This window comes from Ictalurus punctatus, chromosome 2, assembly GCF_001660625.3.
Source record: "Ictalurus punctatus breed USDA103 chromosome 2, Coco_2.0, whole genome shotgun sequence".
Classification (NCBI taxonomy): domain Eukaryota; kingdom Metazoa; phylum Chordata; class Actinopteri; order Siluriformes; family Ictaluridae; genus Ictalurus; species Ictalurus punctatus.
This window is the reverse complement of record NC_030417.2, coordinates 31,243,421-31,315,509: the sequence shown is the minus strand read 5'-3', so window position 1 is coordinate 31,315,509 and position 72,089 is coordinate 31,243,421. Positions and strand designations below refer to the sequence as shown.

At 38.2% G+C, this 72,089-nt stretch overlaps 1 protein-coding gene across 1 annotated transcript; it reads left to right on the top strand.

Moving 5' to 3' along the window:
• Positions 1 to 36,726: 36,726 nt before the first annotated feature.
• LOC108274517 (neurexophilin-1) lies at positions 36,727 to 68,640 on the top strand. Its single transcript, XM_017484728.3, has 2 exons — positions 36,727 to 37,201; positions 65,429 to 68,640. Exons 1-2 carry the CDS (start codon positions 37,148 to 37,150, stop codon positions 66,221 to 66,223), a joined length of 849 nt encoding a protein of 282 aa, XP_017340217.1. The 5' UTR covers positions 36,727 to 37,147; the 3' UTR covers positions 66,224 to 68,640.
• Positions 68,641 to 72,089: the final 3,449 nt, after the last annotated feature.

Here is a 72,089-nt window from a genome sequence, read left to right as displayed (position 1 = left end):
AGGTTCCCCGTGAGCCTGAAAAGGAGTAAGTGGTAGAAGATGGATGGATGGATGGATGGATCTTGTCATGTTAGTTTATAGTAGTAATCTAACTAGTAATCTAACAGTGATTTTAAGATGGATTTATGTTGTTATATTTAGACTAAGATGACACTATTGTAGCATTGCTGTGCCGTCACATAGCAGACGCTCATTTGCATACTTGTGAGAGCATGCAGCTAGTATTTAATATCTTTACATGTGTCCCAAATCACACACTTATGCATTATTCTACACCATTTTGCAGTATAAATAGTGTGATTAGTGAGTTCCCCAAAAAACAAAGTGCACTTTAAGTTCTGGGATGATGCATTCATTCAACCAAAAAACCAAGTGTGGAATGATGGACACTTCATGAACTCAACGGTCACAGCTTTCCTTATATAGTGAATGGGGAGGGGCTATATCAGGCTCAGATGCTGAACTAAAAAAAGCCATATCCACAACAACACAACAACTTACTATGTTGATTTTAAACTGTGCAAGCAAAATTTGTCCGTGGAGACAATTACACCTCCGTCTGACGGTAACTGAGGTCTTGTTGGGCATAAAAGGACATTAACATAAACAGTAAAACGTACCAATTCATTTTTGCTATCTATTTGGCTATTTCACTAATGCTAGCACCATTGCATTACGTGTGTTTGACGTAATTTGCCCTTGACTGGGAAACATATTAGCATGTACTTTGTTTAGTAGAATACCAAAAGTGTGCCATCTGAGACGATACTACCCTTCTAAAATTCAGGGTGATACTAACTTCAAGGTTGGCCTACAAAAATATCTCATCCCTGCAGCAGTCGAGTGATAAATGGTTCGAAAATACGGAAGATTACATTGGAATTGTAAAATCTTGGCATGTATCATTGCATCTGTGTGATTTTCAAATAACCTGACTCATGATGTATGCAGGGGCTCACAACAACAAGACTGTCAGAACTCACACTGTGTAAGCTCGCCTTTTGTCTACCAGCATACCATGAACACACACACCTACACTAATGCTGATTACTTCAGAGACAACAAACTTTTCCAGACCTGAATGAAACCACTGCTCTTCCAGTATTTTCAAAGGGAAACTCACGCAATGTTGCGTGAGTTTCATGCTGTGGGTAGCGAAGTCTGTGTAAAATCATGCCTATTTATAGGCCTACCGTGGTCAGGTGATGTGGCATTTTGCTGAGGCACAGTTCTGCTTCTGGCTCTCTTGCTTCTCAGCCGAAGCGAGATGGGTTTCTCTGGGCCGGCCGCTGTTGAGGCAGCCAGCCAGCTCAGATCCTGGGGGTCCTGTATGGATCTTTAGATGGAATTGGAGACGAGCGCTGCCCTATTTCTCGCTCTTTCCTCATGATCCGACACTCTGCTGTCGGGTTTTGGAGCTCACGTCAACCTGCCCTCTCTGACTCTGAGGAGCCAGAGGGGGGAACCAGTGCATCATTTTTATGGGGAGCCAGTGAGAAGGACAGCGCTCCCTCACACTGCAGAAAACTCCCCTTTTTTCCCAGAAATTCACCATGAAGTGTCATGCTTCTGGGGAAAGCCATGCTTATAGTCCCGTGACATGGGATTATTCGGCCATGAGAGAGGATAAACAGTACATCTATTTTTGCTATTTCAGCTAAAATCCAAGTTGGCAGCATGGTAGCATGCAGGGTTAAATTTTTAAACAGATGTACATCTGAAGCACTGGTATACATGTCTACCATCGCCAAATTTTGCTGAACAATGGAGAACAAATCTCAAGAAAAATAAACAATGGTCTGCGAGATGAGCTACGAGACCTCGGGCTACTATCAACGAACGAACCAGGCCCCGGGACCGTGGTATTGCCTGATGCCACTGGCCGGAAGAGAGGGTGCCAGAAACGGTGTGCAAGGTGGCAGAGGCACGGAAAGTGAGCCAGCATCCGTGCTAGGCTAAAGGCTAACCCAAACTCTACCATCCATTCTCCTTTCCAATGTTCACTCTCTTGACAATAAATTGGACCTAGTCAAATTACATGCCAAACTGGTTCTGAAACAGGCAGACTCTGCCTTCATGTCTGATGACAAGGCAGCCCTACACACAGCAAGGGCCAATATGTCCCAGGCTATCAGAGAGACAAAGCACAACTACACAACAAGAATCCACAGGGCCATGGTGGGACTCAAACCCCCAACCCTGGAGGCATGAGGCAAACATGCTAACCCTAAGCCACCGTGCACCCAGCAAAAAAACTGAAATAAGTAGTCAATAAGTTACTATTTCCTAAAGATGCAGCATTCCTGCAGATCACTGTTTAATACCTGATAATGTATAATGTAGGATGAATTGCATGCCTTAATACACGTCACACATAAAGCTGTGGTTCCATGATACAGTATATAGATAAGGGATCCATGAATTTTGATGACATAATGCCAATGATAATCATTATCTGTTACTAAGGTCGTTTTAGTTGTTTTAATTAGTATATAGTCATTATAGTCTTTAGTCTAATTGACTAAACCCAATCTAAATCCTAATAAGTAAAAAAAAAATAATATAAAGTTAATTAAAAAATTAATATAAAGTCGCTTTGGATAAAAGCATCTGCTAAATGTATAAATGTAAATGTAAAGTTCAACTTAAATGAGGAAAAGTGTGGCAAATGATGTTTCCATTCCACAATTCACCACGAAAGGGTTCCCCTTAGCGTTCTTAGCCTGAAAATGGGTTCTACTTGGAACAGTCTCTAAACATTCTGTTGTAGGGCAACAGATGGTTCTGTTTAAGGGAAGTAACTGGTGTGTGTGTGTGTGTGTGTGTGTGTGTGTGTGTGTGTGTGTGTGTGTGTGTGTGTGTGTGTGTGTGTGTGTGTGCACATCCATATAAAGAAGAGTTTTTTTCTGGACCACTAGTTACTCTAGAGATACGCCAGGATGCTCTTTAACAAAACAGAACTTTCCCATATGCCCAGATGCCTGATGATGAAGGCACAAGGCATTCTAAGTCTGGAGAACCTCCTCAACTTCAAGCAGATTTCTAACGAGACTTAAGGGCCATTCAGACAGGAGTAGTTTTATATGAGGATGTGGGGTAATGTAATAATTACCAGAGCTTCTCTGTGATTTTAATCCTGTGTGAACTGGTCATGTCAGTTATTTTTCTGGACTTTTTCCGGGCTGCGCCTACCCATGCCGGTAAAGATTATAGCGTCTTTAACCTTCTATAAAATGGCCTGTAAAAATAAGCTCAGGTTAAACTAATCTTGTGTGAAGTAACCTCTAGATAAATATTATGTCAACTCCTGTGGGAAATGCATTTTCCTGGTATTTTTGCAAGTATGGAGGCACTCAAGGATGTGGTTTTATTTAGTTTTAAACCAAATCTATGGTGTGGTGCCTTATTTTTTTTTATAGGTTTTTTCACGACATTTAGTTCAGTAACCAAACACCACTTTTATCACACACTTCCCAAAAAATCTCCTCCCAAATGAATGATTATGTACTATTTGTTCAAATAGTATTTGATAATGTCATTCTGCACACTGAGGTGCAGCACCATGTTATGTATGATGCATGTGGCTGCTGTGTGATGGGTCGTCAACACGTAAACGACAAAGACACGCCCATCTCAGCAACCTCTACAGAAATCGCTTATCCTGTGCACATTGACGATAAATATCACAGACGTCCATAGTAACAATTACTTTACAGCCATATGTCCTGGAAACGAATCCCGTCTGAATAGGGCTTTAGACTGTGACCATGTGGGTGACCACAAAATCCTGAATATCATATACTATAATAATTATATCAATACTTTTAATGCCATGCTTTATAAGCGAAAAAAAAGATGTACAGGTACTGCATGCCCCATGAAAGTTTGTGGACGCATGACCATCACAATGATATGTGTTTGTTAAGCATCCCATTCCAGATTTAGTCCCCCTGTGCTGTTATTATAACCTTCACACGTCTAGGAAGGCTTCCACTAGATTTTGGAGTGTGGCTGTGAGGATTTGCTCATTCAGCCACACGAGCATTAGTGAGATCAGGTACAGATGTCGGAGGCCTGGAGTGCAGTCAGCATTTTTGTTTATCCAACACAAAGGTGTTCAGTGTGGTTGAGGTCAGGGATTTGTGCAGGCCACTTAAGTTCTTCCACTCCATCCCTGGCAAACCATGTCTTCATGGACGTTGCTTTGTGCATAGGGGCATTGCCATGCTGGAACAGATTTGGATCCCTTAGCTCCAGTGAAGGGAAATTGTATTGCTATCGCATACAAAGACATTCTATACAATTATGTGTAGCCAACTTTGTGGCAACAGTTTAGGGAAGGCTCACATATTGGTGTGATGATCAAGTGGACACCTGTCAAGGATGGTTAGGTGTCCACAATTGTTTGGCCATATAGTGAACCTAAAGGTTCAGTTTAGTTGAGTGTTACACTACTTAAAAAAGAACAGTGAACAGTGCACAAAGACGAAACCACATTCACAATCAGTGTGGGATAGAAAAGACATTCTGGTGATGTTGCTCAAATTCCACCTACTTCCAAATAAATAAATTCCAGATATTTTATTCTCAACAAAGGGATGTTTGGAAAAGAGAATAGTGTGTGGGAAGCCACACAGCCAGTCACAGTTTAACTGGAAAGGCACAGTTAAGAATGATATACAAAGAGATAAGGAATTTTAGCTGTGGATCTAGAGACTATCCCAAGAAACACTGTGTGCAAAAGCGAGAATAAAACTAAATGGGCTGTCAGTTCAGCATCTTAAACACAGACAAACATTTCACAGACAGGAGCATTTAAGTGTTCCTGACACACCTATCGGCATGTTTCTGGGAGGTGAGAGGACAGCAGAGAACCCAGAGGAAATATACAAGGAGTACATGTGAAACTCCACACGACAGTAACATGAGCTTAGTTTCAAAGCTCAGGACCAAAGCTCAGTGTGTGGGTGCTTCAACTTCAACCACAGTAGCACTACATATGTCACAATACCTCATGATTTTTGTAGGTGTGAGTGAGTGTGCATTTCAGTGATGCATTAGGGTGCAAATGCATATACCATATGGTTAGAGGGTGCAGGAAGGGTAAGGAGGTGTATGGTTTTATATCTTGGTTGACATCAGATGTACCCACAAGGATAGGAATATCTGATAGCTTTGAAGCTGTAAGGTGATTTGGCTGGTCCCCATGAGGAAAGATACTTTTTTTTTTTTTTTTTTTTTTTAACAAGAACTGTAGCTTTTATTAAAAAAAAAAAAGTGGGGAAAAAACCCCTAAAAGACCTTTTTTTTGGTTGCTGAGGTTAAAGTTAGGGTTAGATATTTAGGTGCAGCATAGCATTAATTTGCTTCATTAATAAAAATGTCAATGGATGGTTCTCACTATGATGATAGCAGGACAAATATGTGTCTTATTGTGTGTTGCTGTTAGTGTTGAGTTGTTCAGAATACAGCAAACTGTAAAGGCCAACAAAAGGTCAAACAACACATATGAGACAAATTTGTTTGATTTGCTGTTGGCTGGAGGAGAGAGAAAGCAACAGAAACAGATTTCAATGAACTTAAAAAGAGCACCTTTGTTAAACCAAGTTCCAGATGAACTCCCGAGCCGTTGGCTTTTTTCAGCCGGTTCAGCAGGGCCTAAACACTATACACTGAAAAACACACAAATATATCCTTTAAAAATCTAAGCTTACTGAACTACCAACATAGAGCCACTTGACAGGCCAGTTTAAAAACAAAACTAAACATAAATACATGTTAAATACACTGACATCTCAGGCTGACGTTTACACTCAAATAGGTTTTAAAGAGTGGTCTATATTAGTGGTCTCTATGTATATATATATATATATATATATATATATATATATATATATATATATATATATATATATATATATATATATATATATATATATATTCAGGACCACACATATCTTCAGCTACCTAAAGCTTAAAGAAGTCAAACATTGGGACATTTCTTCTTCTCGAGCAGGGCCAGTGGGCAGATAAGTGCTGAAGGGTGTGTTCGTATCAACAAGCAGTCTCATTTCTGTCACCAGATATATACAAAGTGTTCCTCATAGCAAAGCAAACACGGCGAGCAGGTACAAATGAGAACAGTCACATCGTGTGAAAGCGATCTGCAAGAATGAGGGAGAATGGAAAAAAAGAGTGATGGCACTGAGAGTTAGAGAGATAGAGTGAGAGGGGATAAGTCGTGATGAAAGTTTGGATGATTCAATGGAAACAGAGTAAATAGAACATAATTGAAGGTGAAAAGGGGACTGAAAAGATTGTGAAAGAGAGAGAGAGAGAGAGAGAGAGAGAGAGAAATGTAGGTCAGACAAATTGCCAGGTAATTAGGGACCATCATGATTATCAAAATATATATTTTTTGTGCCTTGTATGACAATGATCTTCACCAGGGTGTAGGTGAAAGGGGTCCATTTTTCAACCCTCATGAAGAAAATGGGAGCCTGAAACAGAGAGAGAAAAGGAGAATAACTGGCGAAGCAATATCCACCTGGAATACAGAGACTATGTTTACATGGACAGCAGTAATCTAATTACTGACCTTATTCTGAGTAAGACAATATTGTGATTAAGGTGTTTACATGAGTCACTTTTAGAATAGTCCTCTCATGTACCCATTTTAAATGTTATAGAACAGAGTGATTAAAGGCACACGTCATTACGTCACCGCACCACACCGTCCGACGTCCCTCCAGAATTTCACATATCAACGTACAGTTTGTCTTCGTTATGGTACCGTATACAGTTTTGGGTGTTTTTATTTCACATTTTTACGAATGCTTCAAGTGCAGTTAATTATTTGTCATGCTGTACGTGCAAATAGACGACTGCGTGAAGCCGTGGGCTGCGTCCCAAACCGTGTACTTACCGTCTATATAGTAGCCGAGATACATGTATTTCGCCTACTACAGGCCTATAGTAGGTAAGTACATGGTTTCGGATGCAGCCGTGCTCTCTTGTTTGCTGTGTGTGATCGTGTCCTGTCGCAAAAACTCCAAAACAACGTTAATAGTGTGATTAAGGTGTTTACATGTCTGTAATACACGTCAATAATGCGACTAAAACAGGAATACTCCACATGTCTTAATTTGATTTGTGTTTACTTCGAGTATGAGTTTAATCGGATTAAGGTCATTAAAAATAGCTGTTTACATGATAGTTTCTTAATCAGATTATTGTCTTAATCGGGTTAATATCGGATTATTGTTGTCCATGTAAACGTACTGAGAGTCAGGTGCAAGTTGGAGGACCAAAAAGAGATATACGGTGCGCTCTGTAAGTAAGTTAAATAGACTTTTTGAGGTTACAGTTTGGAATGTTATCTTTAAAAGTAATAAAAGCTTTACTGTAATGTATATGTCACAAATAAAAACATATTCTTCTAAAATAATTAATTACTTAATGTGGCAGTTCCACACAAAAAAGGCACACAAACATGGCTACAAATTTACCCTCAAGAAATTAATTATATGAATATGCAAATTGGAATCCAAACACACCCGTTTACTCTCATAACCCAAACCTGATACCATGCAAAATTCAAAAGGATTTGAACAAGCAAAAGTGATTTAGTTGGCGTCCATACCCTGACTTTAATCCTAACCTTAATCTTTACACATTTTTCATGACTTTAATTTCATGCTATTTCTGCCTATATTAGGTTAGACATACTGTAATCAAAGTTTAATTTATACTTCACAGGACTGCAAATGTGACTGTCTCATTAAGATCATGTTCAGTTTTTTCCCAATCACTTCTGCTCCCCTGAGGTATCTGTATAAAAATTGCAGTGATTCTATCTCCTGCGCGTTCTGCACTTTAGCCTCGTAGTCACATTGTTACATTTCAGATCCAGTGCTGAAGCAGAAACAAAACAATGTGTTAAATGTCCAATTACTTACAGAGTGCACTGTAAATCTGATACTGAGAGCTGATGAGTGCCATTAGACAGAGAGAAATAGAGTAAGAGCACACTTTCATACGGGATGGGGCTGAGGAGTAGATTTAGTAAATGAAGAAGAGAGTATGAGAGAGTGATAATGAGGGAGTGTTGTAGAAAGAAAAGGAGAAAGCACACAGGGGAATGTTGGATTAATTAACACCTAGGCCTAGTCATGGGCTAAATAGCAACCTTTTTGGCCTTCTTAGGATGTATAAGAAGGTCTAAATGTTCGTTTTACATATATAAAGTCATTCAGGTTGTATTTAATTTCTGTATCATGCTAATAATATTAGTCCTCAGTGCTATGTATTGTATTACATAAAATGTTTGTCACATTCTAGCTAAAACAATCATTTTTACTTTCATTCCATGGATATTGCATTATTTTTTTTTATTAATTACCATAGGAGTGTATTACAAGCAGCACCACAGCTTTCCTGCAACCGTCCAATTACCACATTCAGGATTTAAAAAAAAAAAGTGCTTTAAGCAGGTTTCCTGCTGAATGTCTGCTGACTGTGGTCCATTGATTGACTGACATTTTCTAATAGTCACCTTACATTGTTTTCATTAACATCTCTTTGTGGAGTGTTGAAAATGCGTGACATCTTTTTATTTAAGGCAGATGTGCATTAAGGCTCATTAGACCACAGCGCTGTTGAATGCTCAATTCAGGAGGTGTGGATACATTTTCAGTAACAGCATCTCTGACTGTCGTTCCAGCTGTAACATAAATGATAAGATTTTAACATGCTAGCGGTTGGTTCTATAGTAAAAACTCATTCACAGGGAATTGTATGGCTGAAATGCCACATAATCTAATCCTAATAGTAAATGGATTAATAAAATGTGCTGTAAATTTAATAAATAAAAATATATGATCATTGATTTGGTGAAGATTTCTGTTTTTAACATTTAGCATTTACGCAAGGAGGTTGATGAGGGAATGACCGTTTATAGCTGCTATAACATAAGTGATAAGTTCCATAAGGTAAAATGTAAGTATAAACAGTTTTGTGTTTGTTATTAATAAATTAGAATAAATAGAATAAATTTCAAATTGCTGTTGTATAAAAAAAGATATAAAAAAGCTGTAGGTATAAAAAAAAAAAAAAAAAAAAAAAAGACACCCATAGACCATACTGTTATAGAAAAATAATTCCCTGCTTCGCATCAGGACATATCACACCACCCCTGTTTGACTATTTTCTTAGCATGGTCCCGTCGTGTTTTATTCCTTACTTAATGTAGGGTGTCCTCACAGATTTAAAACAGCTTCCTTAGTGCCATGGTATATACTGAAGGTCTACTTGTAAAATGCACCGTTATGCACATATATATTTCGGCTCTGCTACTGTACAATGTTCACATATACCACACACACCTCAGAGAGATATCCAGATAAGTGCATCTGTACTACATTATCAAACACGATGTCACACACATCTTTTAACAAAGTCCTATGTTTAGAAAATGCTTAAACATTGTGGGTATGATTGCCTTGAGTTTAATTTATTAAAGCTTGTTAACCTGAATACAGATTTAATGTCTTCACATAAATACAAGGCAATACATTAGATTAGATTAGATGAACAGTTCTGGCATCTGGAAGCATGTGATGATGTAATCTGATAGCACAGCTGAACAGCATTTGCAAGTGTCAAGGTTGGCTTGAAATCAAATCTCCTGGAGTTGTTGCACAAACCTAAACTCAAGCATGCCTCTCCAATTAGTCAAGTTAACATTTCCAACACTAACTTTGTACAGGTAAAAGCACTTGTATTACATTAATAGCATTTGGCATTTGATAGAAAGAGGTCAAATCAACAAACCAGAAGGCTAATCTTACTGCATCCATCATTAATAGAATAAGGTGAAGACCTGAAAACTAAAACATAATTATAGATTTATAAAGATTTTTTTATTTTATTACAGAAAATACTACAAATCATTGCAAAAGGATGGAGTGTATGTATAACTCAGAACAGCTGGGAATGTGTTACATAACTCAGTTGGTAGTACATATGAGATATATAAGAGACTAAGGTTGCAATCGGTAAATCATTTCCTTGACAGGAGATGGAAAAGAGGGAAAAGAAGGAAAACAGTGGGAGATATGCCATGACCATATTTAAATAATTTCCATTTAATCAGTAAGTCACGTGGTAAATAATTCCAGTGTTTCTTCAGTGTTTTGCTCAGAGAAACCCAACACTTAGTTATCATCTGTTGCCCTCTGCACCACCCACATGCAGGTCAGGCCGATTTCAACCACCTCATTATTCAAGTCAAATGGTGAAGACGACCCAAGAGCTCACTCTGGACTTGACCCAGGACCGATTTTCTGGCACAGCCTTTGTTGGAGTCAAGCCCAGGAGTCTGAGAACATGGAGCAATCAAGAAAATGAACATAAAATCATTATAATAATAATATGAAATTACATAATAGTTTTAATTCTGATATTTGTATAGACTATACTATATAGAATCATATTATTAAGAATATATTATAATGTTATCTTATTGCCATTAAAACCAAGTTAGGATTTTAATAGCGGTGCAAAAACCATTTATTGAAGGTTTAGAAGCACAAGTAAATGTTTTATAAAAGTAACAAAGTATTTTGTCTTGTTCCTTATAATGGCACTTTTGAGTTATTTAGAATGGCGATGAAATCAAGATATTTGGGCCATGCGACGCGTTAAGGCATGAAATTAGAGTTAGCTAGGTGATTTGTTATGGTGAATAATGTGAAAAGGCTGCCAAGCTGCACTCCTGATTGCAACTGGCCATGATAATAAAAGCTACTTCTTGTTAAAATAGGTTCCATCTAGTATCCTAAAGATTCCTTCAGAATATCCTTCAAGAGGATACCCTTAAAAGTTCCATGTAGACCTTTCAGATGGTTTACCTTTCAAAAATGGTTCTAAGCAGAATCTTTTTAGTAAGCTAGAACTACTAACCAGCCAAACAATGATTGTCTGGTATGTTCCACTGATAAATCATCATCCTTCACAGACCTTTTTTTTCCACATGTCAAGAAATAATGCAAAATTATCTTATGTACTGACTGAGTTTCAAACTAAATTTTTTAATAACTTTCAAAGAAGGGACATTTCAGTCCGATGACGATATCTATAGGCTATCTCAAAATGAAAATGTGAAACATCAGTCAGATTGCTGCCTTAAAGGTTTTGAAGCTTGTGGTTAGAAAAGTGTACAAAACATATTAGACACTCAAGATGAGAGTGAAGATGAGACTCAATTTAATGTAATGCAAGTGAAGTAACTACATTTTATCAAGTTGTTTTAAATCCAAAATTGAAAACTCACCAGTTCTGAGCAGTTGTGGCAATGCTTGCAACACACTCTGGTATTCATTTAATGCTTATTAAGCTGGATTCACATGGCAAGATGTGTAGCATGTAATATACATGTAACTATAGCTGGACACTTGGGGAGAACAAAGGTCATCCATTAGAGGAAAATACACCTGGAAGTGTATATCTAGCCCTCTTGACAGAAAAAAAAACCCTAATTCATATTCACTGTAATCCATTATCCAAAACTAATCCTCCTTTCTCTCAAACATTCTAAACCATGCATTATACACCTGAGATAAATGAAAACCTAGCGAACCAAACTGACCTCATAATCTTGACTGTGAACATGAGCCTGAGTAAACCAGTAGATATAATACAAATATGTTATCACCTTATACTCTTAACACATGAGGGTATGACCTCAGGCTCTTCATAGAGGGTGACCAAGTTCAGGGCTATTCTGTATGTTCTTGATTAGGCATGTCTAGCTGGACTGCGGTTGGACGGAGGTTGTGACTGGCAAGCTATGATCCTGGAGACACTAACCAGAACCGGGCTGAAACTGAAACAGAGCGTCGTAATAACATTTCCCCACACCGGGATGAGATTAACTCATCTAAGCCTGGCTCCTCCATGGAGAATCTCCTCCCCTCCTACTCCTAATCAGATGGTGATATATGATCGTGTGCTGACAAGCTGATTTTTAACACTTCGCTAGAATGAAATGAGTTGGCTGGCTTGGATTAGTCTTTGTGTGTGTGTGTGTGTGTGTGTGTGTGTGTGTGTGTGTGTGTGTGTGTGTGTGTTTTTATATATATATATATATATATATATATATATATATATATATATATATATATATATATATATATGTGGTGTGTGAGAGTTAACTCATCTGAGTGTCAATTTGCTGTAACATTTGTTATCACTTGGTCTTAATTTAGCATCAGTATGTTAGGTTGTTTTCCGTTCCTGGGTTTTTGTAAACAGGTTATAAGATGATATATAGATGTGGTTTTCTCTGGCTACAGATTACAGAAGATCAGAGGTAGTGAGAGCATACAGCACCACAAGATTCGAGATAATGGAATTAACTTGCCAAATTAGCAACTAGAACTTTAAGAACAAAACAAACCTCTCGCGCTCTCAAACAAACTCCTACCACTTGCTGTCTTCTTCCTCTAAAGTCTCACAGGCCACCCAACGTTAATAACACCATATCCATCTTCCTCAGTTATGTTTCTCTAACACTCCCCCCCCCCTTTTTTTATTTGGTGTGAGCTGTTTGGTGTGGCACCAATTTCAAGTCAAAGTCTTGTATTCACTCAATTTCAAGTGCTAAAGAAATAAACATGCTTCAAGATGGTTGCCGTTGTAAAACGGCAGGGAAATAAACAAATCTGTAAGAGTTAGCTGCTGGCTCAAACAGTGGGTGGTTTAGTTTCCGTTTTAGAAAAGAGCTGCATAATTTTAGCTTTGACAAGAAGATTTTGAGTCTTTGATGAGCATGACCAAAGGATACACATTTACAGAAATTTGTTTATATGGAAAGTGATCGAATCCATATTATATCAGTTTGCAGTCCTGTAGTCCCAAGCCACATATCAAATAAGTTTATTACACATACTGTAGATCCTCTAAGCCCCTAATGTTCAGTTACTTACAACAGAGATGGCAACAAGAAAGTTCTGCTGACTGAAATCTGCAAAGTCTTTATTTACACAAGCATTCAGCAGCAAGTGCATAAAACATACCTATTCAGCTAGTTACGTTAATGCAAATTCAGTATTAGTGATGGTAATCAAGTAGGCCTCTTATTTCTTTAGTTATATTATTACAGAAAGTCTGTGGCCTGTGACTGCATTTTCCCCCCTCCATCTGGCAACCAACAAGAAATGTTTGGACACTCTTAATATACTGCATTATTAAATGTTCAATGTAATTCAGGGGACTTTGGGAAGAAAATAAACCCAAACCCTTCCATCCATCAGTGTCAGGATAGAGGCTGAAAAAGCTGGTCAGAATGGCTGGACCTTATCAACCACGAAGACAGCATTTGAGTTCGCAGTCCAGGTGGATGAACATAAAGTCTTGAAGACGAGAATCATTCAGTAAGATGGATTGTCCAGCGCTTTATCCGGGAACATGAGAAGTGGTGCCCTGATTGTGTAAATAAAGTTCTGGTGTTTGAATATTCTCCAGCACATGCACTGATTAGAGATTAATATTGTCATCACACTCAGACTGAGCTGCTGTACATGGTGAAGAAAGAGACCTTCAGCACTGGCATATCAGTAAAGTTTCTTGTCAACTTATTCGAGACACCATGTATAAATGGAGTTCTGAGGACATTATTAACATCATTGGTTGCTAGTTTATCATCCCTGTTGTAATTTATTGTGCTAAAAGTACAACAAAACTGCTAATTGAAATAAATGTTGAGGCATAGCTATATAACAACTCTAAGGCATACAGAGAGGTGACACTCTTGTTTATGGATTTAAGATGAATGAAGATCTCTGTAATTGAGCTGAGCAGCCCAGGCCTCCACTTCCCCTATGGCTGTCACGAATCTGTCGCCACACCAATCGGGCAATCAGCAGAATCTTTATAGGGTTTCCTTTAGCTGACCCATGCCACTCATTTCTATTCAATCATGAAGGCCTGGTTAGCTTCAATACGATTTTGCATTATTATTTTTTTTTTTTTACTGTTTGCCACAAAGTAAGGAATGAAGAGGAAAGAGGAAACATTGGCTTTTCTGAAATCCTAGAAGAAAAATAATAAATATGTGAATAGTTAACAATGTAACTAAAGAACTCAAAGGAGCCTGTGAGGGGAAAATACTAGCGCTCTGCAGACTAATCACTGTAAATATTGCAGACATGAAGGTTTGTTCTGCATTAACCAAAAAAGAAAGATCTAAAGCAGGGGTGGTGGACCCAGCAAAATATTTCAGCAGACCGAACTAAGACTTGAAAAAATACTGTAGGAGATCTGATAAGCATATGACGAAAACTGGTCATAGTTCAACATCTTTAGTTTTCTAAACATGAACCATCTTGGCTTCTGTAGTAGATCCTCTGTTACAGTTTATCCAATCAGATGCATTTATGTAAATTATTTTCTGACTATAGTTTAGCTCATTGGACCAGAAACTCATTATATTAAATCAGAAAGGGGAGAGATTTAACAGACTTTTATAGATTTTTCGATTTATTTACTCTCTCTGATCTTATTAGTGAACTAAAGACATGGTTTTACAAAAAATAGTTGAGGGCAAAAACAGAATGTTTAAACAGATGTACATATGTGTTTGTTCTCCGTGTATCAAACTCAAAACAGACATGTCTCACACACCACAGTGCTAGTTTAAAAAACATGAAGTGCCACTACAAGACAAAACATGTCCACTTTAAAATTTCTTAATTATAATCAAAATCATAATCATTAATTATTTTGTACATAAATTATTTATACACTGATTATATTTATACCCAGATTCCATAGATTTTCTCTTTTTGTAAAATTACAAAGGCATTATATATAAGAATTTTGATTCTGTTAAAATATTAAAAAGTAAATGAATTGCCCATGAGTTAGGCTAAAACAGTATGCCTGAAACACATAAAATAAATAAATCTGCCCATGATCAAACATTCATGTCTAAATTATGTCAGGAAGACATATTTAGAATATATTATTTATGAACATACAAAATTTACACAGTTTGGTATCACTGCATGATGTAAAGAGATTTCTTTTTTATCTAAAAAAAAAAAAAGTGTTCAGTGGAGTAAAAAAAAAATAATTTATTACTTGTTATTTGTTTTTTTTTTCTATGTAGAAAGTTGCTAAGTTTGAGAACAATAAATAGTCTAGAGAGCTACAGAAGTTCTCAAGCAATTTGGAGGTGATTTACATCTTATATTTTCCTAAAATATTGAAAAGAGTCTTAATAGACTGTCCATGAGTGGACACTATCAGTATCAGTTTATCACTATTTAGTGATAGTTGCTTATCTGGACCTTTGTAGGCAAAGTAGTTGTAACTGTTACAGTTTAGCAGAAGTGAGGGTTTCTTTAGTCAAGGTGAGAAAAGAAAGCAAGGAAAGAAAGCTGGAGGGCAAATTAAGAAATTAGGAGACAATGCTAAATGACATTTCAGACTGGCCTTGTGGGAAAACAAAATAAAACAAAAAAAGTCAATTAAATATTGAAGTTTACACGCATATTTGATACATGTGATCAAAACAACCCTGCTGGAAAAAGAAAAAAAAACAATAGAAATCCTCATAGAATTTTAATGGTTTTAATGGTTATAATGGCACATACAATTAAAAACACTTGTGTTTAAAAAAATAAAAAATACTTCTGCATGTAATCACCTTTGTGAATTTAATTATTTATTAATATGTATTCAGGTACACTTGGCTTTATAAAACACATCACTGTCTTCCATCATGGCTACTGTGTGTGCCACTTAGTTTAGCTAATTCCGTTAATGCTACACCTGAAATACTTCAAAAATGACATATTAAAACTTCATGTTTATTTATTTTATTTTATTTTTAATTTCATGTTTACACCTTTGATTTAGTTATGTTATGGATGAAGAGGTTATAGAAGGATAGAGAGCGAAAGAAAGATGGACAGATGCAAGCACTGCTGTATTAAATTAGACTGGTTTTGAGTTGTAAGTGTTATTTAAGCGCAAATATTTGTGTTTAAAGCCACCAAAGGACAATGGGAGGGACCCCCCGCCACCAACAAAAAAAAGAGAGGAAAAGAGAGAAGTACAGGATCTAACAGAAAGCATCCATATGTGTACAAGATGAGTTAAAATATAAAACAGATTAGGCATTTGCTAAATTAAAAAGGCAGAAAGAAGCTAATAACAACACACACACACACACACACACACACACACACACACACACACACACACACACACACACACATACACACATTGACTGATTATTATAGGGATTGCATTTTCATAAAATTGAATAAAATAAATAGTTGACTACTATATGTGATTATGAATGAATTTGCACATGCTTACAATAAGGTGGTTTCTTAATGGTTTTTTGAATGGTTAATGGTTCTAGATTTCAAAATGGGTTCTACTTGAAACATTTTCTAGAAGGGAAACCTTCTCTTGGAGTGTTCTACATAGAACTCTTTAGGCTACTAATGCAAAGAATCAAAATTGTAAAAAATTCCACATAATGTTTGAAATCCCTGTTCTGACTTAGATTCTTAGAAATAAAGGATTTCTCAGGGGTTTATTAGGTAGTCAAGCATAGCGATGTCCTAATTTCGGTAAGAAAACCATCTTTTGTTGGGTTCTAAATAGAGCCTTTAATGGTAAGATCAAAATGCTTTTTTTTCTCCTAAGAGTAAAATGTGCTGATTTTAGAAAATAATCGTAAAACACCCATTATTGCTTAGAACCGTTTTACTAATATTTGAATATTGACTCTTCCACATTAACAAAATTCTTTGTTGGTGTTAAGTTTTCTTAGAACCCTTGCAGACAGAGAAATCCTATATTGCAAGGTTCTACATAGAACCTTTATGAGTTCCCCCAGAGGACAAGATGAAAAGAAGCCTGTAAAGTGTTCAGATCTTTCCAAAGGACAATCCTATTTACCCTTAAAGGTGCTAGATGGAACACTGACTTTGATAGCTAAGCATTCTTAGGACCCTCACTGATAGGGGAACCATCTTTTGTAAGGTTCTAAGTAGCACATGAAAGAATTTCCCCAAAGAATAACATGAAAACCTTTTTCTAACTGTAAAATGCTCCCAAAATATCTCCCACAAGAGATGGGGGGGGGGGGGGGGGGGGGGGGGGTGGGTTAAAAATAAAAAAATATACATTGCTCATTGGTTATTTGGATAGTTTAGGGCTCTTCCATTCCTAATAGGGTGCTACTTGGAACACTCTCTGTAGCGTATAACACAGAAATTTTAAGCTTTCTCCAGATAGACAAGCAGAAAATTACTTGTAGTTCAGTTTCCCTTTCAATTCTTGGTAATTCTCCAGATTCTCACGTTCACATGCACATACATATAGAAATGTTGAAATCATAAGATGTCATATGTCATACAATGTAAAACAAAACATCTTTCCAGCTGATTTTTTTTTTACTTGCTGGTCACATTTTGCTGAACCACACATGCATGGTATAATATTGGTGTGAAACCTTTACTAACACTACAGCATGCTGGGAGAAAGGATCATCCGTTACAGAGAACAGACAGTGGGTTCTCACACACATCCCCTTTAATCATCTTCAATCTGCCTTTCCCTCATTTTTTCCTCATCCTTCTCAGTCGGACACTGAAAACTGGCTTTTTCATTTCATGCATTTTATGCCCTACACAACCACACTCTTTCATTCCTGTCACCGCAGCTGCCCCTCTTTAACATCCTCCTGTCTCTCATTCATTCTCTCTCACACACTTCTACACTCTGTTCAGTTTGCTTGTACTCGCCACTAGAGCAAGCAAATTCCCTTCAGCTGCTCGGCCATGCAACATTTGTGTCCAGAGCCATCAAACTCAAAGTCATGCCAATCAAGTGTGTCAGAGTTGTGTATTTAATTCATAAACTAATGAACTTCATGATTACTCTCATCTAATCTTTTGATAAACATAAAAATCCATTGAGGACCCCCTGCCATTGAGCTCGGACATCCTAAATAGTTCCTGGAGTGAAGGAGCAAAGTGCAAAGCTGGTTTTGTTTTTCACTCTCCAGCTTTTCCTTGACACGTTGCAATCCATGCTGGAGTTTAACCCCTATGAAACATGAAGCGTGGCTCAGTGGAGTTTAATAAAGATCTCTCTGGTGGTGGATCAGACACCTTCTGTGTTGTAAACGTGGAGGTCCCAGAGGACTACATGACCCAGACCTCAAGCAAACAACCTCATTCTTATGTAGTCCCATCCCTCCTCTAAAACCAAACAGTCAACAACTTGTGCTGAGACATTCTCTTCAATTAAATTATATTTATGTAGCAGATCTACAGAATTATGGATATAGATTTGGATTCCAAATAGATGAGCAAGCCAGAAACGACAATGACAAGGAAGATCTTCCTGAGATGATGTGAGGAAGAAAGTTTGAGAGGAAACAGGCCCATGCGGAATCAACTTTATATTGAAAAAGTGCCATTTTTCACATTCACAATTGACTACTGCTGTAGCCTATTCATCCACTGCTGCAAAAAAGTTATAGATATGCCAAGATATCTCATTCCTCTGTCTGTCCCTACAGCCACTGATGCTTAAAGTTCATGTTATTTGGTCCAGGAGCTTGGAGATAAGATGGAGGTTTGATATTAGCCTATAGTTTAACAGATGACAAGGGTCAATGTCAGTTTTGTTTGTTTGTTTGTTTGTTTGTTTTTAATCGATGCTTGGATAACTACTAGTTTAAACATGTAGGTATTTAAACAATACTAAAGGAGGTGTTCATTAAGAGATCTGATTGATTCTGGTTGTAGTTATGTAAGAAAACATCAGATAGTGCTTTGAATGCTTTGAAGTGGAAAACAGTAAAGTTATTTCATGTTGTTGGATTGAAGTAAAGAATACTCTACATAACTGGGTGGCAAGAATTGTCAAGATTTAAACCAAATATATGTGTTTTCCATGTTTACAATTTTGTCATAAAAATTTATAGTCATCTTTAAAGCATACTGTTGGTATTTGTGCTTCAGTGGTCTTATTACAATAGTAACTGTATATGAATACGCTATTGTGATTGAATAGATAATGTATTCTAAACACACAGAGATGTGAATACAGGGTACACTATTGTTTGTTTGTTTGTTTTTAAACTAAAGTTATGCATTGGTACAAGGACCCTGCTGGATGCCAAAAAAAAAAAAAAAAAAAAAAGTTTTTTTTTTTTTTTTTTTCATGTAGACATGAGCAAGCAGTCAGATATGAAGCTGGTGCTGCATAATGCATTCGTTTATTCATTCATTCATTTATCCTTAGTAATTGCCTGGTCAGGGTCATGGTTGTTTAAATTAGGCTTCTAGTTTGTTTATATTTTGGGATATAAAAACAAAATTTACATTTACATTTACATTTATTCATTTAGCAGCGCTTTTATCCAAAGCGAAATACAAATGAGGAAATACAAGCAAAAATTGGTTTGATTGGTTGGAAAATATCACTAACAGGTACAAACAAAAATGATAACTGTGTAAAAACAGTCCTGCTCACATCTCTAGTTGAGATCAATTATGAATTTCACACACAGACCATGCTCACAGTGCTGGCATTTCTAGTTCTAGAATTGTTTGTTTCTTTGTTTGTTTGTTTAAAAAAAAAAAAAACCTTGAGGTTTCGGTCATGCTCACTTTAGATCCAAATACAGATATTAATATTTGGAGCACTAAACATACACATAATGTATGATAATGGCATTGCCCTACACCCCTATATCCCTAGTTAAATTTAGTTCTGTATCAAATAAAAATCTAGTCTTTTTAATGTCTTCTGTTAAGATGGTGAGATATTCTGGTTTACTGGCAATAAGAACCAGTCTCCAGTTAAGAAGGATTCAGTGTTAGCACACAGTCTTTCCATAACTATTGTAAAATGTTGAGCTTTCACAGGGAAAAAAAAATAGTTTGGACTTCTAACATCTTAAAATCAGATAACATTAGGTGTGGACATACAAAAATGTGGTTTTGATGGCGCGGTTTGCACAACGAATATCACCTAAAGAAAGGTGAAACTCACACTGAGTATCAGTATTCAGGCTTGAGTTGTCTTAAAGCTCTAACATGATGCAGATGCAGATATTTAAAAAGAAATAGATAAATAAATAAAATAAACTCACTGGAGGCAGTTTAAACATTTCAAGGCCTATTTTGTGAATTTAATGATCATTATGCCTTATTCTGCTCTCCATACTCTCACATTTTTCTCAACTGTCAGTTCATTGGAGCAAATAAAATGGACCTTACGCATCAATGGCTGTAGGGACTGGTAGGGAAACCAGAACTCAAACCATGTCAGTCTGGCGTTTAGCTACAGCAGCATGAGGCTGCCAATAAATATACAGTATATATGCATAATTTATATGTATGTATATATATGTTTAAACTATAAATATGTTTAAACTATAAATATAAATGTTTAAACTATATATATATATATATATATATATATATATATATATATATATATATATATATATATATATATATATTTATATATAGTTTACTAAGGGGTCTACTAAACATAATATAGGCTGCCGATAACTTCACACATTCTTTCTTCACCTCCACAGACTTAGCACATTTGTCTCATACCTCCAGGGTTGGGGGTTTGATTGCTGTCTCTGCCATGCTAGCGTTGAGTGCAGTGTTCTCCCTGTGCTTCAGGGGTTTCCTGTGGGGTACTCCGGTTTCCTCCCACAGTCCAGACCTTGTGTAGGATATGCAGTACAGAAAGTCAATGGATGGCCAAGGGAAGGTCCTTACAAGGATAGTTAGACAAATGTGTCTGCATATGTATGTGTGTGTGTGTGTGTGTGTGAGAGAGAGAGAGAGAGAGAGAGAGAGAGAGAGAGAGAGAGAGAGAGAGAGAGAGAGAGAGAAAGTAATGGCCATGGCCTCATTACTCACACACAGTGGCATTCCAAGCACTAAAAGCTTTTTTAATTATGAATTCCATTAGTCAGTTACACACACACACACACACACACACACACCCACACACACCCACACACACCAGTAACAAGCTGAAACATACACAGTGCAATTCATACTAATGTTAACAAACTCACATGAAATTACCATTACACTCATTTACACCTGAAGTTCCCCTAGGTCTTTGTGGCCAAAACTTTCTACAGCATGTGTGTATTCTTTTAGTTCAGGCATGCATACACACACACACACACACACACACACACACACACACACACACACACACACACACACACACACACACACAAACACACACACACAAGCTATATGAGGATTTATTGGTGAATTTGTTGTATGGGCACAATTCATTACCTTTTACACTGCAATCATAAGGGGCATGCATTAGGTTTGCATGCTAATGCAATCCATGTAAAGCTCAGATCAATAGTCAGCTGGGATTCCTGTCATTCGGAACACGTTATCCATTATCCTGTGTATGAAGCTGGCAGAGGACTTAAATGGTCATCTCTCTCTCTCTCTCTCTCTCTCTCTCTCTCTCTCTCTCTCTCTCTCTCACCCACACACCCACACACACACACACACACACACACACACACACACACACACACACACACACACACACTGAGAGCTTCACTCAGTGATTAAACCACAGGAGCATCCGCAGCCCCCCAGAGGATGAGTCACATACAACAGAAGTGAGTGCACTGCCTTTCATCAGAATGGTATATTGCCATATTTGACAAAGGCTTCATTAATGAACAAAAAGTCCTCTCCATACCGTACACCAGCACACTGCATTATTTGGATTTATATTCCATGCTGGCAGGTGTTTCCTTTCTGACTACACAGAGCAAAAACGGTTCTTCGTGTGTGGTAGAGAACCTGAGGTCTTTTCTAATAAGTCCATACTTTGTTGTCCATAACCTTGAGACAGAGAGACAGAGAGACAGAGAGAGAGAGAGAGAGAGAGAGAGAGAGAGAGAGAGAGAGAGAGAGAGAGAGAGAGAGAGAGAGAGAGAGAGAGAGAGTTGTAGCTTTGGCAGTTCGATCCCCGGCCCACATGGCTCCACATGCCGAAGTGTCCCTGGGAAAAACACTGAACCCCAGTTGCACAGTTGCTCCCGATGGCAGGCTAGCGCCTTGCATGGCAGCTGTGCTACCATTGGTGTGTGTGTGTGTGTGTGTGCTTGAATCAGAAACAGTGTAAAGAACTTTATAGAACCACTAAGGTTAAAAGGTGCTATATAAGTGCAGACCATTTACAACATAAAATTTGTAATGAAATCCAATCATTTTTTAGCTATTGCTGGATAGTGTGTTCTTTTTCATCACTCAACATTGCCAAGAACTGCCTACGTTCTACTGAGGAGGTCATTTGACTCATATGACCAAGCACAGACCAACCTTCAAAACTAAAGATAGCTCCACACTGTACGATTTTCAGCCAGTTTTTTGTCACAAATAAAAAAAAAATTGTAAAAGAATTATTTTGTGAGTAGAGTGAGTAGAGATCGGCAGTCTTAGAAAGCATAATCCTCACTGGTGGCCCATTGCAACCAAAGACAGTTGATGACAAACTTCTGGCTGAATCATGGCATAGAATGAAATTCACTGCACAGCTACAAATACAAATACAATTTTGTAATGCAAATACAAATACAATTGCAAATACAAATTACTCACATTAATTTGAAAAATATCATTATTCAAGCTCACTTGGAAAAATGCTCATATTATGTTGTACTTCTTTACCCAGTCATGAACAGCCCCAAATCCTCTTCTTCACATTTTAAAATGTTTTCTCAACATTACTTTGGGACTACTATACAGAGGGCTTGGTTCTGTTTATCCAAGCCCCTTTTATGTATAATGCAAGCATAACAGTTTTCTTTAATCACTAGTCTAGCATTAGAGAATCTTCATCATATATTCATGGAGAAAAGGTCATCCACACAGTCTGCTATAGAATTTGTCCAGGATTTTATTGGGATCATCTCATACAGTGTGACAAGTAATAATCTTAAATGGCTCAGTCTAAAAAAATAATAATAAAAAAAAAGAAAAGAAAGAAAGTGATTTCCTCACTTTTTGGAGGAATATCCAGCATTGATCAAGTTGTTAAATAGCCACCTGCTGTAAGAAATGCCACAGTCAGAGTCGTATCATTAAATGCAATTTCTCCCTTTTAACTTTTAGAGGTTACAGAGGTCATTAGCTCCTTTTTCACGGCCTACGCGTTCTTCACAATCCTTTGCTGCTCACGTTCACTTCTGACTGGTTTCTTTTTCTTAAATGGCTTCGCATATAGAGGAACAAAATAACATCTAATCATCATCACACGTTCTAGTTTCTAATTCTGCCCTGAGACAGACAACATATACACACGCAATGTACGTTCATGCCATGTCCACCTAGACATACACAGAATTTTGATACACAGAATTCAACCAACTAAAAAGGGAGTATTATGACAAAATGTGCATTTTGTTTGTTTTATTGGTAAATTGACTGAGCAGGGCTTTTTGAATTGTATATTAGTGTTGTCTTTTAGTCAAACATATGACCGTTTAGTCATCCAAACACTAAAGAAAAGACATTTTACTTTTTGGTTTTTTAATTTGTTAATTTTAATTTGTTTTAAGTAGTTGTAAATCAAAAAGAGGTTACAATATGGTATAACCTGCTACAAGATGCTCTAATGCTAAAACGTAGGCCTCCCGAGTGGTGCAACAGAAAAGCGTTCACCCTACAGCCATCTGTGGCCAGGAGACGAGGGAGCAAAAATTTCTCTTCTGTCAGTCACAGTGATACCAGTGAATCATGGGTGTCAGTGAGCTCATGTATGCAGAAGAGGGCAGATAGCACTTTCCTCTGAGTGTTTTCTGATGCTCTGTGATGCTACATGAGCAGCAGTTTAAAAAGCTGTATTTGGTTGGTTTCACATGTCTTAGAGGAAGTGCTTCAACCTGCCTGGTTGATAGGGGAGAGCTCGCTGGTGGGTGAGAATTGTCAGACCAAAATTGGGGGGGGATGAAGAAAAAAAACTATAACTTTACTTGTGGTATGTCAGTAGTAATCAGAACTATATGTAATGGAAAATGCAAAAATGCCCCCCCCCCCCCCCCCCCCATTTGAAGGGTTTTCCCAGGCTGCTACAGTATATGAGAATAGTAACAACAATATTACATTATTGCCATAATGTATTGCTTTTTTTACGTGTAGTTATTTCTGAGACCAAAAATGTGAATTTGTGAGTGAGGGCACACTGTCGGAGTTAACTCAATTTCCCAGCACACACAAGAAGGCACTAATCTAATTATCACCTATTTCAGTAGGGTATCGTTTCTGTTTGACCCTTGTCTGCAAAGGTCAAGGCTGCTCCCTGTTTGGGCTGGATGAGGGATCTCCCTCTCTGGCTCTGGCTAAGTGCTGACATCCTGTTATAGTTGTGTGTCATATAACCACAATACCAGGGCCTCTTACAATGCTGCCTCATTCATTCGTTTTCTCGTGAAGATGAGTACCTTGTTCTTTGGCCTGTAGAAGGGATAAAGAGAGGGATGGATGGAGAGTGGTAGAGGAGAGAGAGAGAGAGAGAGAGAGAGAGAGAGAGAGAGAGAGAGAGAGAGAGAGAGAGAGAGAGAAAGTAAGGCTGTGGTTATTATAATGTCTGCACTAATGCACTAATGCCTGGTGTTCTTGTGCAGAAGCACCGGAAATGACTGTATATTTAAGATCCAGAACTGTCCTATTTCATTAAATGGGCTGTTTGTCTCATTAAGTAGGCTCGTGCAATAAAACTATTGTTGTTTTAAAAATTAATATGCTTTAAATTATTAATGAGCTTTTAACTGCTGCAAAAGGTCATTCAATTTGACAGCATTTAACAGTGAGAGCCTTGATCCTGCGCACTCCTTTTGAAGCAGCGATGACAAAAGAAGAGCAAATCAGCAGATGAAAGAGGCACCAGCTCTCATAGCACTGCTGTCAAGAGTGAGGGATAAAAGACATCATTAGAACAGAGAAGAGCTCTGACAGATCTGCTTTGTGAGGAGGCTATAATGCCTGTAATACCAAAAAATCTCCTTCATTCTCGGTCTCGTTCTCTGTGTCATTCACATACACATACATGCTTACTTTGTGATATTTCTTCACATGGATTACGTATATGTAACACACAGTGGGGTCCAAAATCTGAGACCACACTGTTTTTTTTTTGTTGTTGTTGTTGTTTTTGGTTTGAAATTGGAAATAAGCAGAAGGCTTTTGAATTCTGACATATATAAAACAAAGGAAGTAAATGTTCAATATCTATTCAAGATTTTGCACTATTTCCAGGTCCCTATTTAAATGTAAGCCCATTTGTGATATTGACCGTTTTATCTGCTTTGCACAAAAGATCAGATTTTCCTCACGCCTAATCTCTTCTATTGAAGCAAGTGTTCAGACGACACGCTGATGGATTTGATTTCAAATGGATCATAAGGTTTTGCACAAACTTGTACAGTCCATGCCAGCTGGAGTGCACACTGTCATTACAGCAAAAAGGGGACATACCAAATACTAAGAAACTTTGACATTTCATGTCAATATTTCAAAGTTGTTGTCGTCAATAATATAATTTGTAATGAATATCATTGTATTAAATTAGAAAATAGTGCAAAATACAAGCATTTTCATTAGTGCTCTCAGACTTTTGGACCCTACTAATGTAGATTTTCAAATATCTACTGGTTTCGCTTTTGTATGCACAGCTGATGAAAGACTTTTGTCCAAAACATGTTATCTCTCTGGAAATGTTGTGTACTACGTTTAATTTTACTCCACCCACCATCATAAATATTGTATATTTGTAGCTACCTAGTATATGTAATAAGAATGTTCTACACCTAATCTCAAATCTAATTGGGAAATTGGTTGCACCCTTTTCAGTTGGAAAAAAACAACAGTGTTGCCTGTACTATCTTGCTGGTCCTAACAACATAGTTTACTCCTGTTTTCTTTTTGTTTTCTTACACAGTCAGGGCATTTTGGTTCTAACAGTTCACATACTCACACACATGCACACACATACACAAACAGGTTGAGTGTAAACAGACAGGTGACATTGTTGAGCTCCACATCAGCTATAATTGACCTGAATTAGCCATCACATCCAATCGACCATGCTAATTAGACTAATCATGTACTTACTGATTGCACAGTTAGGAAGAGACAAAGAACGAGAGAGAGAGATAGAAAGAAGGTGAGAGATGGTATTTTAAATGGTAAAATTGCATATAATACTAAATCCTACTCCAAAACACTATGTTATATGCAGTACAGGAACAATAGTACACCAAATATACAGAATAATTTGCTAAAAAATAGGGACTTGGTGGCATGTTTGCTTCACATCTCCAGGGTTGGGGGTTTGAATGCCGCCTCCACCCTGTGTGCACGGAGTTTACATGTTCTCCCTGTGCTTTGGGGGTTTCCTCCAGGTACTCATGTTTCCTCCCACAGTCCAAAGACATACATTATTGGCTGACTGGCATTTCCAAATTGTCCAAATTGTCCAAAGTGTGTGTGATTGTGCCCTGCAATGGGTTGGTACCCCATCCAAGGTGTCCCCCGCCTTATGCCCCGACTCCCCTGGGATAGGCTCCAGGCTCCCTGCGACCTGTGTAGGATAAGTGGCATGGAAAACGAATGGATGGATGGAATTGTTCACTGGTCATTATGAGTTATAAAAGTTGTGCATTACACCACATGGCATTATAATAATTAATGATACTTGTTTTACAATATAATAAAAAAAAGTTATCAAGGAATTACCTGTAGTGTGGTATTTCAGTTTTATGAGCCATCATTTTAAAATAATGAGTTTAAAAAAAGTACTTACAAGCAATACTTATTAAAACTTTATCGAGAATTATAATTAGAGTTATAATACTTAATTAAAAGTGAAGCTTAGTTTATTATGAGTATCATTTAGTTATTTTACAAAAGATTCCTTTGCACAGTATATGCACATGTGCTCAAGATGATGAGGATGAGGTTGATGACAGAGATGAGGTTGAAATACACTGTATTCCTCTGAGGGATATGTTCTTTAAATATAGTTGAACTGCCAGCACAAATGTAGTAGCAGCTCATGTTCTAGACCGGGGATTAGAAGCATGTACAGGGAATGAAAATGAAAACCAAAAATGTTAATAATGTTAATTTTCCATTCCAATGTGATTACAAGAAAGTATAGTCTAAACCTAAACATTTTCCCAATAGGCCTAATTCCTGCCTAATGTTAACAAAAACTACATATGTTTCTGGTTACGTACAGCCTTTGGTTTTATTTATACCCTAAACATCCTATAAGCAGAGTAAGCTATCATATTTAAAGAATGTTATTAACCATTCTTTTATTTTGGAATCCTAAAGGCTTTATATTAAGTCTGAATAATCATGTCTATGTAAAGCTCAGATCAATGGAGTCAGATGGGCTTTGTGTCAGTCTGAACACGTTATCCATTATCCTGCTATTTTTAAAGTAGGATGGCGAAGTAGGGTGCACTTAAAAGAATAAATATTCCCAGCTAATGGCACATTCTCATATTGATTATGTTGAATTGTGCTCCAGAAATCAATAAGAGCCACCAATGAAGCAGTCAGGGATAGAAATCTATAGTGACCTACATTGGGGTAGGGCACAGAGACAGAAGAGAAGGGGAAAGGGGGAACAGACTGGGAAGAGGAGGAGGGAGGGGGGTTAAGTGAGCTAGTGGGGGTCATGTTCAATGAAACGAAGAAAACATGTCTGTAGCAGACAGCATTAGCGTCTGGAAGCAATTGACTTGAGAAAATGACAGAAGGAAAAAGTGGGGAAGACCTAAATCCAGCAATCATCACTGGTTAACCTCTGTTATGCCCTCTTACACTCTCTCACACTGGTTTTGAAATATTACAATTAAAGTTAACAAGAAAAAAGCACAATAAAAGATCACAGTTTGTTACAGTGAATGACTTGCAATAAAGAAAAAGAAAATGTTTGTGAGGACAGAGAGCTTGCCTTTCCCTTAACGAAGAGGACGTGGAAGCCTAGGAAATAGAGGATGAAGCCTGATCCTTAAAGAACAGTAAACATTACAAACACTCCCCAATCCTCATTCACACTTCCCTTTCTGTGGTGCATTTGGGTGTGTGGGTGAGGTCACATTAAGAGCCCTAATTCGTTTAAAGTACTATGTTGTGTTACTACTGGTTACTATGCTATACTATACTATACTTCAAGGTGTCCCAAAGGTCTCTATACATAGGGGACTATGTTTGCGAGCTCCACTTCGGTTGTGCCTTTGTCAGTAGATGTTTGTGGACTTCTCCACTTCTCAGCTGGTTCACAGCACTTCGAGTCTTTTTGATTTTTTAATAAGTTCTTGCAACAGTGTCGTCTGTGATGCGCATGCCATGTTTCCTGTTAAAGTCCAATAACAACGTCCCGAACCAGTATTGAGAATGATCAAAACGTTCTTCTTTTGTCATAGAAATTCTTAAAGGCTATCTGAAAATATATATGTAATATAAACTTTATATAAATTATATATTATATATAATATAAAATTATGCAAAAAATTGTAAGACATTTCGCTAAAAAGTGTTAAATTCCCTTTGTATGGAGACTTTTGGGACAACCTGTATACTATACTGCACTGCTCTACACTATACTAGACTAGACTATATACTGTACTATAATGATAATGAGTCTTTACTGATCACATATACATATGCACAGTGAAATTCTTTTATTCGCATTCTTTTCTGACCCCAGAATGTCAGGAAGCTGGGGTCAGAGCACAGGCTCAGCCATGATACAGCGCCCCTGGAGCAGAGAGGGTTAAGGGCCCTTGCTTAAGGGGCCAACTGTGGCAGCCTGTGGCTTGACCCCCCGACCTTCCTTCTGATCAGGAACCCAGAGCCTGGCAGTGCTAGAGCTTGAACCCATGACCTTCCGATCAGTAAACCAGAGCCTTAACCACCAAGCCACCACTCCCCTATACTATACTATACTATACTATACTATACTATACTATACTATACTATACTATAATATGGGTCAGGAAATAAACAGTGAGAGAGACACATATGAGACTTTTTGTGTTGCTGATGACACTTTAGAATGGGTAGCTTTGCTATACTATTTCTAATCCTCTATGTTCTTCCCTCATACTATACTATACAACAGTATACTGTACTGTACTGTACTGTACTGTACTATAAAGCACTATACAGCACTATACTATACTATACTATACTATACTATGGGTCAGGAGGAGAGTGTGAGAGACATATGAGTCTTTTTCTGTTGCTGATGATACTTAATACTTGGTGGGTTCATCCCTCTGGGTTCATGAAAGATGTTCATCCCTCCATCTTTCAGTTTCTCAGTGGAGTAATAATGTGTGTTAGGAGGGAAGAAATCATATCACACCAAACTTTCCACTGGGGAAAGGTTCTGCTGCATTAACTGCCATCGTGTCATTTTAGGTTTGACAAAGGATACTGCATTTATAGAAAAACACACTCTCCCAAAAAGTGGCTCCAGTGGGATTCTTCTAGTGATGGTCAGCAGTAAAAATCTCTGTGTTCCCTCACATATAATTGCAGAACAGATTTCTGAGGAAATATATATCATCAGAATTATTTACTGAAGCCATGAGATCTGTGTGAAGAAGATCATTTATAAAGAAATTGTATAATATAAACAAGTTTCTTATTTGTATTAATATTGCATTTATATTCAAGAAAATGAATAATGATCTTAAACAGGTTTGTGGCATTGACATCATTTTAAGCGACCAATCAAATAGGCTTATATATATATATATATATATATATATATATATATATATATATATATATATATATATATATATATATATATATATATATATAAGAACTATAGATGGGGAACAAAAAATGAAAGAGAAAAAAAACAGCATAAAGAAATTTAGTAAAGTGATGGGCCACCACAAGTCACTAGAACAGTTTCAGTGCACCTAGTCACAGATTGTACACATCTCTGGAACTCTACTGTGTATGTAATAATGAACACCACTCATCCAAAAGAAATTCTCTCAGTTTGTGTTTTGATGGTGGTGGTGGTGGAGAGTGATTGATTTGATTGAGATCTGGTGAGTGTGAATGCCATAGCATATGATTCACATTATTTTCATCCTCATCATATCATTCAGTGAAGCTTCACGAATGGGGGCAGAGTTATCCTGGAAGAGACCACTTCTGACAGACCATAAATGTTTCATCATAATGAAGATGAAGATGGTCAGGCACACACAGAAATTTAGGTAAACTGTACCTCCGAATAGTGCCTTTACTTTTTCAGTGGGACATTAGCTCCCTCTAGTGGACCCATCAGGTTTTCATTTCACGCCGAGTGCATCATAATGCTTAACTGCCCTGGCTACACTTTCATTTTTTTTTTTTCATACTGTAACACTCATATAACACACCTGATCCAGGACATCAATGGTTTAAAAAATGAGATGATTAACAGAGAGAGAGAAAAAGGCTTTGTCTAGCATACCTTGATGGTTCTTCGATTTGTGCCTCTGGAGGAACCAGTTAAAAGTTTGGTAGGAACTTAGAACAGAGAGTTTAGCTTTCCCCATGAGGAGTATTCATTTTTAAAGAGTTTAATTAGCATTACACTGAATCACCCCAAATTTAAGCTAACCATAGTCCTGCATATACTGGCCTGCTACTAGTTGCCAAAACATAGGTTGTGCTACTCAAACTTTTAGACCATCTTGGTCAGATGGTAAGTACTATAATAATACAGTTTCTGAATTACTGTTACTAAATGGCACACTTATATAGCACTTTTATGCAAAGCACTTTACACTGGTTCTCATTCACCCATTCACACACACAGTAGCAGAGCTGCCATGCAAGGTGCTAACTTGCCATCGGGAGCAACTTGGGGTTCAGTGTCTTGCCCAAGGACACTTCGGTATGTGGAGTCATGTGGGCCAGGAATCGAACCACCAACCCTACGATTAGTGGACAATCAACTCTACCACCTGAGCCACAGCCGCCCACAGTGTGACCAATGCAGTACTGTAGACAGCTTTACACAACTCTAAGACAATTCCAAAAACTCAAACATTTATTGATCAATTTAGTAATAGAGAAATAAGGAAACTAGAAAGTTAATTACCAGGTCTTCCAATGTGACCTACTTGCTCTGTGTTTGAGTGACTGCTAGCTGGTCAAAGCAAGCTGGACTTTTCAGCAGGGTATACAGATATACAGTGGGGTACAATATCTGAGACCACATTGAATATCTGGGATTTATTATTATTATTTTTTTATTGGAAATAAACAGAAGGTTTTTAGAATTTTGAAGTATTTAAAACAAACTTTAAGTAAATGTAAAAGTAACTGTTCAACATTTTGATTTGAACATTTGATTCAAGATTCCTCACTATTTCTAGGTCCCTGTTTAAATGCAAGCAAGTTTGTGAAACGGACCATGTTAACTGCCTCTATTGAAGCACGCATTCAGACAACACTCCGATGGATTTGATCTAAAATGGATCATAAAGTTTTTCACAAATGTGTGGAGTCCATGCCAACTCGAGTACACTGTCATTAAAGCAAAAAGGGGACATTCCAAATACTAAAACTCTTACATTCATGTAAATATTTCAAAGATTCCACTTTTCACTCAAGTTGTTGTCAATAATATAATTTGTAATGAAATGTGTTATATTAAATAGAAGAATAGAAGCGCTTTCACTAGTGCTCTCAGACTTTTGGACCCCACTGTATACACACGGTTCATGATTTCCTGTTAAGGCAAACAAGGATGATGTTTTTTTAATTCATTTTTCTGTTTAAAATTCTCTATTTCAAAATGTACAGCCAAAATGCCCCACTCTACCACTTCAATGTATCCACTAGGTGGCGCCAGAGTTCTGCCAAAAAGCATTATTACTCTGCCTCATTTTTGTGACATTACTAAATGATGTTTCTTTTTAAAAGTCTCAAAAAAACACTTCCCTGCTGAAAATAAACCCCAACAGAAACCATCGCAGAAATTCTAATGGTTTCCACTACAGATACCATTACAATCCTTCAGCTAATTATTAAAACAATTACCATTATTGGTCCTTCATTGTATCCACTAGACATAACATGCCACCAATAGAAGGCAACAAATTACCTGTAGAGACCCACAGGGATCATTACAGTTTCCATTAAAACCAATACAATTCCCATTAGAACCATTAAAACCATTACAAATTCTATGAGGGTTTCTCAGAAAAACACAAAACTGCCTAATCACGCAATGCCAATGTGAATAATAGAAATTGTTTGCTTTTATATTTTAGGACTTTTTTAAATACTTGCCTGTCAGATGTCCAGGACAAATCTTTCAGCTTTGAATTCTGCAGGGAGAGTTTCAAAACTATAGAGTTTCTTGCTAATAGATGACTAAGAAAACGTGCGATTAGTCTGTTCGAGTTCATGTTTTATGATGGCTTATTTGCTAGATGAACCCTCTTTATAGGATTAAGATTAAATACAATTGATTCAAGTGAAGTCAATTAATTCGGCTTATAATATATAGCTAATATAATAATTAAATAAGAACCATAACTTTGATAGAATTTGATGGTGATCATGGAGCATAGTCTTATAGAGAGTACAAAATACCCATAATGCACTTTGTCATTTGTAGGATTTAGGAGCATTTCAGAAACAGGCTCAGTTTAAGGTAAATGCAGCTGTGATGAAGAATACTGTTTAGAGAGTCTTGAACATATATGTGTGTGTGTGTGTGTGTGTGTGTGTGTGTGTGTGTGTGTGTGTGTGTGTGTGTGTGTGTGTGTGTGTGTGTGTGTGTGTTATTCCCAGTGCCTTGATCATAGTGATGAAAGCTAAATGCTGATGAAAGCGCACTGTCTGACTCTGCCTAGTTCTCCTGGTGGCTACATAAAATGTGCACACACACACACACACACACACACACACACACACACACACACACACACACACACACACCACTACCTTACACTTTTTAGCTTTCCATCTGATGACTGCTAGCTTATTTTAGACCCAATAAAGTGAAGTGTATAGCCAAGTGAACACACACACACACACACACACACACACACACACACACACACACACACACACACACACACACACAGCAGTAGACAAACAAAAAAGCCTGTTCTCAATTAAGAAAAAGAAATTAGCATTGAAATAAATAGATTTTTTTTTCCCTTTGCCAGGATTCCCCTGTGTGCTCGGATGCATGGTGCACACATAAACAAATGAGTGTGGCGCATAACAAATGCACAGTAATCAGCCTGTGTGCCTCTGCTTCACTCTGATATTAACAACATGATATTTAAATTAGTCTCACAGCATGTGACTCCACCGATATGAGGCGCAAGCCTACAGTGACTTTCCAAATCAACACACTCCAACTAATAGATTCTCAGGGGGAGTTCTGTATAGCTACACTCATTAACCGTTTTATAGGCACACGTACCACACAGGTCACATTGTAGATCTTTACAAGTGTACAATTACTTGCTGTAGCTGGTCTGTTCCTAAGCACAGGTTATCAGCTCTCCTCTACCATGCCCATCATTGAAAAAGGATGACTAGTTATTATGTAGATAGTGAACTATTCTCAGTGATAGTGTGCATGGTGCTGCTATGAGTGTATCAGATGTAGCAGCATTACTGTTTTGTATTTTAAGCTTGAAGGTGTACAGTTAAAGTATAGAGCTCTTCCTTTATATGTGGCAATCATTCTCTACTTTTCATAACTGTCAGTTTTCTACATCAGCACTACTGCTGGACTGATATTTTTGTTTGGTTAACTGTTTCTCGACGCAGACGTAACACCGACTGTGTTTACAATCCCCAGAAACACTTATGCACCTGATACGCGACCGTGTCAGTGTCACTGCTGTGCTGAGAATGATACACCACCCAAATCAGATCATGTCAGTGCTGATTCCTGCGTCTATCCAGTGATGAAATTTGGACAGAGAGAGGAGAAACCAGCTTAAAGAAGATGTGCATCTGAAGATAATATGGCCAATAAAACTTGTTTAATGACACATTGGGAACACTTTTATTTTCAACCAATGATGTGATATCCTTCCTCCCCACATTGTACAATGTTTTGTCTATGTACAAAATGTAAACATGTTCCTGGATGATACATTTCACCTGTAAGTATGCTTTGACGGATATATTTCACTGCTTCAACTGTTATTGAAGTATTGCGTATTGGTAAGAGTTACTCAAAGGATCATACCTAAGTTAGCTAGAGAATTAGGTTAGCTAGCCGGTTTTCTCCACAAATATTAGCTTGCTAAATTAGACCATCAGTGTTGTAGGCAGAATAAATTTTACAAGTGTATTTGACAGTACATTTTATGGCATTTGGCAGGCGCCATTATCTAGAGCGACTTACATTTATATCTCGCAGCAGTTGAGGGTTAAGGGCCTTGCTGAGGGGCCCAACAGTGGCAGCTTGGCAGTGCTGGGGTTTGAACTCATGACCTTCCAGTCAGTAACCCACCACCTTAACCACGGAGTTACCACTGTACACGTCAAGGCATATTGTATTCTTTGTGTCAGATATAAAAGTAGCTTTTTTGCCTTTGACCTGTTACATCACAACCTACAAGGAATACAATACAAACATGAAAGCTGGATGAAAGTGCTTGGTTTTTCAGCATGAGCAAATCTCCAGTCCTCTTGTTAGGACTAAAAAGTGTTATTTTTTATTACTTCATTGCTTTCATATTATTTCAGAGAAAAGGAAGCTTACATTTTGTGCTCACCCTGTGGTACTATATTAAATTGGCAGCAACAATCTAATTATACCAGCAGAGGAAACAACAAATCACAATGTTTATAAATATTCATCTTTAGAGATTACTTATGGAAAGTTACAATCTTATGAATATGGCACTTTCATTTCCTTTTTTTTTTTTTTTTTTTTTTTTTTACCTTTATGGTGCTTGCTCATAGTCCATATGACATTCAATACCCCAGCAAGCAGCTCTAACACTATTTACTCAGATAATGCTTGGTAGCTCCATAGGCTGACATTTCAACATGCAAACATATTTTAATTTGGTGTCTACGGGATGCATATTAGTGATGTCATTCTGAAAATTACGAACCACTAGTTAAATAGTGTACTGCCAGTGGAGGCAGTGGTAACTCAGTGGTTACTGATTGGTTGCATGAGTTCAAGCCCCAGCACTGCCAGGCTGGCTCTGTTGGGCCCTTGAGCAAAGCCCTTAAACCTCAACTGCTTAGATGTATGAATCAGTAAATGTACGTCACTCTGTATAAGAGTGTCTGCCACAATGCAGTTAAAAAAACGCCATAGTGCACTAGCCAATTTTGTGCAAGTAGTTTGTTCACAGTGGGACATTCATGCATCTTTAACGAGAATGTACAAATCAATGTGAGCTAGCTAGCTGTCTAGCCGACATGCTATAAAGTGAGTCTGGCTTCTTTCGGGATCTATTTCTGCTAGTGGAGCAAAAATAAACTAAACATTTGGCCATATTGTGTCTGAAATGTCACTTACTTGAAATTATTTTATTGTTTATAGAACTGCTGTATAAAAGCAACATCACACTTGCGATTGTGTGGTTATACTGAATATCGACACGACTGTGATTAGCTACGGGACGAGCCTGCAAGGTACTACAGCCAAATCTTGCTTGTGTGATATTGCTCACAGTAAATACGGCCTGGAGAAGAGAGCTTGGTCTATGTATTGGAAGTGGAGGAATCTTCAATAGCTGCTGCGCCATGAATTGGCTGAAGCGCCAAGCAAGCATGCCACATCACCGTAAACACAAATGACCAGGAACTTTATAGTGCACTATTTTTGTACTTTTACCTAAAAATATACTTGGGAATTGGTGGCTCAGTGGTTAAAGCTTTGGGCTACTGATCAGAAGATGTGAGTAACAGCACCAAGCTTCCTTGGTCTGGTCCTTGAGCAAAATCCTTAACCCTCACCTGCACAGTTGTATCTTGTCCCAATTCCAAGTGTCTTTAGATGAAAGTGAGCAAATAGTGAAGAATATCTAGTGAGCTCCCAAAAAGGTCCACAATGCACTTTTAGCATCCAAAATATCGTAGTTTAGGTGAGCCGTAGTGTAAAGGTTCCCAGAAAACTTGCAGACATTAAATCTTTCCAGTGCTAATAGTCATATTCAATACATACCCATTATTCATTCAGACCATAAATTGGAATTACAGCTGAAATTAAGATTAAATACAATTGATTCAAGTGAAGTCAATTAATTCGGCTTATAACTATAATAATTAAATAAAAAACATCACTTTGATAGAATTTGATGGTGATTATCAGTGTTGTCATGTAAAATTATGGCGCATAGGGTTATAGGGAGCACAAAATACCTATAATGTACTTTGTCATTTGTAGGATTTAGGAGCATTTCAGAAACAGGGTCAGTTTAAGGTAAATGCAGCTGTGATGAAGAATACTGTTTAGAGAGTCTTGAACAAAAGTGTGTGTGTGTGTGTGTGTGTGTGTGTGTGACGGGGCTGGGAAGGGATGGAGGGGGGAGGGAGACATAGGGTTTAAAACCGCGCCGCTTCTTGTAAGCGCGTTTACTGATAGAGTGCGCGCCGCTGTGTGAGAGGAGTTTCCGTGCGCTACGGTCCGGCTCGCTCCAGTCTGGATCCCTACCGTGCTGTTTACAGCGAGGATGAGGAAGACGTCCTTAACTCCCTTAATTCATCACCTCTGAGCGGAGTAAAACTGTAGGCTCCTGATCCTGTCCGCGTTTCACGGAGATGATGATAAGGTGTCACACTGGCAGCTCTCGATCACACTACGGATGTCGTCATGCGCCCCAGTGGCGTCGCTGAGTAGCGGGGAGTCACTGTGCCAGGTCCGGTCACACCGGGAAAGTTGCGCTCGAGAGTGTTGTGTGGGACATGGGAGCACGCCTGGGCCGAGTAGGATACGCTGGTGAAGGATCGGCGTCCTGAGTGGCGAGCTGTTTGTTGGTGTCGGGAGATCCAGGGTGCGTCGCACCGGCGCCATGCGCACCGAGCACAGCTTCGTTTTGCTGCTCCTCAACGGGACGGCGTGCCTGGTGAGCGGGGACAGGGAAAGGGGGCACCAAGGGGTGCGGGAATTACACAAGTGCAAATGTACCTATATGTGGTCTCCCCGTGAGTCAGGTATGGCACATGCGCCGGCGATCAAAAGTGTCCACCCGTTGAATGAAGTATATCTGAGCCAAGAGAGATGCTTTCTTGCGGGACTTCCCAATAGCTTGAAATCCCGAAATAAAATTCCAGTAGGCTTTTATTATTACTAGGAATGTGCCTAGTCAAAGTCATTGCGAAATCTGATTAAACAAGTCTACCTGAAACAGTTTAATTTATTAGCTTTAGACATCTCGGTTGCATGCAAACGCAGTGGCGCGTAAAATATTTAAGACACAATTACGCACAGGTGATCCGAATCATCTGTACAACATTACAACAGCACCAAACCGCTTTAATCCACTTTCACCTTGCAGAAGAAGAAAAAAAATACACACACACAAGTGACCCTGGATTTTAATTCCCATTAAGGACAACAGAAATCCTTTTCAGTTTAATGCAACACGCAGGCAAATTGAGCAGGCGCCCCGGTCTGCCCTGCTGTCGCGCAACCGAAAATTAATAAAGATGACAAATCTCCCTGAGTTTAATTACAAAACACCTACGTGCGTCATTAACGGGGGAGTTTAAGCGCTCGAGGGAAACGGAGCACTGCTACTTTTGCGCGTTAAGATGGGCTTATAATCAGCTATGCAATATCGGCAAAGACACTAATAATGTAATTAGCCTAATTATTACACGGCTTCTGGTCATTAATTTACCACGTTATTTAAATTGGAGGAAGAGGCGCGCGCGAGACAATGTTCCGCGCCCCCGCGCGCCTCAGCAGGGAGTCACGGGTAATTCTTTTCGCGCGAGACAGTGATGGATTATAAAGTAATTAATTATTTTTTTCCCCCATTGTGTTATAGGACCGCGAATAACAGACATGCAGAATACATTAATAAATCACCTCGACTTAAGCGAGCCAGTGGACTGCGCCAAAAAAAAATAAAATAAATAAATAAAAATAAAAAGCATTTAAATGAACAATTCTATGTGTCCCCCCCCCTTTTTTTTAGTTAACATCATCCCAATAATCCAGAGTTCTAACAACATAACCACGTTAGAATAGAGCACTTCATCAATCCCCGTACACGCTCAGAAATAAAGGTACCAACTATACTTTTGCTTGTTGCTCAAGTGGTACCATTAAGTTGACATCTTTTAATGTACCTTTTAATATGTATCCTTATACCTTTACAAAACATGGTTTCTAGATACATACTTGGACTCCAGTGACCATTGATGTACCTTTTTAGCTTTCAAAAAGATAATTAAAGGCATACACCTTCCCAGGTAAAAAGATATTGTACATACTAAAAGTACTAAATTGGAGAGTACCACATCAGCGACAAGAAAAAGTACACTTTGGTACCTTTAATTCAGAGCGCAGTGAATTGGAGATATAAAACCATGACCGAGCAAGAGTTAGAGACAATCAATGGCTATACATTTCCAAGAATTCTACTTGTGCACTGGGTGTAAAGCTTGCTTAGACTCGTAGAAATAAACACACCAGAAAAAAACAGCACTTTTCCTTGATGGTGGGAGTGTTATCATTAAGTGTATCTACCTCTTTTAGTATGTACTTTTAAAGCTTTACTCTAAAAGATAATTAAAGGTTCATTGGTAGTTCTTAATGTTTTAAAGGTACACTATATTCATGTTTCCAGGTGAAAAACACATCATAAAAGCAACAAAAGATGAATCCTTGATCGTATCAGCAGAGCAACAAGGAAAAGTACAGTTTGGTTCCTTTATTTCAGAGAGTGTGCGAGGCACTGTCGTCGAAAACAGTTTAAAAAAAAAAAAAGGCTTTCTTCCACTACAGTCCCCTTTTTAATAGTTTAAATAGGTTTTCTATAAACTTCACCAGGCAGTTGATTACAAATCACAAACAATTACTGCATTAAATTTGTTTATAGTGGTGTTGCCAGTGAGGCGTCTCTCTCATTACGACCTTATTAAATTAAATCAGTTACAAGATGCAGTGGTACCGGAGCCAGGCGCTGACCTGCTGCAGAGTAATGGGTGAAAATAAACTAACCATGCTACCCAAATTGGACAAGTCTCAGGGCAGGTAGGTGTGTGGGTATGATTGAAAACGAGAGAGAGAGAGAGAGAGAGAGAGAGAGAGAGAGAGAAACTAAATGAGATCTTCCCTTACAACACAGAGTCAGGTCAGGAGGACATGTTAGAGCTTTTCACATTTCTTAACTGCACTTTTAGTTCAACAGAAATTCTCAGTTCTCAGAAATAATGGCACCAAACGGCACGCTTCCTCATTGCTGTGGAGATGAAGGGTACATCTTCATTATGAAGGTGCACCTTTATTATGCATCCTTTACCTGGGAAGGTGCATGTAGTGTACCTGCATGTACCTATCTACAATAGTCCAATTATGTATGTTAAAATAATTTTGAAAATAAACTATACGCACGTACTATGCTAACATAAACGTATAGCTGTAAATTTTGACCATTTATGACAGCCGTCCTTTATGTCCACTTATGTCCAATGTACATGTAGGTCCACTGTTTTTTTTTTTTTTTTTTTGTAAGCACTGTAGGTATCACTGTAATTTGGAGACAAATTAATTGTATGTCCAAGCGTACTTGGCCAAAAAAACTGATTCTGATTCAAAAGGTAGAGCGGGTTGTCCGCTAATTGTAGGGTTGGCGGTTCAATACCCGGTCCACATGACTCCACATGCCGAAGTGTCCCTTGGCAAGACACTGAACCACAAGTTGCTCACAATGGCAGGCTAGCGCCTTGCATGGTAGCTCCGCTGCCATTGGTGTGTGTGTGTGTGTGTGTGAGAGAGAGAGAGAGAGAGAGAGAGAGAAAGAGAGAGAGAGAGAGAGAGAGAGAGAGAGAGAGAGAGAGAGAGAGTGTGAGTGAGTGAGTGAGTGAGTGAGTGAGTGAGTGAGTGAGTGAGAGAGAGAGAAAAATATGAATGGGTGAATGAGAGACAGTGTAAAGTGCTTTGTAGAACCGCTAAGGTTAAAAAGCGCTATATAAGTGCAGACCATTTACCATTTTACCACCTACAGCAACTGTGCTGTGACTCAGCTATTCTTTGAGATCCCAGGTCAGGCTTGCCCTGTCTGTCCAGATCAACCCATCTTTAGGCCTTAATTCTTTACCCTGTTTGCTAGATATACTCTTACATGTAGAAAATGTTCTTATTCACAGGTGTACACATGGATATGGATATGGACATGAATATATTCACTCTAAGTGCTGGCTGCAGGATACTCTTGTACTTTTCTTATTGTAAAAAAAAAAAAAAAAAAAAATCTTCAAACACACCTTTTTATTTTGAGTATTATACAAGGAAGTGATTGCATTGATGTGAAAAGAGCTGTGAAAAGTATGTATTATAGGATGTAAGATACTGGGATAGAAGCATCCTCTCAAAATACATTGTCAAGTGGAAGAAAAACACTCATTATTTGTTGCTATGTGTGAGAAAGAAATGGTTTTACATGATGTAGTCACGTCAATCTAGTTTTCCACATCTATTCAATTTTCAAACATTTCAAATGTCAACTCAATAATAATATATAAAATAATAATAATATGATATTTATAATAAATGATATTTAAGAAGGTTAGGTTTCCTGACATTTCCTCATAATACAATTTAACCTCAGAGTCCTGCTCCGGTCCAAAAAATAAATTGGTGATATTTTGGAGTGACCAAAAAAAAAAAATCCTTTTCCACATCAATTGTAAAGATTCTGGGAGAAAATACAGCCCATTATACTGAGAAATATACACAAAGTAATACTGGAATGCCAGGTTTAGTAGTTTTATTTTTTTGTGCTCTGTCAGTTTAAGAAGCTCCTTTTTGATTAGAATACTGGCAGACAGTAGAAAAATATAGTCCTCAGTCAGTACTACGTAACTGCTCGCATATCTGTCTGAAAATGAATGAGAATTTTTATGAAAGGATTACATCAACACACAGTTGATTTCACATAACAAAGTCATCAAAATAAGTACATGACCCACTGTCCACCATTTCTGATCCACAGCTGCTCATCTGTCACCATGAGCTTCTAGTCACACCCTGATGATGTCAGTACATGCCTCTGTTACACATAAATAGATGGATTTTTTTTTTTTTTTAAACAGAAAAAACTCAACTCTGTCTATCCAGATGTTGGCAGATGTTTGCTCTTTGAATAACCCAGACCGGGCATGGGCACAATGAAAAATGACTTGTCTAAGCCAGGGTTTCCCAAACTTTTCCAGGGCAAGGCCCCCAAATGGCATTAACATTTGACCGAGGCCCCTCTTTTGCAAGATGTCTTTAAAACACATTCAAAATACAGACTTCTGAATATATCCCCCTTTTTTTTATTAATACTTACATCTTACATCTTTACATTACATTATATTAGGAATTGATTGTGTGTGTGTGTGTGTGTGTGTGTGTGGTTGTCTGAGAGTGAGACTTTATTTTTTTCACACCAAATTGTTGAGGCCCCCTGGAAGCCCCCAAGGGGGTCCCCACTTTGAAAACCACTGGTCTAAGCGACACTTTCAAAATCTATTTCATATTCTATTTCTAGCCCCTCAAATGCAAACAAATCTGTCCCCCTTACCCAGTTGCCATCTGACAATTCTGTAATATTATGAGCATAAAATGACCCACCAGTCATCATAATAAGTACATAATCTGTGGAGGTTGAACCACAGCACCCATCCCCTGTCCTCCATTTCTAATCCACAGCTGGTGATGTCAAAGCCAGACAAGTCACTATGAGTCTCCAGCCATGCCCTGATGACATCAGCACATGTCTCTGTTACTCAAATGATCCAACATTTCTCATGTTCTGGTTTTGTCCCTGGGAAATAGTAACTTAGGATGAGAGAGAAAGAGAGTGAAGAGAGTGATTTCATTAGACAGGCATCGACTTTGCCTGCTTAGAGTGTTAAATGGTGTTGATTTATGCACAGGCACGGTCCCGCTGACCCTGGAGCTCCTCACTCTGGACCTGCTCACTCCCCACCCCAGAGGCAAAGTGCTCACAAGCAGGATTTCCCTTCGGAGTCTGGATGGGGAGACGCATACCTGATATCTCACAGACGAGCCTGCAGAAAGAGCAAAGCAGTTTGATCACATTTCCTCTCTCGATATAAAGCATATACAGAACAGACGCAGTGTTACCGCACGAGCACGGAGAGAGAAACAATACATCTACAGTATGTACCTGCCAAGAAGGGTGTCTAGATTTTCCCCAGAGCTGAAAGCTGTCAATCAAATCAACATTGAATTGGATTCACTATTTGTAATAAAGGGGCGGCTGTGGATTGGGCGGTAGAGCAGGTTGTTCGATTCCCACATGACTCCACATGCCAAAGTGTCCTTAGGCAAGACACTGAAGTCCAAGCTGCTCCTGATGGCAAGCTAGCGCCTAGCATGGCAGCTCTGCTACCATTGGTGTGTGTGTGAATGGGTAAATGAGAAACAGTGTAAAGCGCTAAGGTTAAAAAAGCGCTATAAAAGTGCAGACCATTTACCATTTAAAGCTTTGGACTTCATTGACATCCTCACACAGAGACCTGGAAAACATGTACTAATAGCACTCTAGGGATGGTTTTAATAAATAACAACAGACAATCAGTTCTGAAGTGTTGGATCGATAGCAACTGGGTAAGGGCAACAGATTTGTTTGCATCTTTTAAATATGAAATAGATGTCAAGGGTGTTGCTCAGACAAGTCATTTTTCATGGCACCCTTTGCTAGGTCTGGGACATCTGGCACCATCTGGGTAGACTGAGATGATTTTTTTTTTAAAGTACTCTGTCTCTTTATGCATTACTCTGACATCATTCAGGAGCAACAGAGCCATGAGCTGACATCATCAGGATGTAGCCAAATGCTCACGATAAATTTCCTGCTTTCAGACTATATGTACATCACATGATATGTATACAATGCGATACAAAATCTACACAGTAAAAATTGGGTACACTTTAATTCACATCTGCTCCAATACAATTTAGGCACCATCCAACATGAATTCATTCAGTTAAATTTAACATGTAATGAGCACTGAAAAAAAACCGCTAACAGTATCTGTTGCATCTTTACCTGCAGGTTCCCCTTCTGTTCGCATTGTCCGTCCACGATTTTGCGATTGCAGAAATGAACACAAAATCAAGGAAACTCAGCAATATTCAGTGGAGCTTGCAATTTTTCGAAATAACCGCGTATTTCACGCAGATTCGGGCCAAGACGCGTCATTTGACATCATCACAACGCACATTCAGCCAAAGCTCTCGTTGATTCACGTGCATTGAACATGAGTACAGCTAAAAGGTCTCAATTACCAACAAACATCACTGCGAATGACCGTGCAAAACAATTTCATGCAATTGCAATTTCACCAATTCAAGTTGTTTTCCACAATAAAGCACAAAAAAACTGCGGCAAGTTTTGAAAAATGCCACAGCATATTCATCATTTTTGGCCGCAACAATCACAAAAAAAACTCGGAGAAATCCTGTACGGATTAATTACTCCATGCCACCTCCATAGTATAGCAGTATAGTTTGTGGTGTTGCTCGTGTATTTTGTGGGCAGTGTTGCAGTGCTTTTGTTATCATTTCCTGCTGAGCTTTTGTTGAATCTGTCGTATTTCCTTTGGTGGTGTGTTGCAAACCATGTCTGACATTTTTCTGTGTTGGAGTGAAATTTTGAAGAAGCGTCTCCACCTCTCCACCTCTTTTGTCAGGCTTTGACATGATCAGCTGTGGATCAGAAATGGTGGACAGTGGATGGGAAGCTGTGCTTCAAACTCCGCAGATTATGTACTTATTTTGAGGACTAATGGGTAATTTTATGGTCTTTACATGAAAGCCATAAATCCACTCTATTATCACTGCTTCATTTCATCCTATCATAAAAATTCTCATTCATTTTCAGGCTGATTTTTCGATACTAGTAGTGACTAAGGACTTAATGGAAATTCTATTTTTTTCTGGCCTCAGCCTTCTATTTTATTATATTTTTTTTTTTCATGATCATCCAGATTTACTTTCGCATATTATTTCCCTTTTCTTCCACACTGAATAGTGGTAGTGAATGAACACACACTGCTCTCCTGCTCTCAATGAATCTCTGAAACCGTGCCGTTCCATGGCTTTCTGTCAGTCATTCTTACTCTCTGTGTCTCATATACAGCCTGTTCTAAGAAGAATCTTCACAAGCGCAAGCAGGACTGGGTAGACAAGAACTCAGGGGGTGTATAATATTCATGAGGTTGGGAGTCTTGAATGAGAGGTGTATGTGTAGGCTGTGGATGTGGAGGAGGCATCGGAGTGATTTTCTTTAGTACAATCATGGCCATGAAGTAAATTAAATAATTAGCAAATTCGGACTAGTGCTTTTCTTCATCTCTGTAACTCTTAAATTTTTATGTACAACAGGGCATGTGGCTATCAGAGAGGGTTCAAGTAGAACCCCTTTAAAATGCTGAGAACCCTTAACTATCTAAGAAGAGCTCAAATAGTCTGATGACTGCACATTTATAATTCGCATGACTCAAAGTTACAAAGATTAAGGTTAGTGTTGGGGGTAGGGTTAGTGAGTGTACCCTTTTCTCCCACTTCATTCATATAAGCATAAGCACTTCATTCATATAAGCCTCTCTCGTTTGATTAAATCAACACATTGGTATGTAAGGAATAAAACACGACACGGCCTGCTGTTATAGGAAAATAATCAACAAAGGTGTGTGTCTCCATTTTCTATAGCTTGTTCTGAAGTGTTTTGCCAGCAAGTACATTTTTACTTAATGAACAACATGTTATGCTTTAGAATTGAATTTAATTTTATGGAACATTTGCAAGACAAGTCTGTTATCATTTGCATTATAGCAGCTATAAACAGTCATTCCCCTAGCAGCCTCTCTTTACTGCTCTCTCTTAAAGGTAATAAGAGAAAAAAAAATGCAGCTTGTAATGTAATGTAATGTAATGTAATGTAATGTAATGTAAAAAAAAAAAAAAAAAAAAAATTGCAAACTCCCCTGACTGCAAGACTGTTACAAAGTCCTGACACCCAACATTGTATAAATGTTAAGTAAACATATCTTTACAGAAAAATGTGCCCGGTTATATGTTTGTCTTTGCTAAATGACAGCACATTTTTATCAGTTTATTATTTGACATATACAGATTGTCCACCTTATAAGACTTTGTGAATGAGTTTCTATAGACACAACGTAGTAGAATGATTGTATTAATGTAACCCTATAGTTTGAACTACTGTCAGGTCTGTAGATGTTCAGTAGGTCACAGATCTTCCGACCAATCAGTTTCGCGGATTAAATAGAGCTGCGGTGTATATATACGAATATATAGGGATACGGTAATCTGATCACTCATTAAGGGCTCACTGTCTATCATGGAATGAGAAATGAGAAGCGAGTTCAGTCAAGACGTTCCTTGATGTGGTGGGGAATAGGGCATGAGCGTTTGGTCTTCATCAGAGAGGCATTAAGGACAGGAGGGCACTGGATTATTGAACATTAGCAACCTCTTTGAAGTTGATGTTAATTATTCATTAAGTGTCAAAAGGCCTGTTTTTTTTTTTTGTTTTTTTTTTTTGTGAAATTTCCCCCTCCTCCAGTTTTGTCACATGCCTCATTGGGAATAATTCGTTGCAAGAGCACAGCACACATAGCGTGAAATCGAACAGCATGTACGCAATAAGTACTGTCAATACCAGAGGCCACATATCCTTTCTGAGTATTTTTATAAAAGGATATAATCAGTAGAGTGAATTTATGGTGTATAGACCATCAGCTGACCCACTAGTCATTAAAATAAGTACATAATCTTTGCAGTTTGAACCACAACACCCATGCACTGTCCTCCATTTCTGATCCACAGCTGGTCATGCCAAAGCCTGACATTCACCCTGAGCTCTGGCCACATCCTGATGTTGTAAGCACATGCCTCTGCTACTCCAATGACCTTCCATTCCATATGTTCTACCTCTGTCCCTGAGAGAGAGAGAGAGATAGAGAGATAGAGAGAAAGAGACTTCATTTGGCATCACATTGAGCATCATCTTTGCCTGCTTTGAGTGATGAATGGGTAGATTCATGCCCTCACAGCTTGATATAGCACACCGAGTACACAAAAAACACAGACTGACCAGAGACACCGGAGACATCTATCATTGATTAAAGGTGTCCCATGAAGTATTTTGCTTTTTTTTCTTTCTTTTTTTTGCCTTTTGTTTCAACTTGAGCTCAAACTTCATCCATTTTTTTTACATCCTTATTTGTGTTCAACTGAAAGAAATCAAACCACATCACCCTCATTTGTTCAAATTCATAAGAATTCCTCACAAGATCTGGTTGAATAATGTTCCCACTGCCTTCAAACTGTGCTAGGATTTGATTCAAAGTGGCCCGAGAACACCCCCAGTAGCCAAACCCCAGCTCATTTATAAGCTTACGCTTCATCATTTTGAATTGAATTATGAATTTGCAGGCATTCATGTATGTACCATCTCCTAAGACCTGTAGTTTTAGTACAAGTCATGAATATACTCTAAATCTACGGCCTTTTCTGGTTCATATTAAATTTGATGTCTTATATACGCCACAACAGCTGTGTTTTCTTTGTTCTCAAAGATATCTAAAAAAAAATAAAACTCTAAACCTTGATATATCATTAGCATGAAGCTAATCGATCTTTTAAGCATTTTTTTAATGTTCAGGAGCATATTATGTCTGTATGATTGAAGGGATATTAAAGGTTTAAATGTATGATTAAAGAGAGAGAGAGAGAGAGAGAGAGGAATAAAAACACAGGCCAGCACTTAGGTTTATGAGTGAGAGCTGGGGCCTTTAATTAAAAATTGATGCCATATTAGAGTTGGAGATTTCTATCGAGCAGCTGGAGGAAACAGAGGTGCATAGTGCACAATGAGCTCTTATTAAGAAACGGTGAGAAATAGCAGAGAGACAAAACAGGGGTAGATGAGATGAGGTTGAAGTGAGATAGAGAGGAAGTGAAAGACTGAAAGAGAAAATATATTCTCGCTGCTCATTGCTTCCCCTCCTTCAATTACACAGAGTGGTTTAGAAAATGAAAATTTAATCTCATATGTATTGTTATTAGAGGTAATATTCAAACTTAATTTGACACTCAGGTTAAATTCAGTGCTTCACCAGCGGGACGTGTGTGTGTGTGTGTGTGTGTGTGTGTGTGTGTGTGTGTGTGTGTGTGTGTGTGTAGGGATATTATGATTAAATCCGTATTTGTCAGGTGCAAAAAAAATTTGTATCATGTTCATTAGGTAAAAAAGTCAAATCAGATGAGACAGGATGTGCTGTTTTAGCAAAAATAATTATTGATCTTGTGGTGTGATTTCACATCAAAATGAATAATTTTCCAATACATTTATGTCACAAAGTGTTTTATTCCACAGCAATTGGCCAACCATTACATTTTTTTATTTATTAAAGTAGGACGTTGTACATTTTATCCATGTGTAATTGCTTTTAATGTGTGATAAATGGGTAGATTTATGCCCTCACAGCATTATATAGCATAGCGAGAGACACCACAGACATCCATCGCTGAGTAAACGTGTGCTATGGAGTATTTTGCTTGTAGTTTGTTTCAATTTGGACCCTGGAATTATATACAAAAACTAGGGCTAGGGGTAGTGCGCATCCCTTTTTTTAAGATCCTAATTTGTATTCAATTGAAAGAAATCCAACCACATCACCCTCATGTGTTCAAATTCATATGAATTCCTCATAAGGTCAGGTTGAAGAATGTTCCCGCTGCCTTAAAACCATGCTAGGGTTTGATTGGAAGTGGCCCGAGAACACGCCAGTAACCAAGCCCCAGCTCAGTTATAAGCGTAATCTTCATTATCTTGAATGGAGCAATGAATTTGCAGGCGTCCGTGTATGTTGTGGAATGTCCATGAAATGTCCGAGTTATTCCATGTTATCAATTATGTTATAGGTTCTATAAACGTTCCCTCAGCAGCATTGTTTTCTTTCTCTCTCTTTTTCTTGAAGACTCTTCCTTGATGGAACGCTGAAAATTTAAAGTTACAGCTTTATGTATGACAGAAACAAAGCACTGACATTGGAGACTCTTTTGAAAAATGTCAAATAAATCTCTTCTCACAGAAAACTATTTACACAATAACACATGGTTCAACATTTACAACTAGGTTTTTTAATTTGCTCATGTGGAGTGTCCACCATACAAGTCTCTGTGTAGTGTAGTACTGTAGAAACAATAAAATCTTAGAATGAGGTCATTTAATATAAACCTGTGATTTGCCAGAACTGTTGTAAGGGCTGCTGCTGTAGAAAACTAATCAACACCTTCTGACCAATCAGAATCAAGAATTCAACAGCACTGTGGTCTACAGCTTTAGAGGCTTCGGAATAGTTCTTCAGATGGTTAACGGTTCCTCACTTCACAACAGGGTTGTACCTGCCCTAAAAGTGAACTCTTCTGTAAGAGAAACCCTCTGTGTTAGGACTCTACTTAGATCCTTTAAGAGACCCCCAAAGAATGTTTTAAGGTGTTAGATGGAACCTTTTCATCTAAACCCTCTGGTATACTTAGTTTATTTATTTATTTTTTTTTACACGTACGCTAGTGTATGCACACAGTCATATGCAAAGCCTTTCAAAGTATACTCCATTTGACATGTACACGTACACAGGCAGTCGACGCATATGCATTATGACAACTGGCACTACCCCTCCTGGCCTATAAGAGTCAGTACAGAGCAGTAAAGCAGGTCTTCTGGTGTGAAGAACTACAACGAAGAAGAATCACAATAACATGAAGAACAATGCTTGGGCAATCTCTCACCACGATTAGCACCTATATACAAATCCTTATACTGTTTAAGGCTAGAATTATACAAATACGGGTACTTTCTAATCTGCACTTGTTTCCTTCTCTTCCGTTTGTTCCGTTTTTCTTTGACTACCTTGAGAATCGGCGGCCCTGGGTCACTGTTGCTACAGTATGTATGTACTCTGATGATGAAATTTGCGTCAAGCATATTGTACGCTGTTCCTAGCATCCACGTACAAAATGAAGTATACTTTGGGCTTAAGTGTGTAATGTGGTTTGTTTTTTTTGTTTGTTTTTTTTGCAGAAGCTAGCTCCTCCCTTCCAAAACCACACCCACAAAACACCTACAACACCTGAATGCTAGTGTAAGAGGTAGAGCTTTCTGAATTAACAGACAACATGATTAAAAAGCAAGTAGTTGGTGGTCCACATCAACTGGTTTTTTGTTTTTGTTTGTTTGTTTGTTTTCTGCTGTATATAGAGCTTGGGGCACCACTGATGCCAGAGTTTCTAAACAGATATATAAATATATATTTTTAAAGTCTTGTAATCACCAAATATTACAATACTTAAAAATGACTAATCCCACCATTAACAGCAAATTACTTTGCAGGTTATTCCTCTGAACCATTCAGGAATCCTACAATCACTCCAGGACATTGCATAAAAGAGGGATTGTGTGCCTTTAAGAAGTTGTAGAAGAAGCCTGCACTTGGCTCAGCTAGTGTCAGGGTGAAGCTTTGAAATGGTGTATCTGTATTTTTTTCCCCCAATGACCATGGGGAAGATATTTCAGAAGATGCCAGACCCAATACACACACTCACACACACACACACACACACACACACACACGAATACACGTACATACACACTCGTTACGGAACTTTCCTGTCCTCCAAGGCTATGAGGTTGATGTTTTAAAGGTTACTTTCAGAAGACACAACTCCAAAGTTAATTGGAACCTTATTTAAAACCTTATGGAAATGTACACTTCAGATAGGACCCCCAGTGACATGTTTGCCACCAAGAGGTGTTAAGTTTTCTAACCAAAGACTATGCAAATTAAGCTATTATAGAAGCAATTTGTGTGTAAATTATAATGTACTTGCTGTTCAACATTGTACTTTGAAGGTTTTAGCAATGTCGTGACATTTTCATTAATTCTTTCACTTGAAGTTCCTTTTTTTTTTTTTTTTTTTTTTTAAAGTTTAACTTACTAATGAAGATCTGTGTATCAGGAGTACTACAGAACTAAAGTGTGTGACACTGCTATTCACTCTCATAGGTCTCATAGGTCAGCATTAGTCAAAGTCTTAGGTTTCACACGAAGATACCTTTCGCTCCAGTCCTAAGAGCTCATCTACTGGCACTTAAACATCAGGGAAAATTTGGAAATGTCAAGAGTGTCCTTATTTTAGATCTGGCCAAAAGACAGCAATATTGTGGCTTCATCCTCAAGCAGTAAATACCCGCACTTGTCTCTTTAAATGGCCTCAGTAGAGTGCTGTATCCGTGCTTATAAAGAGCTCAGGTAGAAATGTTGTGCTTGTCTTCTTTAATTGGCCAAGCTGAAACTGTGTACCTGTCTCTTTAAAGGGCTGTTTATTGCCTTGGGAGCTGACAAGGCTGCATTGGTCATTTCCACTTTCCACCCCGTTGTCCCTTCCTTCATTTTTCTCTTTCTCTCCACATATTCCCTCTCTGTCTATTTTCCACCAGTCTCCTTGATTCTTGCTCATTTCCTGTCTCTCTCTCGCTATCCCTCAGTTCTCAGCGTGGTCTCATCTCTTTCGCCTGGAGATGCACCTAAAGACGGCACTCGCTAACACTCAATGAGTCACAATTACTGCGACAATAACACAGCCCACGGACCCCCAGAGAGCAGAAGCCCACCTCTCTGTATTCGACTTCTCTCCTTATTGACTCATATTGATGAGCAACATCATACACTCCAGCAAACACTCACACACACTTATGCATGTACAGGCCAGGAGTCACCTTTCTTATTCTAATCCTCTTCTGCCTTCATGCCAGTTAATCAACTTCTTTGGTTTTGCATATTCAAATCTGTAATGTATCACTGAGTAAAGAAATTGCATTCGGTAAATATACATGCTTTCAGCCAACTCTTGGAATTGCTTTCTAGAGCATTACTGTGATTGTGCTTTTGTATGTGGCTTATTGAATACCGTATTATACCGTACTGCTATGTGTTAGGCACGGGCAGGGTTTGAACGAAAGTGAAGGATTTATTAAATAAAGCAGTCAAAACTGAAAGGGCAAACTCAATTCAAAGTCGATAAACAGGCAAATTTCAGACAGACTTAACTAGGCTAGGCTGAACTGAATAAACGAAATAGACAGGGTCAATACCGAAACAGTGTGTACACAAACAAAAGGCTCAATGATGTCACTAGCGATGTGCTAGGAGAAAGACTTTGACAAGATTCAATGAAAGAATGGGTTATTTATATAAAGAGTTAATTGGGAACAAGTGACTGTTCTAGGAATCCTGGGGAACCTGTAACTGGGTTTGTAGTTCGTTGTTAGGCTGAGGTTTTCTTGAGAATCCATTCTGTGTTTGAGCATGGTGACAAAATGGTGCTCTTTTAAATGCTGTCTACGGAGTAGGGGTGTAACACAATGCTATGATCTGTATCAGTATCTGTTTAGTGCTCCAAAGATTCATAACTGTATCTGTATTCAGATTTAAACCTGAATAAGGTGTGGCCTAAGCCCAAAGTTTTTATTTTTAATTAAATCTCTAAACACTGGAAAACCCTGAGACGTAGAAAAGTCAGTACTGTCAGCATGGTGTGTGAATTCTGACACTACGCTCAAGATCAGAATTGGTCTCAACTAGTGATTTTTAAATAAAAAAAATTATTCCACTCACACAGTATTTTTCTTTGCATGTACCTGTGTAACAAATCAATAGTCTAATTTAAACTACCACGACCCTGACTAGGCAGATACTTAGGGCCATAGTTGTCTGTTTGTTTGATCCCAGTCAACCAGATGCCTTATAAAATCATAATAATCAATCACTTGTGTGTAACGTTCAATCCAAATAATGTATTCGGATTCAGATCCCTACTACATATGTATTATCTGCCCTGTGGCATTAAAAAAAAAACTCACCTTTTGGCAGATCTGCTTCACTCAGCTTCAACTCATAAATTCCATTCATTCATTAAATTTTTCCTTTCCATTTTTCCATTTTTTAACTTCTCCTCTTCTCCTTAGCTATTTGCCATCTGCTGCCTGAAGCAGAGTTCTTTTTGCAGTCCCCTTTTGTTTTATCATCTTGGTAACCAGCCAGTAAGGATGCTTATAAACATGGATGCTGTGCCGCTGCTGATGATGAGAGAGACAAAGATACATCATGCATTAATTCACAACAATATTCACCCCCTCATTGACATTTCCACACTTTAACATTGAAGCACATAAAATAAAACACACATCATTAATATCTCTAAGGTGAGGAGCGACATAGATCGCTGTAGACAGGCCATCCATCTCTCCATTTATCCATCTGTCCATCCAACAATCTGTCTGTCTATTCCTCCATTTATTACTGATCCATCTATTGACCATCCATTCATTCAGACATCTGTCTGTCCATCCATCCATTCATCTGTCTGCCCATCCATCCATCCCTACATATATTTGTTCATCAGTTTATCCCTCCAGCCATCTCTCTGTATGTCCATCCATCTATCCATCTATTAGGGATGTGAAAATGTTGATTCGGCTACAAATTGCAATTATTAACTGTGGCAATGTTTAGATAGTCGCATTAATACGAATTATTTTTAAAATATTTAAAAAATAATAATAAGCTAGCTTTGATAGTTAGTGAGGCTTCTAGTAAGCAATGTATGCAAATGTTGCTTGTTTTACAACATAAGTAAACATTCACAAAATATACCTATATGATATCACAGTACTCAAGAGTCTATAAAAATCATGATTCATGTCAAATCATTAACCAATATTGTTGTAATTGGGAGTTCTCCACCAATTTCCATTCACCTATCCATCCGTATATCTTTACTGCTTTGAGAACAGGAGCCATACGTATATCATTTAACTCTATTTTAAGATTTATGTAAGAAAACTTAAATCACTGTTTCACACTGTTTAGAATTCATCTTCATTACAACCTCAGGTGTTTTTCTCTGCTTTCTTTTTAACTTCCTCTCCCAAAGGTTAAAACAGAGCATGCAGAAAAGTGTAAGCACACCGGGGTTTTTTTCTCCATTTGAAATTTTAATGTATGCACACCTTGTGCTGTGCATTAATGCTAAATAACAATATTATGTCGGAGTTATTTTGATCCCTATAAATGCCTAAATAGTAGTAAAATGGAGCAGTCACCTCAGGCACTTCACCCTTCCACTCTGCTGTTCAGCTGGCTTCTTCCATCGAACGCTGCCTTCTCACAGATGGAGTTAAGGATTACAAGTGCTGCAAAGTCTAGACAGCTGCAATACTCTCAGTCCCACATGGTGTGCCTCAGCCCCGGGCTACATTCTGCCCTAATCTCCACAGAGCTCGCTGCTCAGCCAGCCGAGCCGGAGATCACATTATCTCACCCACCGGGATCATCCCACGATGCACACTTTCCTTTCTGAGACACGATGATGATGCTGACCACAAGCTAAACATGACCTTTCGAGCTAACAGCTGAATCGATTGATGAGATGATTTACTACGACACGGAATAAAATGGACCAAGAGAGTTTTGGGTTCAGCAAAGACATTAAGCTTATTACTATCATTAAGGCGATGTCACTGAAAGTGGGCATACAGATTAAACTCACCCTAGCAGCTTTTATACGTCTGGTTCTTGGCAACAGGAAAATGTCAGAAGGTAGATTTTTATGATTAATACTTGCTTATGCTACCTGCAAGGAAAGGTTCTTAAAGGCAAAGTCTGCCACTTGGGAATATTAAATGAAGCTTGAAGAGGAACAAACAGCTCTTAAACTGCAGCACATCTGAACAACCACCATTAATGGAAATGGCAATGCTTTCTTTCAGGAAGATTTTTTTAAAAGTGAAAACTGTATTTGTTGATACTCAGCTCCAGGGTCCCAAGTTCGATTCTGAACTCAGGTTACTCTGTGTGTTTTTGCATGTTCTTCCCATGTTCTCATGGGTTTCTATAGGGTTTATTGCTTTCCCAAAAACATGCCAGTAGGTGGATTGATGACTCTAAATTGCCCCTAGGTGTGAATGAGCGTGTGAATGTGTGTGCATGGTGCTCTGCGATGGACTGGTGTTTCATCCAGTGTGTATTCCTGCCTCACCCACAGTGTTCCCAGGATAAAGCAGTTACTAAAAATGATTCATGAGTCATATTAATAATGTGCGTTTGGAGTTTAGAGCTTTTCAATGGAGCGTATGACTTGGTCTAATTCATAGCATCTAGTCTCAAAATGTCTACGTGGTTTTGTTTTTCTCTCCTTTTAAAAATAGTGTAGTGTATGACTCAAGGCCATGCTCATGGAGTACAACCTCCCCTTTTATTTTCCTGCTACTCTACACCTGATTCAACATCCAACAAATCAGCCATTTAACAGTCAGCATAAGTGTGTTAAAGTAGGAAGAACATGTGCATGTCAGGTGCACTGCAGAACCAGGTTTGCAAAGCACTGATCTTAGGCAGTGTTGTAAGTGTAGTGGTCTGGGAAAACCCATCAGATGTCACTGTGGCTGAATTCTGGCAAATATCCAAGAATTGACTAGAATTAAGGTTTTCTGCCTATAGCATACTTTGACATGCTTAATTTATGAAAATATACATATATAAACTATATAGAAAGCAGTGTTTTATTGACCTTCTCACTGCTAAACTTTCTGAAAAGATAACACAATAAGGAGCCAGTTTAACAAACACGGCTACTAAATGGCTGTAGTTTAAGAATAAAGGCGGGTATAAACATAACCACTGGAACTGGAATTTAATCTTTGAATGCCATTTTCTCCTTTAACACTGTTGGAAATAACCAGACTTGTAATGCTAGAATTTGACTTCTAATTGAGAAGAATAAATATGTTTCAGTTTAGGAAAGTCTGTCATTTTCAGAATTAAATAGAAGAAAAGATCAATATGACACCTTATAGTTATAAATTAATGTAGATGTTATAAATGGTTATTTACATGCAACTAGATATACAGTATATAAGAAAGTTGCACAACATGTCTGAGAGAGAGAGAGAGAGAGAGAGAGAGAGAGAGAGAGAGAGAGAGAGAGAGAGTTGAAAAGTACACTGTAAAACCGGATAAGTTCATTTAACTCAAAAAATTTGAAGAAACTAATTACCTCAATTTTTCAGTTGATAAATCAATTTCTTTCAGCCAAATACACTTAAATATAACAAAAAATAAATTTTTGTTATATTTAAGTGTATTTGGCTGAAAGAAATTGATTTATCAACTATTTTGAGGTAATTGGTTTCTTCAAATGTTTTGAGTTAAAAGAATTTATCCGGTTCTACAGTGTAGTAGCTACTTATTATGAAAACAGTGAGCTGAATTTGCTTCCAGAACTTTGCTCGAGTTTTGCTATTCTCATCTCCAGTATGGCAACGTCAAAGAAATTGTTAACACCACAAATGTTTTTGGCTCACGTTTTGTGTTCGGCGTTTCCTCTCCACACTCCTGCAGTTTGTTATGGATTTGAACACCAAGCAGAAGCTCACTAATGTGTTTCTCTCCATATGTTGCCATGATGGCAGATGTGTTGATTAATGGCATCAGTGATTCTATTGATTACAGCCCCTGTAACATTGTTTGTTAAAAATGAACAAATATATTTTCTGATATAATCTAATATTTTATTGCATTATATCAGCCATAATGTATAATGTTTCATATTGGTATAATGTAATTTAAGTGTGTGTGTGTGTGTGTGTGTGTGTGTGTGTGTGTGTGTGAGAGAGAGAGAGAGAGAGAGAGAGAGAGAGAGAGAGAGAGAGAGAGAGAGAGAGAGAGAGAGAGAGAGAGACTACAGGACCTTTCAGCGGTATGCATAAAACATTTAGCTACACACGTTAAAATAGCTACGATTGTCATCATTTATTATTTCTGAATTTGCATAAGCAGACTCCAGTCATATTCAGTAGATACGAGAGTTAAAAACCAACTTTGTGAGGTTTAAATATTGTGTGAGGTTGCATAACAATACAGTCAAAGCCTTTTGTAAGATTAGTGTTATGGGAAATTAATTTAATTATACACATAAAACTTTAAGAATATTTTGGAGGGCTTCAACAGAAAGGAATATATGGTGAGCAGCTTTGCTGACTAACTTGTCATGGGTTATTTAATGTTACATTAGGTGTCATGTTTTTTTTCTCTAGACCTTCAAGGCTCTAACATAAATTGGAAGCTTGAGCCTCCATTTCGGGATATTTGGGGCAATTTCTGCTCACTGTCAGTGTTAGATGTTTATTTTGTTTTTGCCTCTAAGCAGGTTGCTCGTTTTCTCTTGTGTGTGTGAGGTGAGGTATGTGGTATGGTAAGACATATTTTAGACTAGACAGGATATTTACGCCCTAATTTCATTTATTCGATCAGGATTATTTGAGGTGAAAATGTTCTCAATAAATGAATCATTAGATAATCATATGTTTCCATATAAATATTTGTAGTTCGTAAACACAGTGTTCAGTCTAAATTAGTTTCTTGCTTTAATCAAATAACTGCACAATCATATTTCAATTTGTTGTTCTCAGGCAAAGGCTTTGTAACTCTGCATTGTCTTAGTAATATTTAGTTAAATTGTAAGAGCTACAATTGCTAATACAGTTGATGTTTCAGGAGAAGATTAGATTCAGTAGAACAGTATGGAACAGTAATCATTTTAATAGCTTTTGTTTTCCGTTTAATTGTTGTTTTCAATCCTAAAGGCATCGAGATAAATGTGTGTAGTATATGTTCTGTATTTATCCCCATTTTCTCCCCAGTTTGGTCTTGCTAATTTCCACCCAGTAGTTAACTCTCAACCTATCACATGATGGAAGGCAGGAAGCCACCCTGGATGGTAGTTGGTGGCAAACACATGCTTCCTCCGAGACACGTCTTGTGATGCTGCTCATGCTGTATCACAGGGAAGCGTAACACACTCAGGGAAAGCGCTTTAGGGGACGCGATTCATGGGAATCTACCTTCTTCTGCATACCTGAGCTCACAGATACCCCTGATTGACTAGTGTCACTGTGACTGACAGGGGAGAGTGTAATACCATCCTTCCCACCCTCAAACATGGCCAGTTTTGCTCTGTTTGACTTCTGGCCATGCATAACCGTAGCATTTGTGTCAGTTGTGAAAACTTTAGTGGCTTTAGTGTTAAGTCAACAAAGAGATAATTACATCATTAATCACATTTATATGACAATTATCAGCCAAAGGTTTGATAGGTCTACTCCACATTACACATGTATTAGAGAAGATTTTGCTTAAAATCCATATTTTAAACCTGCAAGCTTTCTTGATCACTAAATTATGTTTACGCATCTGGCAGGCGCTCTAAATCAAATTAAGAGTGAGGGAAAAGTATACGGTATCCAAGTTTGGGAATTTCCTCAGGTTCAGATTGCAAACTATAGCGAATATCCAATATTTCACATTGGCTACTGCACATAATTATGCCTCTCTATCACAATATACTAACTGCAGTTTGCCTCTGCTGCAAACGACATCAGTGGGCTCTCTAAGCTCTTTAGGTTTCATAATAGGCTGTTTATGTCTAATGCTGCTCTTGCTCCCCTGCTGAGACTGACTCCTAGTGTACTAGATGTGTCAAATCACATCATGTGTCATCTCTATCTTTTACCCAGTGCTGGTAAAGTTGATTTTTTTTTTTTTTTTTTTTTTTTTTTTTACATATGTGGGTGTTGTTGCTATCCTTAATTTGTTAGCTTGAGAAAGAAAAGATGTCTGATGTAGAGTTCGGAAGGGATGCAACGACCTGAGTGGAGAGAGAGAGAGAGAGAGAGAGAGAGAGAGAGAGAGAGAGAGAGAGAGAGAGAGATGGGAATGGATGGAGTGATAGTGGCACGGCAGGTGCAGGGGGGAATGCTGCAGTTTGTTCTCATCAACCCACCACCTCAGCTTTGACTCCACGCCAACCTTGCCTCTTCGAAAAGAGTTAGAAAATACATGAGAGAAATGAAGGAGAGGCCTGAATAGATTAAAATCAATACGTCTACCCTGCCTCTTATTTTTATTCATTATTAATCCAGGGCCAGCAGAGGTCTCACATGGGGGATATCAGGAAGATCAGATACGCTGGCAGGCTTTTCTAGTGCAGGCTGTTTTGGTTGAGCGGGGGAAGGTGAAGTGCGCCACATATCCCCTAGACGGATTAAGCCTGGCTCACACTGTACAATGGAGGAAGTCTATTAGTGCATTCAGAGTCAAACTGTAGGAAGAGCCCTTGGGACAGGCCATATGCCACTCGGAACTAGTCAAAGCTTTTTAGTGAACGAGTCATTGCCTGGCAGCTATAATTACAGAATGGACATATTTGCCAGCTTTCACAATGCCACAGCACAAATTTGATGATGCATCCAGTGTATTAAAGGAAAATTCCAATATTTTGTTCCAAAAATATATTACTCTCTGGCCTAGATGAATTTGGGTTCCTTTTTTGAGGCTGCTTCCTCTCTTTCTGCCTTATTCCATTGCAGGGAGATTTTTTTCTCATTATTGTCACCTCAGTAGATCAGCAGTAGATCTAGACCTGGATTTCTTAAATGCTGCGTTGTGTTGTTTACCATGATACCGATAGTTCTGCCTTTTATGCCTTATTTTAAATTGATAATAATTAATAATTCATTGTTATTAATCATTAATTCCACAATTCTGAAGGAAATGCAAATAAAAACTTTATTCTCTCCATTTCAACAAGTTGTTTCACAGTAACTGGTCTCATGAACACAAAACACATTATTCTAATTAACATGAACACATCAACTCAATTCTGAAGATTAAAGTAAGATTTCTTAACTTATTGAATGTTATTAATTTATATTAACATTGAATTCTAAAAAACCTCCTGTTAGTCTCACATTCACTCTCCACAAACAAAAGCATTTCCACTTCATCACTGAACATCAAACTGCTAATATATAATATCAACTTTTTTATATATTAACATTAACTGGATTTGAAACGTACTACTCTACCAATATATTTTTCTATGCAGTATATACCTTTTTTGTCAACTCAGCTTCATTTAAATCTTTCAACGGTGTACTGTACCTCTTTCATTCAGCGTGAGCGGCGTGGGGGGAAAAAAATTAGACTCGACGTCAAAATTCCTGCTTCACTGCTGCAGCGTCCGGTGTAAAATTTTATCAGTGCAGAGATTACAAACTGCGGTTTTGTCGTCATTCCACACAAGAGACTTGAAAAAGACATCATAAAGACACGTCTTTACACACAGCACGAAATCTGTGTTTTCCCACCCTCTTTTGATTGACAGGATATAAAAATCGGCCCTGATCATCGGATGAAAAATCACCTTTATCGGCCGATACACCGGTGCATCTCTAATATTTTTTTTACATTTTGATTCAAGAATAGAACCATCATTTGCCTGTTAGTTTGATGGGTAGTGTTCTGGTCATACCAACTCTTGTTACAGTCTGAAAAGGAGGTACTGTCATTTGGGAAGTGATTTTAATATCAGGACATGAGCATCATGAGGCATTTTCTGCTTATCTAGTGTCATAAAGGCAGACAGATGATAAACCTGGGTGCAGGTTTATCACACAGAGAAAAAATGGTGAGAATATGAGACCGACAAATGATCATCAACAAACAACTATAAACCAAGACACAGCTGAATGGGTAAGCGTGAAGTAGGCTATGGTCAAAACAACACAGCAATACAGGCAGAGAAGATCAAGAGACACAAGAGTCTGGGTTATATATGGAGCTATATATGAGGTTTGACTAGTGATCATGTGACAGTGTAACAGGCTGGAGATCATGGAAATACTCGTCTGAAACTTCTGTAGTGGCAGACATGGACATGAAAAAACACTCCTAGGCCAGTTACTTTTAAGATTATGCTTTCTCCAAACTTTATCACTTCTTATACATTACTGTAGAGTATTAGTTTAATCAAAACGAAACGAAATGAAATAATTTGAAATTAAATAAATTTCATTAATCTCAGGTTGATGTGGTGTGGTGAAATTTATTTTAATATAAAACTTTTTGTTTGCATTCAAAACAGTTGAATCGCCTGGTGTTTAACTGTTAATAGTAATGTAGATGGGACTTCCTATCAATGTGCCAATTTAGTGAAGAATCTCTAAATCAAACCGTACATTTATTTAACTAATAAGAATTAATATAAATTATTCAAATTATTCAAATATGATGTACATTAGTCCTTTGGGGCAAGCACTGCAAACACTCTCGCGCCACCACTGGGTCAAATTTGGGCCTAATTTCGAAGTATGTTTATGGTCATAACTTTTGTACCATGTGTGCAAAATTTAAGCCAGGAACCCCTGGATTCCCTGATTCGAGATGAGTTCAACACAACATATCATGTCAGTTTCTGCTAACTTGGATTTTCCACCATCAAAAACTGTCAAAGCTTGGTAAGCATCTTCATGACCATGACCTGAGGCTATGCAACAAATTTTGTGACAGCACCACTTACTGGTCAAAAGTTACAATAACATGCCAAAAAATGCTTCCATCTAAATGCCATTTTTGCTAATGTTTTGCTAATGCTCCTCCAAATGTTATCCAATCTACACCAAATTTTACTCACATCATCTTGAGACCTGTCTGTACAAAAGGTATCAAATGAACTCCCCTATTCACAACCATTCTCCCATAACGGGCAAATGTGTTAAAATACAAATATATTCTTGAATCCCTTTCCCTATAGTTATAGCTCTGCTTTCTGTGATTGCTTATGCAAAGATTCGATTGCATATGCGAATATGCAGCTCACCGAGTCTGGGTGCTTGACCCCCGAAAATGCTGTTTGAAGCTTTAATTACACATGTTTTTATTATATTTTGTCCAGTCAATTGGATTCTTACAACTGTAACTTAAATATAATCATATCTGTAACTATAACAGCTTTGATAATGGTTGATTAACATAAAAATAGAGCATGAATTGAAATTTAAAACCTATTTAAGTTTTAAATGGATAAACATACATAAGCATGGTGGAGTTCTAATAATGTTAATTCATTATTATGACAGTTAACCTGGTGGTTAATCCATTTGGAATTAAATCTATAAATCTTACATCACTTTGCTAAGGAGTACAAGCATTGAAAAAAAGAAGCTCTATAATACCCAAAGCCGCAGCACACTGCAGCAGGGTACAACAAGGGCACTGAGATCAATACTATACTCTTTTAGACATGACACCCCACTCGGCCCAACTGTCAACCCGTAAACCAGTGAGGGACTGCATTAGCTTTCACACGGCTGGATAAAACCCAAGCCACAAAACCACAGCTTAGGTCCTTCCGCTAGGAGATTGATTTACTGAGCAAAGGAACTGCGCAGAGTAATTCAATTTCAAATTCATAACTCTAATTAACCAGTGTGCCACCACTCTGAGAGCTGCTTCATGAAACTGAATATTAGTGGGTTTGAAATCCATCTAATATTAAAGAATTATTCAAGCGATAAGGGCTTTAGGTATTACGCACATGCCACGGCCAGCTATTAATCCGACAGTTTTGCTGTTCCATTTTCCCCCTCTTTTCTTTTTGTTTTCTTTGAAACTCAAGCTGAAACAGAGGCTACAAAGGAGTTAATAGATGAATTGAATGAGTAACCGACAAAAGAAGAGTGTGTAAGCCGGAATTACAGTGAGTGTGGCACACTAATCCTGGATGAGCAAGATGGACTGGAGTCTGTCTTATCAAGATCAGAGATAGATACAAAAAGGTGGAATGAGGCAGGGAAGGCATGAGTAAGCCTGATTAAGCTGGAATAAGCCTGAATATGGAAGGTGTGGAGTGCAAGAGTGGGTACAGGGATCAGGACTGAGACACTGTGCCATGCATTATGGAAGAGACAGATGCTTAAATGCAGAGGATATGACTGCTCTGCCAGGGACAGGAACTCAGACTCTCAGCCATCCAGAACACACAGCGATACACAGGCTGAATATGCAAAGTCATATAGTCTGATGGCTAGATCAGACATGGAAGGAAGAACATGTATGCGCAAGCACAGGCAGAGCATCAGTCAAGGCCTGAGATTTAAAAAAAAAAAATAATAATATAAAAAAAAACAGACAACCAACTGTGCTTTCTGCCAACTCTCTTTCTTTGGTCCTTTTTCTGAAATATGAGCACACATAGAGCAGAGTTATTATAGTCAATTGTTAAATTGAGATTTAGGACATGTGGGAGCGCTCTAGTTTCTTTATAGGTAACAGCAGTGCAGAGATTTGCTGTCCAATTTGTGTTATTATGAGGAGTTCTCAACAGTAATAGCATGGAAATGCGATTAAAACATCTTTGATAAATCTGTTCCTGTCCTAAAGGATTATTAGAACTAACTAAAACTGACCAGAGTTTCCATTTTTAGTTTATCAGCATTAAAATGATATATTTTGTGATTCTTTTCTGTCAGTGATAGTACCAATAGTAAAGCCTTTTATGATCAAATGAATATACACAATATGACTGAAGGAATATATTTCACAATTTTGAAATGAAATCAGTGTGAAACTGTATTACATCATTATTATTATTATTATTATTATTATTATTATTATTATTATTATTATTATTATTGTTGTTGTTGTTGTTGTTATTTTCACTATGCCATGCTGTAATTGACATGCAGTCAAATTATGGCACCACAGCTCAGATCATCTTCCCATTTTTACAAAAAACAACAACATATTCTCACAATAACACATCAGTGCTGGGATTTAAACTCACACCCATCTGACCAGTAACTCAAAACCACTTCCCATAGTTTAATTCAAAGTTATATTAACTGTATTAACTATATTAACTTGCCATGCAATTATCCAAATAAAAAACCTTTACATGTAGATGATTTAAGACACCTATATTTAATGTACTGTGTACTGGTTGCATTCATTCCGTCATCTACAAAGACCAAACACAAAGAAATCACGGAATATCTTTGGATTTTGAAAATATCTAAAGAGAAAAATTTATTTTTAAAAAAATATTACAATATCTTTCAGGAAACTATAACACAAACTTAAGCTAAAACTAAACGCCATTTTTGGAAATTGAAATAAAAAAATGTAATGAAGTGAAAATCAAAACTAATTAAAAACATTAACTGTAACTAACACACACACACACACACACACACACACACACATTAATGAATCTAATTAATTTATTGTAGCACATGATCAGGTCAATGTAGTGTCTCTAATAATACTGATATGACAGACTATATTTTCAAGTCCAAAGAGTGGACAGGAACAGACAAAACATGAACAATACATCAAACAGACGCCGCTCACTGATGCACTACGACTACAGTGACATGAAAAGGCACACACACACACATACACACATAACTTAAAAAGCACCCACACACTCCATCATCTGATCTAAAAGACAGGAGCTCTTCAGCTGTGCTCTTGAAGGTGGATGGTGTGTGCATGAGTGTTTGTGTTCAAACAGATCATTATCATGTAATAATTATCCATTACACCCACTCACCCTCTCCCTGTTTGCCACTTCACTAAGCCATGTATGTACCAAGAGGACGATAATGTCTTTCTCACCCTCATCTCTCAATATCTCTTTGAAACACACACTCTCTGAAGCACAGCTCCACCTGCTTCGAAACTTTTCATTTTTCCAGTCTTCTTCATTCTCCTTCCTCCTTTAACATATGTTTTGTAAGGATTACTGGACACATGAAGGTGCAGTTTGTAATGTTTAAATGTGTCTAGACGTGTAATAGTCATCTAATATTTCTAAGTACCATAGAGAAATATTGGTACAGCAGACCAGACACAAAGCTGCTTGCCTCTGATCGGTTTCTTTAAAAAAAGGCAACTTGCATGGCATGTCATTTCAACAGACAGGGAGATGTCTGGCGGAAAACTCCTTACTATGGAACTGCAATTCATTTCAAAGGTAGCAGAGGGCTCTTAAAATGACAGTCTGCTCCTTTAAATGTCTGTGAAGACTTACAAAAACTAAAATCAAACTTTGTTACCATTTCTAGCTTTCTAAAGCATTTTTACCTTTTTTGTTTTGTTTTGTTTTGTTTTTGTTTTGTTTTTAAAGTGTTCGACACAGAACCTTTTTAAAGGTTCTCCCAGAGGGACAAATGAAAGAAATCACTAGGGAGCTAGATGGCCACCCTTTTTTCAGTCTTTACAGTTTGATATACCTATGCACTTATACCAGACCATTGTTGCCACTTTTTCCATCAATGATTTATCTACTTTTCAGACCATATATATTTGCTTTTTTTTTTTTTTTTTTAATCTGATGGTTTGCCATTGACTGCCTCATGTTTGTCTGATGAAAGGATCTTAAATTGCACATCTTTACAGACATACTACATCATCACGCAAACACAGAAGCACCTGGTAGTTTCTGAAAACCTGGTAGTTTACAGTTTCTATACTAATCATAATGCACTCATCAGAAAAAAAAACACAATCAATTAGACATTTTAACTAAAAAGAAATCGATTCAGGACGTAAAATCACTGTCTTCATTATTCTCTCTTCTCTGTGTATTTTTCTCCTGTCAGCTTTGCATTGTGTACTGAACAGTTTTTATTAAAATATTAAAAGTATTAATTACATATTTGAACATTTTATTCTGTTTTCAAGAAGAGTACTTCCCCTCTCATGACAAGGGGTTAAATCTCTCTCTTTCTGTGTGTGTGTGTGTGTGTGTGTGTGTGTGTGTGTGTGGTGTGGTGTGGTTCTGCCCTGTACAATCTATGAGCAGATGAGCAGTAAGGGGACTAGAGCCTTCACATGCAATATCATGCAATATAGTGAGACATGGACACTGGGAGTTGTATAAATAAGTTCAAATGGAGTAGGCTTATGAACTTTATTTCTGTTGAGGAAGTATTTTTGGCATTTGTGGTATATTTAATGCTAATTTATGTCTCTTTGTCTTTTTTTCTTCTTTCATATCAACCAAAACAAAATCCCCATCATTTTCAACCCTCTTGCTCTTCTCTTTCCACTTTAATCATCCCTATACACCAATGCCATGATATCCCTCCCCCCCAATACCCTCCTCTCTATTTCTGTAGTTGGTTTTGGCACAGGAAGATCACCACTCCTCCTCTTCGCTGATTCCTAAGTCCTCCTCTCTTGCAGAACCCTCTAAGACTCTGAGTGTTCTGGGCGGTCAGGGCTCTGTCTCCCCCCTCAGCCGCTGGGTGCTGCACAGCCGCAGTCGAGCAGCCAATGCTTCAGCGCTAGAGCTACCCTACCGCTCACCTGTACCCTTCTCCAAGCAAGAATTCTGGGAGATGCTGGGCAGTGACCTCCTCAAGCCTGACACCAGCTCTGATGATGATGCCTCAGCGAGCTCTCGTGTCAAGCGCCGTCCCATCGTCAAGACAGGCAAGTTTAAGAAGATGTTTGGCTGGGGTGACTTCTACTCTAACATCAAGACAGTGCGTCTCAACCTGCTCATCACTGGCAAGATTGTGGACCACGGTAATGGGACATTCAGTGTCTACTTCCGCCACAATTCCACAGGCCAGGGCAACATCTCAGTCAGCCTGGTACCACCTGTAAAGGCAGTGGAATTCGACTTGGAGCGCCAGAGCGTAGTGTACCCAAAGGACTCCAAGATCTTTAACTGCCGTGTGGACTACGAGAAGGTGGACCGCAGCAAGCGCACCTCGCTGTGCAATTATGACCCATCCAAGACCTGCTTCCAGGAGCAGACCCAGAGCCATGTGTCCTGGATCTGCTCCAAGCCCTTCAAGGTCATCTGCATCTACATCTCCTTCTACAGCACAGACTACCGGCTAGTGCAGAAGGTCTGTCCGGACTACAACTACCACAATGAGATGCCCTACCTTCCCTCTGGATAGAAGGGAATGGGTAAAGGGGGCAGAAAGACGGGGATGGGATTTGAGAAGAAGTGAGAAACAGTACAACCAAGGAGGAAGGGATGAGGAGAAAAGAGCATGAAAGTATGATGAGGATGGAAGTATTGATATGGGAGGTGTGGGTATATTTTAAGTTATAGAAACGTTCTCTTCAGGGTATATACGGGACCTTTTAGGGAATCGTACCTGTTCTGAAAAGACCCCTTTGCAAACAGAGCATTTTTTCATGGGATTGTGTTTGATCATCTGTAATATTCCTAAGGTGAATGTAAGGCATTTTGCTCCTGTGATAAATGTCTTTAAAGAAACTCTCAAAAAATCCTGACGAATGTGACTGCAAAGCTCAACATATGCAAATCAAGCTCTCTAGAGCAGGAATGCGGGTGAGAGAGCATCCTAACATCGTAACATGAGGCTTTGGTGACAGGCAACCCCCACCGGTGTGCTTTTTATGCATCATCGGGCCTACATCAGGGCAAGGTGACATACATATCCAAGAAATCATAAAAACAAAGAACAATTACTATGTTGATTTCAATACGCCTACTATGCAGATGCTAGGGGTGGTGTTCAGGTTCCTGAGGACAAAAAGAAGTCTATATTTTCAGTGTATAATTCAGGTTGAACTCTCCAGAACAGCCAACAACAACAACAATTTAGACACACATGACCTCTGGGTATCCTCAACTGCAAGTGTTCTCAAAGTAAAAGAGGAACGAGAAAAGAAGAAACGATTAAGACAGTGGAGCATGCAAAAACACAGCAAAGACAAATGAAAGAGAGAGAAAAGGCAAAAGTGAGAGAGAGTTTAGGACGCTTTTTAATTAAATGTGAAGCAGAGAGAGATGTTGAGTATGAATTGCAGCATCCGCTCTATTGTTCTAGCCATATGAGATGCGGGGGAAAAAGATTACATTTTGTTGCTGACAGGACTCCTGATTTCTCAGCATGATAAGTTACCCACAGAATGCAAGATTGTTCCATCCTTTTCTGCTAGTGTCAGCCTGTAATCTGTGATTAAAAAGCAGAATATTATCATTTAGGACTTATTTAAAGACTTTGTTCAATGGATTGGATAGATTCAGATATTCATTTGGCCTGGGAAATCTTTTGACGGGCCAAACTACTGCATTAGACAAATCAGCAGTCAACTTGACCTTCAAGTGATTTAATGACCATTTCTGTTAAGGTCATGTTGTAATAAACAGATTAACTTTGCTAGTGGGTGAGGAGGTCAGAAAATGAAAGAGCATAAAAAAATAAAGGAAGGAAGGTGGGGGGAGGGGCGATGGGAGACCGTAAAAGAACAGCTATAGTGACAAGAAATGCAGCTGTGACGGTCAGGGAGTTGACAAACAGAGAAGAAAGTGGTCAGGGGTATTGATTGAACACAGTGAAGAGGATAGATGTAGAAAATGTGGGGGGGTATGAGCATGGCTTGAATGATGTTGCTAAATGTAGTAACACTAGCGCAATGTGGAACATCAAAGCATCATGCTGTTTGATTTAATGGAATGTTTAAAGAAAAAACAAAGAGAGAAGGAAAAGGTAAATGGCAGTCTTTGTATGAGTTTATAACTAAAAGTATATCTTTCCTGAAGAGAAAGCCAGCATGGTGTATCCCCCTTAGGCCTGCGCATTAGCACTGATATAAAGGCTGGAGTCTTGCTCAGTTATGAAGCCTGTACCCATTCCATTTATCTCATTCTACTCCCTTTCCATCCAACATAATCTCATTAGGAACTGCTCATGGAGCCATTTTTCAAATGTGTTATTTGAGTGCTTAAAAAATAACTCAATCAAATATAACACCAGTCTTACTACTCTATTCAGATGCAAATCAATAATTCTAACAGTCTTTTACTGTTTATGCTCAAATAGTGACAATTTCCTCATCCAGTTAGCCGGATAACCCTTGTCTGGTAATTCCTATATCAGAAGCACAGATATACAGAGATATACACACTAGGCCTGGTGTGGTAGGTCTGTTCTGGCCTGGTGCTGAACTGTGCTGTGGCTCTCAGGCGACTCTGGAGCCTGCATCATAAATACACACTAATCTATTCCAGGTTAACTACACTCTAACCTCCTCCAGTTTAACTACACTCTAATCTCCTCCAGTTTAACTACACTCTAACCTCCTCCAGTTTAACTACACTCTAATCTCCTCCAGTTTAACTACACTCTAACCTCCTCCAGTTTAACTACACTCTAATCTCCTCCAGTTTAACTACACTCTAACCTCCTCCAGTTTAACTACACTCTAATCTCCTCCAGTTTAACTACACTCTAACCTCCTCCAGTTTAACTACTCTAACCTCCTCCAGTTTAACTACACTCTAATCTCCTCCAGTTTAACTACACTCTAACCTCCTCCAGTTTAACTACACTCTAACCTCCTCCAGTTTAACTACACTCTAATCTCCTCCAGTTTAAGTACACTCTAATCTCCTCCAGTTTAACTACACTCTAACCTCCTCCAGTTTAACTACACTCTAACCTCCTCCAGTTTAACTACACTCTAACCTCCAGTTTAACTACACTCTAACCTCCAGTTTAACTGCACTCTAACCTCCTCCAGTTTAACTACACTCTAACCTCCTCCAGTTTAACTACACTCTAATCTCCTCCAGTTTAACTACACTCTAACCTCCTCCAGTTTAACTACACTCTAACCTCCTCCAGTTTAACTACACTCTAATCTCCTCCAGTTTAACTACACTCTAACCTCCAGTTTAACTACACTCTAACCTCCTCCAGTGTAACTACACTCTAACCTCCTCCAGTTTAACTACTCTAACTCCTCCAGTTTAACTACTCTAATCTCCTCCAGTTTATCTACACTCTAACCTCCTCCAGTTTAACTACACTCTAACCTCCTCCAGTTTAACTACACTCTAACCTCCTCCAGTTTAACTACTCTAATCTCCTCCAGTTTAACTACACTCTAACCTCCTCCAGTTTAACTACACTCTAACCTCCTCCAGTTTAACTACACTCTAACCTCCTCCAGTTTAACTACACTCTAACCTCCAGTTTAACTCCTCCACTACTTCTCCAATTTAACTACATGTTAATCTCTGCCAGTGTAACTACACAATCTGAGGTGTAATGGGACATACTCATTCACACTTGTTTTCTTTTACACCCCATACACGTTCACACAGACTTTCACATAGACTTTCTTGTTGTTTTATGTATACACATACATTTGGAAATAAAAGCATTGAACTCTCTCTCTCTCTCTCTCTCCATCAAATCCTGCTTCTTCACCTTTCCTCCCTAGCAGCTGGACCCACATCTGTTACATGGTCCACACATCTGGATTACAGTTTGCCCCAAATGCCTAACCTTACATTATTGCTTTGTTAAACATCACTGTCATACAAGCTTCTCATCCTACTACTGTAGCTCTTAAAGTGTTGCTAAGTCACTAATTGCCTAAATATAAAAATAAAAAAACTCATGGTTTATTATTCCGATGCAGATGCAGAAGAAAGGGATTTTTAATGGTCAGAGAGATCTATGTGGGACTTTATCTTCAGCAAGTAAGCTAAACCAGCTTAATTATTTTACACAATGTAGCATCTGTTCTTTGCTCAGTCTGTTCCCTGAAAAACAGATTTTGCCATCGAGCGAGCTGTCGTTCGTGGACATCAATTCAGCAATAGGCCTCAACTGGAGAGTGAGAGGAAAGGATGAACTTGAGCTGTCACGTGCTGGTGGGTGTTGCCAACAAAAGGAGAAAAGTTCAAGTGGTGGAATGTGCCAGTTGTCATAGCAACCGGCCCCTGCAAAGTGCGGACGGAGCCTCGGACACTTGGCTCTGAACTGAGTTAGCGCTCAATACAAACTGAAACTGAGCTCTCTTGTGGCAGATGGTACTGCCGGTACTATATAAAATACATCATTATATAAATATATAAATATATATATCCTCACAAACCCAGCAGTGGGACTGGATCTATTGTATGGGACACTCAAGTAGACTCTCTAGCTCATTTAAGGTTTGTTTATTTCTCTATTTTTTACATTGTTTCTTTTCCATGTGCATCATGTTGATGTAGTGTATGGATGATAATGGTGGCATTTATTGTGGTTTTCTGACCTCTGGAAAAAAAAAAAAATCAATAAACTAGACAGGTGTGCTGAATTTCCCTTCTGAGTTCCAAGGGCTAAAGCAATTTATTGGGTGTCCAGGCTTATGTGCACAGGGCCAGTGTGACTCCAGGTTTTCATTCTAACCAAGCTGAAGAACATCAATCAATCATTTGAAAACAGATCGATTGAGTAAACAAGGAAAATCAGGTAAGCAGATAAGGTTGGACACTATTGGGTTGAAGCATCTCCATGTCTCAGCACTGTTTTGACAAAAATATGGCAAAAAGCAGTGCATGTTGAAAATGAGTGTGTCAAAAATGTTATTTGCATCAACGTGTGAGACTCAGTTCATATGAAAAGATAAGAAGGTTGGAGTTAGGTTTAAGTACATTTTGTACATTCTCTATGAAACTAAACAACATAGGCACGATTCATTTTAATTGGTTCAATTACAGAATTTTAATGATATCAGATTGATCCCAGGAGCCAGTACAGTACTACACCAGCACAGTAGTGAAGACACAGTACAGGTATAGTTTATGCAGTATAATATGATAAATAATTTTTAATTGATTCCACAGATTAGCACAGTGCACAGCATCACAGCTCAAGGTCCCTGGTTCAATCCTGAGCTTGGATTAACATCTGTGTGGAGTTTTGCACGTTCTCTTTGTGAATTTGTTGATTTCATCCAGGTTCTCCAGTTTCCTCCCACATCCCAAAAACATGCAGGTACTGTAGGTGAATTGGCTACACTTAATTGCCCCAAGGTGTGAATGAGCATGTAAATAGGTGTGTAAATGTGTGTTTGCACAGTGCCCAGAGTGTCCAGCGTGTATTCCCACCAGTGCTCCTGGGACAGCCTCGCAACCCTGAGTAGGATAAAGCTGTTAATGAAGAAGAATGAATGAAAATGGATTTTCCCTAACCCTAACCCCTTTTTTTAACCCTTTTTTAGCTGGTGAGATCACAGATTATGTGCTCTATTTATTTCCAACCATTATGTAAATATTTCATTCCATCAAGCCTAGCAACTAGCAAACATGATGTATGTTAACCCACTTACAGTTTGCTTACAAATCTGATGAGCAATTATTTCTAATGTTACTACAGTACATAGCTGTCGATAAAGTCGTGATGTAATGTTCCCTCCTGCATTTGGTATGTTCATACCTATGAAAGCACAGGCAGCAAAGCATCAAGGTATTCATCTATTCTTTTATCTGCCTTCAGTTTCAGACAGACCTGATATGAAAGTCTTCTTTATTACTGCATTTGCATACTCCAATTGATTGCCCACGGCAACACGGAGATCGGACAAAAGGTGCAGGTAATAATCCATAGGGAGAAGCATGCGAGAGAGAGAATGAGAGAAATTGTGTTAGAGAGAGATTAATGGCACAATATTTTACACAATCTCTGTACCAACTCAGGCAAATGTAATTTGCTCCTTCTTTTATTCTATCATGATATTTTTACCTTTTTTCCCCCCATTATATTATTTCCCCACTTCCTGCATTTTCTTAAGCTGTGTGTCTGTTTCTGTTTTTCTGACTTTCTCACATCCGTTATTATTGAACACACTTTTTATACTCATTTTGGGGCCTAATTGACATTAAATCTGCCTGCCACCTTAATTAAATCTGCGACTGCTGATAACAAGCAGAGGAGTTCAAACAGTCAGCACACCACACAGCTTTAAACAAGGTCGATTACAGCCTAGTTATCGACACCTCCACCTCTCTGC

Coding starts and splice junctions, on each gene's coding strand:
- LOC108274517 (XM_017484728.3), top strand. CDS start 37,148: ATGCGCACCGAGCACAGCTTCGTTTTGCTGCTCCTCAACGGGACGGCG. Junction 37,202..65,428: donor TCAACGGGACGGCGTGCCTG/GTGAGCGGGGAC, acceptor CTATTTCTGTAG/TTGGTTTTGGCACAGGAAGA.